The following is a 72,089-nucleotide window of genomic DNA, read 5'->3' on the forward strand; positions in this document are numbered from 1 at the left end:
AATGCCTTACAGAACTGAAACATAAATTTTGCTCCTCCTGCCTTCCTCTGTAGAGTCGAAATCGGACCATATCACAGGCACCGTTTTTAGCTAGGCACACACAAAATCAGCATGCAAGGCAGGCTGCAGACATGCAGGCAGGATTCTACTTTCATAACAAGGGAAGCACATTTCTGAGTATTGAAATTAAATGTAATCCTCTTTTTTTCTTTTTTTTTTTTTTTTCCCTCTTGCTCTTCTATAAATCTCCAACTGGAATTCCCATTCCATAACAACCTTTTGACCAGCTGGAACTTGGACAACGTCCTGGCACGGGGAGGCATTAATATGTTGATGAAGTACTGTTGTTAAAGTGATACCACTGATAGAGGTAGATACAGGATTTCTGCTTGAGGAAAGAAAAGTCTTACTTACCAAGACAGTTTCAGAGCATAGGAAAGTGTGAAGGAGGGAACATGAGCTGTCCTTTGCTATTAATTGCTTAATATTTGCACCAAAATTTGAAATGTTAACTATTATTGTAATGTCCCAGAGGTCTTTTCCACAGAGTTCTCGCTTGTTCACGCCTTCTACATCAGGAGCCAAGATTCCCCCCACCTTTTGCCACTTAGGCCCTCTCTTCCCCTCCCCTCCCACACACACCCTTTGTTTGACCCCATCTATACTACAATAACTTTAATTAACAACAGTTGTTAAATTTGTTTATGGCCTGACCTTATAACACAGTTTGGCTGGCCAGTTAGGATGGAGCCAAACTGTTTTATATCTAGGTTAAGAAAAAAGCCTAGGTAGAGACCCAAGCTAAAGAGCTTTTTTTCTAATAAAAAATAAAATAAAATAAAATTTAAAAATAAATAAAAGTCATTCCATTTGTATCACCCTTTGGCCTCATCCACTGTGGCTGTCCAAGCTGCATTATAACCAAGTCCTTGACAATGGAGCACAACAGCCACTGCTAAAGTTTACTATTTTTCGTACAGTAGAGGAGAAAGGGAGACAGCCCGCTGAAAGCTTTTATTTAAGGCAAAAAGCTCTCATAGCCTCTACCTCTGTTTTCCTTGGCATTTGGAAGTTGGGTCCGGTTTCTGGCAAGAGAGCCCCAGGGTCTCTGACAAATCTGAGTCTCTGCTGGGTACAGCTGCTTCCTTCTGAGCCACTGATATGGTCCCACGGGTAGGAAATTTCTGGTGTTCCCTGCAGTTACTTTTTCTTTCTCTCTCACTAGACATATTTCACTTTTCTTTCTATATCTTTTTATTTTCCTTTGCCAAAGTCCCCCTTGTTTCTTGTGTTTTTATTTCCAACTGCTTTTTCCTCCTTTTGCTTTTTGTCCCTTAGGATTTCCACATTAAATCACTTAAAAGTTAAACTTACAAAGTTAAAAAAAAAAAAAAAAGGGGTGTTGGCAGCTTTTGTTTACCACTCTACTTCTAAGTGCATCGGATATGGAAATCCTGTGAGGCAGAACTAAGACATCCTCCTAAGGACTGATACTGTTCTAGATGTGTTCTATATAATTCACAAATTATATATTACACAAATAAAACTAGGGATGTTTTCCATGTTACTTAGGTTTTCTTCTTTCTCAGAAACATTCAGATAATGGTTTTAGTACTTCAGTATCTTTAGTACCTCAGTGGAAATACCTCTCACGGAGTCCAGGATGGTTCCCCAATCCTTCTGCTGCTTAAGCAAAACTGACTGGGAAAGTTTTATTTCATGTCTGTGAAGAGAAATGTGACTGCAGATGAGTCTAGTGCCAGACCATGGCAGTGTATTTGAACATCAGGAAAAAGAAGAAGCAAAGCCTCACTGGATGCAAATGGAAGAAGCCGAAGGAGCTCACCCACTTGCCCTCTGAAGGGAGGTTGGTTATTGTTAGCAGAGAGAACTGCTCTTCCTTGTGCCAATGTCACTGCTCATAGAAGAGGATTCAGCACTGGTACCGATGCTGTCTCTGAGACAAAGCCAGCCCAGGTGCTTAGAGATTCATTAGCGCTTTTCATGAATACATATCCTGGACAAACTGGCACTCAATTTAAGAAAAAAAAAATAAAAATCAAGTGAGCATAGGCGGACAAACAAAGATTCCATACTGTGAATTTCAGGGTCTTATAGTAAAGTCTTCAGGCATTCGCTGGAGAAAAATAAGTACACTCACACCCAAACAGCTCAATTCTGTCTGTGCAACTGAGCTCGAAATAGGTTTCCTGTGAGACTTCTTCCACTTCCCAGTAACATTTGCTGTCGAGCTAGCACAGCAGTGGAAGTGCTATCAGAGTATCTCCTCATTCCGGCTTCACCCCAACAGAGCGAGAAGGCACAAAACTTAATTTCATAGCATATTCTTTGTTTATCCAAATGTGAAAAAGATTTCAGCTTGAAACCAGTCAGATTTTTGGATACAGGTTCAGCCTGTTTCTTATTTTGTTCAAACTGACTTATTTCAAGTTCTGTTGCTGTCCTTTTGAACTAGTTGTTCTCCTGCTCTCTTGGTGTAATGAGCTGTAAGTGTTCCAAAACAGTTGAGTGAAGTTAAATCATAAAACAATGGATCTCTGCTGAATCTGAGCGTCAAGGAAAAATTAAAAACATATTTTGCAGAAAGGTTAAAGAATCGCATCAGCCACCAGTCTAGGTACATTCAGAAAACTCGGGAATATTAATAAACCCGAGTTCAACTGGTAATGTAGGGCTTTTCTACGGAAGTTTGTGTTCAAAAAGTTTGTCTTCTGTTCAGGTCACTTATGAAGTATGTAGCAGAATCAGTTCCCTTAGCCGAAACGAAATCTTGGACTGAACTCTTCTATGTTTCTTGAATTAAATTGTTCCAGGTAGATGCAAGTTTTGGACTGGTATTCACCTATTCATAAAAAGCTTTAACGGAACTAAATGAAACTTTATCATACTTTTTGCAATATTTTTCTACATTTACCTATAGCAATATTAAAGCAGATAAATCACTATATTGAATACACATGCTCCTTAATTGCTATTACTTTTAGCCTGGTTTCCCATAATTCCTTCAATGGGGCAGTTTGTCCTCCTCTCCTGACCTCCATGGCCAGTTCTAATCAAATTAGAAAGAGGAAGGCTCAAACTGGAATCTTATCTTAGGTTCTTAACTTGAAGAAACACAGAAAGAAGGCTGGCTCCCTAGCTTTCTTGAATTTAGCTTGTTAAGTCCCTCAGTGAGGCAGGCCTGATCCCATCTTAGGCATCTATAGATCAATGAAGGTCTTCTGGAGGACAGTGGTCCTCAGACAATTGGCCCCCACTGAGACACGCTGAGCTGAGCTATCGCATGGTCTGTGTGGCTGTGGCCAGGGGGCCAACCTGTGCACCCCCAGCTCTAGATAAGCTGTGGCACCTGATGAGCCTCAGCTGGCCCAAATGGTGAAGAGGACCTGGGCAGGGGAGCTATGGTTATGATGGGGGTGGCTGAAGAACAGAGATATAAAACCATATGAAACAATTTGTTCCTTTAAGAATTTGTTTGCATTCATTAGCTCTGCTGCTCACAAAACAACTTATTCAACTATGTCAATTGCTTTTGTTTACTCTTGTAAATGCCAAATGCGTTCCAAATTCAACTGCCGGAGTAACAGGTAAGCCTGTCCTTAATGTACCAATTGCTTTTCCAGGACATCAAATGCAAATCCTGTGTTGTGGGAATATATCTTTTGTGGGAGGATTTGCTGATATTGCAGTCCAAATGCCTAACTCTTACAGGAACAAGCATTTCACTGACTCTTGCTTACATTTTTAATCTTTCTTTGGCCCCTGGCCATTTTCTAAATAAATGAAACATGTCTGTATTGTTCCATCCAGCAGACAGATGATAAAAAGTCTGTTTCAGACTATAGGCAAGTCAGTCTTCAGCCAGTCACTTCTAAAGATATGGAACAAGTACAGCAGTCTTTAAGTTTAATACTACCCTTTCACATTTTAAATCAATTTACAATCTTTCTTTGTAATCAGTTTGGTTACTTCCCAAATCCAGTACAGGGGTTGTTTTATTGCCAATTCTTCATTTCTGGTACGATGTTCTTGATAAGGGTTATGTCAAAGACAACACTTCTTGATCTGTACAGAATCTTTGATACAGCATCTCACACAGGCCCTTTGTTTCAATAAAGCTATGGATGGTACTTATACCTTAACAAGTCATTTTTCTAATGATCTGCTTTGAAGGTCACAAAATACTGTTAATTATGTTCCAAATAACAAGGACCCTTTGCCTTCTAGAATTCCCCTTGAGAACATACTTGGCTGAAATCAGTTTTTATGTATATTAACAATATAATCTCTTGCAGTGCTCACAAAATAATAGACTTACTTGCATTACTGAAGACACAACACTTCATAAGCCAATCTATAATTCAACTGAGAATTCTGATTTTCAGTCTGATTTAAAAGTAACCTTAGAATACAACTGGTTTCAACGTGATTAACACGTGCAACAAGCTAAGAATTCACCAAATACCTCATTAGCAGTAATATTCATTTTGCACATGAATTCAGAAGACTTTTAAAAGACAAAACTGTTGTGAAATGAAAAGGTTTATATAGTATGGGAGCTGAAATGGTTAATTCACAAGCAATTGAAAATCTTAAAATTCTTAGATATATATAAAAAAATCATCTTAGGTATATCTGCATATTTCCATAGCAAAGACCCTTTTTTCCACCTCAAAATTTTGTATTGTCAGAAAAACACAGTCATTTGTCAAGGATTCCTGCATGTCTGGCTGTCCATTTGGAGCCATGGCAATAGCTTTGCCCGGGCTGTCAGTTCTGGGCAAGTGGCCACCATGCATGCACCAGTACCCGCACTCCGCTGCACTTGTTCTGCAGTCTATTTGCACACATTACAGATGCAGGTGTACAGTATGTTTTCTGCATGTGCAATAAACCCTTTACTTCAGAAACGTCAGGCTCACAGTGTGTGAACTGACCATCTCTATGCAACCTTCACCCACAACTCCTAGAAATAGACGAGCCTTATAAGATTTACTTGAATATTGACCTCTTGCGCTTGCTTGCAGTAGACCTCTTTGGCAAAAATTCTCACTGGCCACGTTGTGAGCCATACTGAAGCATGGCTGTGTCTGCACTAGTAAATAAATCAGGCCAGCGTGCCTTCCATGGCCCCAAGGGAAGAAGCATGATGCTGATGCTGTACTCTTTCCCCAAAACAGAGTGGCCCTGTTCATACTGCTTATTGGGAATGGTCATGTTGTCCCTTACGTTGTGGTGGGGCAGTGTCTGGAAGCTTACTAGTTGGCACACAGGATTATGCCAACAGTTGCTACCAGTGAGACAACACAGATAGTTTCTGGACAGTATTTGAGGCCATGCTCTAACCCTGTTTATTTTACTTCTCCTGATGTCACTCACAGTTACAGTAAAGAAGCCACAACCAGGAATTACAGAAGAGGCAGGCGAAGCTGTCTGTGTCCTGGGGGACTGGGCCACTCTGACAGTGGAAATACCAAATTCTGGCCTCAGAATTGCAAAGAACGAAATGAGGAACCAGTAACTTCTTTTACATATAGAATCATAGAATGGTTTAGGTTGGAAGGGACCTTGAAGATCATCCAGTTGCAACCCCCCTGCCATACGCAGGGACACCTCCCACTAGACCAGGTTGCCCAAGGCCACATCCCGCCTGGCCTTGAACACCGCCAGGGACGGGGCCTCAACAACTTCTCTGGGCAACCTGTTACAGTGCCTTACCACCCTCAAAGTGAAAAATTTCTTCCTAATGTTTAATCTGAACCTGCCTTTTTCCAGTTTAAAGCCATTCCATATATTTCTTTGTCTGTGAGGGCAGTATTGGTGTTCTGCTTTACATTAGGCTCCTTGCATTTAAAACTCAGGTGTCTCAAACTGCTATAGACCTGGTTGTTCTTCCTAAATCCACTCATACAAGCGCCCTCTGCCTACAGATCACCCTGCTTCCACCTGTAAGCAATGTTCAGCTCTCCCACAACTACCACACAGCCCGTATTTCTCACCCTGTGGAGGTATTTTAGTGCATAACCACAGATAGGATACAAGTAGTACAATATTTGGCTTTTAGAATAACATCAACAAAAAACAGTTCCAAATTTACCAGTGAAGCCCGGTTTCCAATGAATTTGTGTCCCATAGCTGATTGAACTTTCCTTCAAATTGTGGCATAAGCTCAAGGTCTTATTAGACATCAGATAATCCATGCAGATGCTAGCCATTTTATGAATTCTATTGTCCATAGCTGGGAAGCCTTCAGGAATATTCACACCTAGTTCGGCATGAAAGAATTCTTCAAAGAGGGAAATCTTGGCTATTATGTTTGATACTCCACTGCCTTGTGGGGCCCGAACATCTAAATACTCTTGGCTAAAGCAATTAGAATTTGTGTTTCTTCGTCTCACAATCCTCTTCTCTCCCAGAAAGGTCACTAATGCCATCTAAGATACCTTAAGTTATCTGACACCTGCATATGGAGCTAGAGCATAGAACTGTTTATATTGCTGTCTTCAGAGAGACTCTTCCATACAGGCTTAGTTTCTTTTCTAGCAAATACTCTGTGCCAATCTGCCAAACACAATTGTCACCAAAGATGGTCATTCATGTGCTTCAAACCCAGACTTAGTCCCCCAGCAGACCCAATGAATTTCTGTCACTGGGGCTGGCATAACAGTCCTCTAGATCAGGTAGAAGGTCTCTGTCCGCTCCCATGAATACAATGGGATACAGAATTAACAGCAACAGAATAATAATTATGGAAGCTCTGAGTGGTGTTTATAGCCCAGTCTCCTAAGGAGGCAGGGTTAAGGAGACCAATGCCCCACTGGACCAGAAGTGGGTGGCCCGGTGTTCCAACTCTGCCCACAGTCAATAAATGCCATGGATTTTAGAGACCTGTTGGGCTGTCAAGGGATGGGCATCTGTTTCAGGAGGAGCTGAACGTCACCTGAAGGGTGTTTCTCTCCTCAACCTAGCTGAGTGTTCTCATAAAATACGAATCTGCATCAAAGGTGGCTGAAGTCAGTGACCACTTACTGAGGGAGGACTCAGACTTGCATACATTCACACAATATGCTCCCCTAAGCCCTGAACACAGGACACTTAGTTTTTGCTGGATAGTAGAATTATGAACGTGTTGCTTTAGTAACGAGACTGCTGTTAGTAAAAAGTAAGGAAGAAAAAAAATGGCAGATATTAAACCATTAAACACACAGTGGTTGTTCAGAGAAAATTCCTCAAAGGGGAAAAATGGGAACACGGAAGATCAAAGGAAATTATAGCTGTTTAAAGATGGATGAGGAGAAGAAGAGGCATTTTCTGGACTATATAGATAGCGTTCTAGGATAAATAGTACTGATTTGTCTAAGAAATCGAGGCTTCTATTCCTCAACATCAAAGGGATGAACCCTCAGGTCCAATAAACCAGCACATAGTCTTCCGAAACATTTTGGTGCACGCAAACACACAGAGACACATACGTATTTTACATGGAAAATATCTCTCTATATATTTTAAATGGTTGTGTCTGTACACAGATATAAATGTATCTGTATCCATATGTATGAACTGTGGTAGAAAGGTATTGTTTCTGGTTGTTTTTTTTTACCTTATGGATACTACATTTCTAACCATTGTTACTGTAAAAGGAAAGTGTAGCATCAAGACTGCCAAAGTACTGTTGGCTGATTAATAATAATAATAATATCATCACATGGCACTTATGAGGTTCACTGTAACATTCAAATTCATGTATTGCCTTCTTTCTTACCAACCTGGGCATTTTGCATAGGGTTTTTTTTCATGCTCTGCTTTTCAAGTGAACACTTCTTTTCTGAGACTGCCCTGATGGGGCTGAGAAATTAGTTGAAATCCACAGTACAGGAAGATAGGGTTAATACGGCCACAGTAACACTTTTGATGCAACAACTTTTAATCTGCAAATGTTTAGAAAAGTCTCCATATGTTTGGTGTTTTTTTTTTAAAAAGTTAGTGTCTTCTCTTTTTTTTACTTTTTTTTTTCTTTTTTTTTTGCCAGTGTCTGAGTCATAATCTGGAGGATATTTTGCAGTAACTTACTGCTGTGGATGAATGTATCATGCACATTAAACAAGTGTTGCTACTGTTCACTTTAAGCCAGCTCACAGTCTGTATACTCATTCAACTTTTCTCTCCAAACAGTATACATCATTCTGAGCAGCTTCTATAAACAGACCAAGTTCTGCTTCCTATAGCAACACACCTCCAATAAGTGAATTTTCTGGTGATTAAACAGAGGAAAAATAGTATTTCTTAGGTGCTCTGAAAGAAAACTGGGAGATTTGGCATACTTGGATCAATAAATATCTGCTTGTGTTAACCCCACAACAAGGTCCTCATCCATCCTTAGGGTGTGATGGATGCACAAAAGCTGGGGGGAAATAAGTCAGAGATAATAATAACAACTGTTTGTAAACTGGGGCCTGTCCCAGTACAGAAAAAAGGGTACTGGAGAAAGGGTTCTTACCTGCTCATCCGAGGTATCTGCAATTTGGATATCTACCTCTAGATAGATGGGCTAACTCAGATAAACTTACAAAGTAGATCAGATGAATGCTACTCTGTTCCTCTTCATTAACTATAAAAAGACACTAAATAATCAGCTTGAAGCTAGATATCTGCAGTATAAAATCAGGCAATATGAATCCCACAGTTTCTGTGGGTGTGCCTATATTTTCCCATCTAACTCTGTTTTCTTTTCTTTTCTCTCTCCTACTCCTATTTGACCTGACATACAGGCAAATTTTGGAATGCAGTAGGTTATCTCTGTTAAGGCAAAAATTTATAATTGTTAACTATGGGTGTGACACAAACTTGTTTAGCGCAAAGGACAAAGTGATTTCGTTCAGAGCTGGTTAGAAACTTTTTCATCATTGCTTGAATGCTTTTAAATGAATATTGTTATTTTCCTTAAAATGGACTGTTTTCAATAAGAGAAGTACTTGCTTAGATGAATACTGTCATGAAGAACTATTTAAAATAATTCTTTTTCAGTTTGAAAAATTGACTTGGAATTTCAGTTAGAAATGCAAATGTGGCTCTGATAGTTATTTTATAGATTTGTAATGCCTCTATGTGTTCCTTCTGGTCAATGCCACCTCTGCTAGGCCTCCATATGTACTTTTGAGTCGCAGTGGAACCTTTTAAGGTCATTAGGATTTAAATATCAGGAGTAACCAGCTCTTCAGTATTTTTGAATTAAAAAAACTGAGATTGGGAAACTGTCTTGTGAGGCAAGCGAACCTATTCTGGAGGACAAGATGACTGCACACCTGCACCTGTTCCCTCCTATGTGCCAGCACGTGTGTGTTTCACATGACCAAAATGGCAATTTTTCCTGCCACAGAATGAGACTGTGCCAAGGTATGTGACGAGAGGATCCCACTACTTGAACTGAGGGAAATGGACGTCGCATTTCAGTCAAATCAGGAAGTATTTTTGGTCACACAATGAGGAAGCACCGTGACTTGCTTTGGTGGGTCAGAGCACAGATACTTCATCACAGGTTTATGTTCTGTTAAAGTATGCTAAGAATATACCATTTGTCATTTAAATGAGCTTATTTTAATGTATAATGAAGCATGATTCATGTTTCCTTATAGGGTTTTATTGGGTTTTTAAGTTTTCATATTTATCTGATGTTTTTCTTTTTTTGTGTGTATCCACCATTAGTCGTGATGATAAAGGGTTGTGATTCTTATCTAATAGGAAGAAAATAAGGGAAAAAAAAAAAAGACTGAATAAAATATTTTCAATTTGTTTCAATGCTACACATATTTTGGTTTGAATAAAACCAAACAAAACAATAATTTGACCTGTGATGAAGAGAGAACAGTATTCCTAACTAGGTAACTTAAAATGAATCATAATTATCCTGGCACATCAGCTAATATTACATGTATCAATAGGCCTTTTAGTGGGATGAAATGTAACGCTTGCATACATATGGCTGACCTTTAAATGTGCAGATCAATGGATTTAAAGTTATGCATGTAAATGTTTGAACCACTGAAGCATAAAATAGATAAACTTGGCCCATAAATATAATTTGTTTGTTGAAACAATGTAAAATGAAACACAATCATAAGTGGAACCGTTTTTGTCTTTTAAATGACAACCTCAACTTAACAATGAATCACACTTCTTTCTAAACATTGTTCCGTTTCTTGCTCGGAGCAAGATTTAAAAGTTGCTTCACTTAAAGCTTGTGTAGGGGAGGAGGAAGAGGCAAATTCTGCAGCTGAAGGTGGACAAAGGTAGCTTTTCTTTGGCAGCAGAAAGTAAGTAATTTTTGTTTGGCAAAAAGGGATGCTTGCATTTGCACAGACATTTGGATTACGAGAAGCAGCCCCAGCAGAAATGAATGAATGACAGCATCCAGGTGAAGTCTGCACATCAAATGGCTCTGAAATGTGTAAAACGATTGTCCTCAGATAGGATGTGGTCCCATATTGCATGCATTTAGCTTTCTGGATGTGATGAGTCATACAGATCCAAATGAAAATACCCATGTGTGTAAAATTAAGAGTTGAGTATTTACAATGATATAACCACAGCAGTTCAGATCAGCCTAGTGTTTTAAACTGCAGCATTTTCTTTCTGGGAGTTATCACCAAGGTTTAAAAGTGTTGGCAAGTCTGCAGGGAAAGTATTTAATTCTTAAGCAAATAAGATTTTAGTATCATCAGCTCCTGACAGAAATCCCTAATTAGTATATCTTTTGTTTATAATGATATAGTATATTCTCTGTTTATAAAGACAGATAGTATATCTCAAATGTGCATGAGTAAAACCAGAAAGTTTTAAATATTTAGTATGTGTAAATTACTACATTATTTTTATTCCAGAACTGATGTCATTCTAGAGCCTTATTCAGGCCCATTTAAGAATTTCTGTTTGGAGCATTTTGAAGTATCAGAAAAACATTTTGATCTGAAAGTTCCTGGAAAAGGACATTATAGATTCCAGGGCCAATATGCATCTAGAGATTGTGGGAGATGCTGATAGATTAAAAGAAATGAACAGCTGGATCATCCATTCAGTTCAATTGATGTTAGGAATACTCAGCACCTCTGAAAATTAGCTTGCTTACAAGGTGTCTAAATAAGGATGCATCAGTGCTTTGAAAAATGTGAGCTTAATAAATCAGTTCTGTAAATGTACAACAATGTTTGCTATACCCTCTCCATCACACACCACAGTCAGGGAGGAAAGAGGATGCCTGGAACAACTGCAGGTTATGCCTCTAGACTTGACCCTGACGCACACTGCATCTGGAGGCTTGCAGGGTTGGATTCCTGGTTTTTCCAGAGCTTTGTTAAGCTCAGTGATGTACAACAGCCCGTGTCTTACTGTCATTTTCAGGACTGGAAGCCAAATCAATGTTGTTATTTACAGAGAACATTTCTCCATATGGAAAGCTTTCCTTCTAGGAAGGTTTCAAACACAGCAACCAGCTCTGTTCTGCTCTTCCAGTACTCTTGTACAGATTACAGTGGAACAGTCGGGAGCCTCTTTCTCTCTTTGCTAACACAAGTACTGAGGAGGGTTTTACAAGACCCATCAGTGACTGTTGCAATCCAGGCATATGCTACGGCAAATTGCAATCGCTTTGAAAGCAAGTGATTTCAGTGGGGACTTCAAAACACATGGTGTGGTGTGGTCTTTGGCACTTAGATCTTGCCCTACTTCAAGCAGGGAAAAAAAATCAGGAAAATTAAAATAAAACAAATTTAGATTACTGTAATCTCAGAGTAATGAATGTATATGCTCGAACTTCAGGAAATTATTTTTTTTCAGCCTTACATCAACTCAGCTGTTTTGCATATGTTGGCCCTGGTTAGTTCTGCTCTGTTTTGGGGCATAGATGTTAGTATGTTTTTAATATTTGTTTCATATCTCTGAGATTTACAATTGATATGTATACTTTAATACTCTTGATAATATATAATATTTGTCTTCTAAATTTCTGGGATGGTGGCCATCAACCCATTCTTGTGTTGGTAAAGCTAAGTTTATATACATACGTATGAAAACATGCATAAGCGTGGATCTTATTTTGTGACTACAGTTCCTTGGTGTGATCTGTAGGTATAGGACCTGTTTAACAGGATCATATCATATACCGGGGAGGATGACTGTTAGGAGAGGACTCTGGCTCTGCCTGTGCCCAGCCTTGCAGGACCAAAGTTCCACAGAATGGCGGAGGCTGGCAGGCGCCTCTGGAGAGGGTCTAGTCCAGCTCCCTGCTCAGGGCAATGTCCAGTCAGGTTTTTAACATCTCCACAGATGGGTATCTGTGGTTGCTCAGGTCAACCTGTTCCTGTGTTCAACCACCCATGCACTAGAGGCATTTTTTCTAACGTTTAGATGGAATTTCCTGTTTCAGTTTGTGCCCTTTGCCTCAAGCCCTGTCAGTAGGCACCACTGAGAAGGGCCCCGCTCCATCCTCTTTACTCCCCCCATGAGGTATTCATGTACATGGATGAAGATTCCCCCCGAGCTTTCCCTTCTCTGGGCTGAACAGCCCCAGCTTTTGGCCTTTCCTCACATCAGATCTTCAAATCTGTTAATCACCTCTGTGGACCTGCATTTCTGCCTTTAGGTCCAAACTCATCATGCCTAACCGAAGCTGTGCCCCCACTTCAAGACAAAGCCTTCAGAAGTGCTGCCTCCAGCCAGGGGCCAGTGGCTAAGGGGCAGTGGTGGGCCTTGCTCAGCCATGGCCAACCGAGCACTCTGCCACAGACCCCTGCAAAAGAGCCCCCCTCCCAGCCTGTGATGGGACAGGGTTAAAAGGAAGCCTCTACCTGCCAGCCCTCAGGGTGCGAGGGGGAAGACGTGTAAAATCAAAGAATCGTCTAGGTTGGAAGGGACCTTTAAGATCATTGAGTCCAACCATCAACCTCACACTGCCAAAACCACCACTAAACCATGTCCCTAAGCACCATGGCTACCCATCTTTTAAATACCTCCAGGGATGGCGACTCCACCACTTCCCTGGGCAGCCTGTTCCAATGTTTGATAACCCTTTCTGTGAAGAAATTTTTTCCTAATCCAATCTAAACCTACCTTGGTGCAACTTGAGGCCATTTCCTCTTGTCCTATCACTTGTTACTTGGGAGATCAACCCCCACCTCGATACAACCTCCTTTCAGGTAGTTGTAGAGACTGATAAGGTCTCCCCTCAGCCTCCTTTCCTCCAGGCTAAATAACCCCAGTTCCCTCAGCTGCTCCTCATAAGACCCCTCACCAGCTTCGTTGCCCTTCTCTGGACACACTCCAGCACATCAATGCCTTTCTTGTCATGAAGGACCCAAAACTGAACACAGTGTTTGAGGTGCGGCCTCACCAGTACCAACTACAGTGGGACAATCTCTTCCCTAGTCCTGCTCACCACACCATCCCTGATACAAGCCAGGATGCTGTTGGCCTTCTTGGCCACCTGGGCACACCGATGGCTCCCATTCAGCCGGCCGTCCACCAACGCCCCCAGGACCTTTCCTGCTGGGCAGCTTTCCAGCCACTCCACCCCAAGCCTGTAGCGCTGCATGGGGTTGTTGTGACGCAAGTGCAGGACCCAACACTTGGCCTTGTTGAACCTCACACCATTGGCCTCGGCCCATCGATCCAGCCTGGCCAGACCCCTCTGCAGAGCCCTCCTGCCCTCAAGCAGATCAACGCTCCCGCCCATCTTGGTGTCATCTGCAAACTTACTGAGGGTGCACTCGATCCCCTCGTCCAGGTCGTTGATAAAGATATTAAAGGGAACCGGCCCCAGCACTGAGCCCTGGCGAACACCACTTACGACCGTCCGCCAACGCCCGTCCGCTCCTGGGACGCCGCCTGCACCCCTCCCTCCCGCCCCACACGCCTCACAGCCCGCAGCCCACTGGCGGGGCGGCGGGGGGGGGGGGGGGGGGGAGGGAGAGGGGCGGCTTGCCGCTCTCTTGTCCCGCCCGCAGTGGCTTGTACCATTCCCTCCACGCCGGGGGGGTGGTGAGGGGTGGGCAGAGAGGAAGCGGCCGCGCAGCCCCAACCATCTCCGTGCCCTGCTGCTACCCGCAACCCCCCCCCCCACCTCTCCACGCCCGCGGGGTGGCGCCGTCCTGCTGCCGCGCGCGGGGCTGCGGGGCGCGCGACCGGTAGCGCGCGCGCGCGCGCGCGCCTGGCGCCTCTTCCCGCCTCTCCCCTTCTCCGTACGGCCCCGCCCCGGCCGCCATGTTGCGGCGGCGGCGGCGGCGGCGGGAGCGGCGGCGGCGGGAGCGCGGGCGGCGGTGTACGGAGCATGCACGGCGCGAAGCAGCGTCCCGCGGACGCGCACCCTGGCCAGTGGGTGCTCATTGCACCAGGTAACCCAGCGGGGCTCCGAGGTGGGATCAGGCTCTGCCGCAGCGCCGGTCTCTCGATTCTCCACCGCGCCCCGCTGAGTGGCCCTGGCGGGGCCGGGCCGGGCCGGGCCGTCGCTCGGGCAGGAGGCGGGTGGCCTTCTCCTAGGGCTGGGGCAGGTCTCTGGGCTGCTGTGTGCAGCCAGCCCCAGCCCTGGTGTGGTAAGGACGTTTTGAGACACAGCCTTTACACAAGGCCCTACAGACGACCCCCCCTTCTCCTCCCTATCGGGACTCTGCTTCCCTCAGTGCATCTTATGCGTTTTATTATTGAGTGCCATTAGGGTTTTTCCAAAGATAAGCTCGCCCCTGGTTTGCAAACAGCGTCGTCAGCCCTGGGGAGAGGAGCTGTGGAAGAGAGGTCTTGTCACTGAGGTCCCTGATGGAGCCTCGCCATCGTCTCCCTGCTGCTGGCAGCCCACCTTGCCTCCATCCCGTTAGTCCATTCCTGCTTTTTTTTTTTTTTTTTTTTTTTTTTTTTTTGAAGGAAACGGATTTGTTCCCCAAGCCTCAGCTTTAAAACAAACTCGTTGGAACCCATAAGTCCTAAGCCAGAGTGAGATCTCCTCAGCTCTTCCTCTGTAGGCTAAAGGGGCAGACCTCCACATGGCAGCTCTGTGGATGCAATATACACAAGGCCTTAAAAAATGTGTAGGCTTAGTTTCTCTCACTTAGCGCTGAATAAATGGGAAGGTGCCTTTCCCCCTTTACATTTATTTCTGTCTAGTATGAGGTTTTAAAATTATAAATTCACAGATCACAAAAGGTTTTTGTGTTAAAGAGGATGAATGAAACAGGATGTGCTCAAACTCCGAGACACTAAAAGGAAGGAGGCATTTTATAAGTGCTTTTTTTAGTTTGATTTCCTAAGGAAATGCAACTTCCACAATTATCTGTGGGTCAGCATTGTGCTGTGCCTATTTATTACCCCACCCAAAACTTTTGAGTTAATTTCATCTAAACCTGATAAAAAGGAGGAGCTTTTTTGAGTAATTTTATGAGCTTTGTGAAAATGTCTGCGATGATGCAAGAAATGCTATGAACGGCACCACTGAAGGAAAGGTATGGCAAGAGCTTGGTTCAGCAAAGGTTGAAGGCAAGACAGGAGCTCAGCCTTGAGACGCACATCTGTAAGGAACCAGGCTTCTCTAGTTACATGAGAAATAGAACCAGTTGTTATGATTTCACTGATTCCTCTATTCCTCTGTTTTTAACTTTTCAATTCCACCCTTTGGTATCTGACATGCTTGATGCCTAAGAAAAGAATTTATAAGTAAGGAATTCCTTTTTTTAATATTGACTCTCTGCAGACTAGGATTTAAATCTGAATTTGTATCAGATGACTGGCTATGCCAACAGATGTCCATACTGTGCAAATATTTACAAATATGCTTAACTTATGCATGAGCAGCAGTTCTGTGCAGTAAGTTAAATTCTTCAGTAAGCATTTGCAGGATTGGAGCCAGAGCTTGTAACTTTCATGAAGCCAGACAGTTTGTATTACCAATTATGCTAGCACAGCTCTGACAAAATTTATATAGTACTCCAGACCTGTAAGAAAGTTTATTAAGCCTTAGTAGAACCTCAAAGCACACGGTGATTTTAAAAAAAGTCTGTGGCTGATAATTTCAGAATTCCACAGCTGATGAGACTTGCCAATCCTATGAATAGGATTGCTGAAATGAAATAGATTTAATGATTTTAGTTTTGTTTTAACATTTTTTTCAGAAAGGATTTTTAAAGGTAATGTCTATCACTTTTCAAAGTTTTGCATTCCTTAACTGCTTTGTTGAATGGATGTCAGTTCTTCATTGGCCATTTGGCAGAATTTATAATAGGAAGACCTGATTATTTTTAGGAATGAAGATGGACGCAGTTGGATTTATAACAAAAAATGCTTTTTCTTTGACTATGTTAAATTTTATTCATATGGCAGTCCATATCTTCATAATGCTTGCATGGCATTGTGCTACATACATGAATAAAAAGGACTGCATAAATAATTGTAGGATCTGGTTCTGGATGTAAGTTTAATACCATTTGTTAATAAGTCTACCAACACTTTTTAGGTGTAAATAGCTTGTTTATCTTCTTGTATCTGTGGCGATTTTCCTGTGCATAGTGGGAAGAAGGAGCAAGGTGTGTTTTAATGCTGTTCAAGAAGCTCCAAAACTTTTCCTGTAATATAGGCACTTTCTAAGGCCCTGGTTTCAAGTGCTTAAGTTAGTTTGAATTACTTAACTGGGTAGTCTGCCTCCTGGAACAGATTGTAAGGTTAATAATGTATACCACCCTACACAACCTTATAGTGTCTCCGCTTGGATATATGCCATTCATCTTACTTTGATTGTGACATCTTAAAAGTTCCTGTATGGATGGAGATGGTGACTAGTTCTGCAAAGAGGCTAGATATCTTAATCTAAAAAAGAAGTCTGTCAAGTACAGAAGTAAAACAATGAGAACCAAAACTTGCTTTCTTAAGTGTCAGTATTTTTCAATCATTCAGACTGTTAGAGGTTCAACAGTAGCTTCCTAGAACAAGGGAAAGATATGGCTGGAGTTTTGAACAATGATGCGTGTGTTGCTCTGATTCCTTAGTTATTACATCGTTCTGAGAGTGTGTCTGATTTTGCATGAGTCTCTGACCACGGTTTTGCTGCTTATGTAACATGTAGAAACACTTAACTATGTACAAAGAATGTGTTAGAGAAAGAGGAGATTCTTTCTTATTTGGACTTCAGCAATTGTCAACATCGGGTTGATATCTGGAACACAGCAGCTAAAAACCTCTCTTTGCTCTCACCAGCCCTTTGCCACACCAAGACGCTCAGGCTCTTTGGCATGGGAGAATCACACAAGGGAAAAGGAGAGGGAAAGGAGAGCCTCAGACAGTCATATCTGGGCTGGCTGGTAAGCAACTTCTAGGTGAGGTAGCAAATTTTACCTTTAGAAGTGATAGCGTGCCCTTGTCCTGGTAAAAGTTCTTGTGATGGTGTTCCTGCTGATATTTATTTTTTTCCATGGATGCAGGATGATTTGATACACCAATACGATCTTTTTGTTTTGTTTTTATAAGCATGATTATTCCTATGTTAGGGATTGAAACACCAAGGGCAGGACAAAGGGGAAAGGCAAAGTCAGGGGGAGAGGAGTTAGGGAGTGTTGATCTGGTGGAGAAGGTAGGATGAGGAGAGGGTGGTAACCATGTTAATCACTCCTGAAGGGTTGAAAGCCGCTGGTGTACATTGCAGCCTTATCGTGGACATTTAGAGGAAGCTTGAGAAATGGATGTGAAGAGTTGAGGGGGAAAACAATTAACAAACAGGAAGAGGGTGGATGGAGGGATTGGTCATATGGAGGGAGGTGATGAGGACAGAAAACTTGGGCATGTGGGTGGGGGTAGAGCTGTGCATGCTGGGCTCGAAATAGTCAACTCTTTGGGCAGTTTCTCCGGTTGCAGATTAACTATGCTGTACTATACAGGCACCAGATTTGACTCAGAGCAGACTCAGCTCAACACTAACATTTTATTAGTTCAAGTGCTATGCCATGTTAACACATCTCTGCTGTTTCCAGGACCAGTTTTGCAGTGCAGCTGCTTTCAGACAGTGTCTGAACTAATAAGTCCTGATGGACCCAAGCTGGCTCTGTGCAGACCCACTTGGGTGTTTCTGTGCTGTGCTCCACGTTCCAGGGGATTTTATTAGCTTGGCTGGAAATCCAGATCTGAATTTGCTTTGTTGACGTCGATGGTTAAGAAGACCTCCTGAATCTGGAGTTCTGGAGGAATTGTGGTACAGAGACACCAAAGTGGTAATAAGTCCTGAAGGACCCACATGGACTTCATTGGTGGGTGGCTGAGTTTCCAGATTGCGCTTTTCTGCATTTCTTGTAGTAGTTGGATAATCAGGGGTGTTATATTACCCATGTATCTGAACCCCACTTGAGAATGTAGAGCTTCGTATACGGGCTTCCTGTTGTATTGGTCTAGCTACTGAACAGGTATGAGGGAAAAGAATTAGCTCCTGAGGATTAAAACCTGGACATCTCATAGCTAGAAAGTTGCTAATGGTGTGCTTTAGTAGAGGAGATTCTGGCTGTGTTTACTGAGTATTCACGTACACTTTTTTAAGGTCCTACTACCTGAACCAATGAGATATTTTTTTTTTACATGCACGCAGGAAATGACTACTTGCTTTATGAGTTGGGTCCATGGAACTGCCATTTCTAATGTTTTCTCTGAAAATCATAAGAACTAGAATTATTTTCTAGGCAGAGAAATAATACTAAGACCCCACCTAATCATAGGATTCTAAGGGCAGGGCTCTGGAAACCCCTCAAATACTGCAATAAAGTCACTGTGCGTGACATAGATCTGATCTGGGCTCTGTATAACAAATAAGCATTCTTATGTAATGGCTTCAAACTGGTCTTACCAATAACAACCAAAATCACACTAGCTGTTTAACAAGATAGGTGTGAAGGGCAGTCTCTTCTCAGTACACTTTCTCAGGGATAGGTGTTAATGTCGGAACTGGAACTATTTATATCCTTCACTGGTTTTAGCAAAGAGGTCAGGAATTGAAGGCAGTTTTCTAAGTCTGGTGTTGCACTGTACACCTAAAGTTAAGACTGCTGTATTTAATTTGTTCTGTGTTTGTCTGTATTAGGAAAAGAAGTAGGGGTTAGCTGCAAGCTGAAAATTATTTTCAACCTTTATTTTTCTGAACTAGACAAGTTTAGTTGACTACATTTTTTCAGTCTGCTGTTTTCTTAAACAGTAAATTGATTAGTTTTTTTATTGTTTTATGGGAACTGCCATATGAATAGCACTGAAAGGATTGCAAGGGGGGAGGGAAATTTAACAATCCTATTATTTTTAGGAATTACTTATTTAAAAATAAAAGGAGCAGTTTCACATTAGACTTGGCAAGTTGTTTGAACAAATGTTATATATGCCAAAAGTCAGATGGAGGCAGAAATAAATGGACTGTGATACCAAACCATAGGGCATCAGCAGACATTAAATTAATCCTTCGTTCTTTCAAATGAGACTAAGGGACCTTTGTGCAACAGCAGAGGAAGCATTTGACTTGAAAATTTTGGGTCATATTGAGAGAAGATGTCATAGCAAAAGAAGCTGTGGAATACTTAATGCATAAAAGTAGTTTGCTTTAAAATCTGAAGTAGGCAGGTTTGGTATTATTTTTTTTTTCCATTCAGTTCAATTTTATCTGCTACAAAATAGACCACAGTGCTGAGCTGTTAGGGAGTTTGATTCAGAAGTTGTAATGAAAGTTAAAATTGAGCAGGATACTTGAACATTAATACTTCCGGAATAATTTAGCTAAAGAACTTGGAAGTAATATTTACAGTAAACAAGTATGTATGTTTTTTAACAGCTAACTTAAAACATTAGCAAGATTATATAAAACATGTGCACATATTTATCCATCTTTTAATAAGGTGAATGTGAATATGCTGGTTTTAGAAGTTCGCACTCTGGGCATATTTTACTTAACCTCCCCCTAAATTGGCATTTGCATCTCCTGAACAAAGCCTTTTGCCTGCAGGTAATTTGCACCATTTCTTATATGTCATCTCTTAAAAGACATACTGAGCTCAACTGTGTATAAAGCAGATATAACTGGCAAGCTAGGGAGCCAGAAGGAAGCATAGCAAATAAAATAACTGAAAAGAGATGTTTTAATGTGTAACACCATCTCCTACTTCTGCTTTCTGCCATCTGGCTTGGAAGAGACCAATTTATGCCAACTTAGGCCTCTCTGCACATGGGAATAGGGCTGATTCAGCCAGTAATACAGCTGCACCAGTGTTGACCCTATAAATATTGAGAAGGGAAGTCTGAAGTTTTTATCCTTTCAAGTGATAACCTGTTCTTGAACTTCTCAAGATTGACCTCTCCTTCATTCAGCTCAAACCCCTGCATGATCTGCCTAGCATCTAGATTTCAGTAACAGATGAATTAGTACTGTCCATTGCTGCCAGTGAGTCCATGCACATGTTTTTTTGGCCAAGGAAGTGAACTGTGCCAGCATAAGGGGAAGCCAAAAGATGCTCTCAGGCATAACTCTTGGTATTTGGCTGTATTACATAGCTGTGTACTGGAGCAAAAGACCACTCAAACCATCTAGTAGCACTTCGTGTGAAATTTTGCTCAAGGTAGAAAACAGTGCCATTTTTAGATATCATTGTTTTTTATTGTAGGATTTTCAGGTGAAGTGGGAGCTAGAAAGACCTTAAGGGCTGTAAATTATGTCACAATAAATATTATTTCCTTAAGGCATCAAATAAGAAATGCTGTGATTAGCAAACTGATAACCATTACATCTTTTACAACAGGCATGGCAAAAGTCCCCTCACTGATGCTAGTACTATGTATGGCCAAGGAGAGGATAAGGTGGTGAAATAACATCAAGTTAACATAACTGAGTAACAACTAAGAAGATATTTCCAAAAACATCAAGTGTGTGCAAATACAAAGGCATACCTTATATGTAAGCACCTGCAAAAGGCTGTTTGCAGAGGTAAATAAAGCCATGTGCCATTTAGTACTCCCCTGAGAGTATTGCAAGCCAGGGAAGCAACATTGTAGTCTTGTGGTTCATCTCTTGCCTTCCTACCTCTGTAAAGTCACGTAAGATCCAGTTTTCTAATCAGCTTACGCTGGTCAAAGACCCCAGTGTCACATATAGAGTAGATTATATTCTATGCTATATGCTCTTGCCATGGGTTCTTTCCCTTTGTACTGGTGATCATGTAACCATATGGCAAGTGGGAATAGCTTACTGATCTGAGTGAAAATCAATACTACTTTTTTGTGACTGGTTGTCTCTCAGCTGGATCAGTGGACTGAGCCGACTTGCTACGTGGCCACAAGATTGCTAGTTTTGATGGAAAGAAAGCAGCAGCGATGCGCAGCAGGGAGGGAGCAGAGGTGAGGACCTCAGGACTGTGCTTTTTAATGGCCTGTGATCTTTGGTCACTTGAAGCCATTCATGAAACTGTATCCTCAGTCTGTGCATACCTGAATTCATTCATTATGCTAATAGTTAAGTACCTTGTGATTTATAAAAATTGTCAAAAGTTTGGGTGATACACAGGGCATGCTGCAGGCATTGAATTAAAACCATTTACTTCAGGGTTGACTGATTGTAAAAAGAACATAAATAAAATGATTATTAGATCTGACATATCTGTATCCTTAGGCTACATAGTTTAAAAACTTCCATAAAATGTCCATTTAATGGGCTCCATCATAATGTCTCCATTTGACACACCTTTTGTGCATGGTTAGAAGTTAAGAAGGGAATGGAAAAGACTTGTGTAGGTGACGTATGGTTTAATATCTGTTTTTAAATGAAATCTTAACTTTATATTTCCAGACTTTTAAATAATCCTGTGTTTTGCAGGGTGATGGTGGTAGGGAAATTTGTGCTCTCAGAGGGTTTTTTCCTCTTACGCAATTGACAGATATTTACAGCCTTTTTGCTTGCTTGGCTGGCAGCTTTTTGCATGGGAATTCCATATAACTTGATATTAGTCTGTTATATATAGTATTCTATAAGCAATCTTTAAGAAAAAAAAAAGGTGAATAGACCTTGCATCATCCATAACAGTTTCATAGCTCTTAGTGGGAGTTTTATGTTTTTTTCCAATTTATTCATGTTGCTGTACCAGCAAATGCTTTTTTTTTTTAATGGCCAGATTCGTTTGTGCCTCATATCTATCCATTGTGGAAGAGATTATTGCCAGAAATCCTTTGACAGCTGGTTCATTTTCACTTTGTTCTGTTTATATATTTTATAGAATTTGCCTGGTTGTATGTCTGACCTCCACGAAATATGATAGGCTTTTCTCTTTTTCTGTAATGGAAAGCTGCGTTTAAGCTTTTATAGTCTCTTTTGCTCAGCTTCAGGGTTCTGAGGTTCCATCTGTAGGCTCCAGTACAACTGATGGATATATCACCCACATTTTTAGATGGACATTGTGTGATTTGGTTAATAGTGAATGAACAGTAGACTGTAACTTAAGCAAAGTAGACATAGTTATCAGCCCAGTGTTGGCATTTAATTGTCCTGCATTGTGCTTACTTCAGAACTTCCTGCTTTCCTCAGAACTCCATCCTCTGGTATAGCTGTAGTGGTGCTGCATCTGGATTCACTCTGCGTTGCTGGAGGTATCTGTAAGCTCAATGGAGACAGAGGCATATTCTTGCAGGGGATGATACAGGTGGGTTCAGCTGCCTCCTGGAAGTGCCTGTCATCTGTCTTCCCTGGCAATTTAGAGAGTGGCTTGCTAATTGAGATGCTTCCTTGGGACAGGATTAATTGAGCCACTCTGTACCTTTGTATCATTTTTTTTGTATCCTTGTAGTGAATGTTGTCCTAGGAGAATGGCATGCTGTACTGGCACATCTGTTAGTAAGCTGACCTGTACTGACTGTGTGTTACCTGCAGTTTACAGCTGTGAGAAAGTTGGTAGAGAGTATAGTATTCAGTCAGAAAGATCTTACCTCTCTCACTTGTTATTCTTGTGATGAACAAGTTTCTCAGGGCTGAGCTATGGAAAATGTTGTAGTAAGCGTAGTGGCAATCATCTCGTTTTCCTTTAGGATTTAACAAAAAAGCTCTTTCTGTAATGTACCTTTTGTCTGCATATTTTCTGTAAGATTATTTCTTATCTGGATGTGAATCTTAAAACTAAAAAAAAGAAAAAAGACCTGCTTTTAACTCTTAGTTTTGCTAGAAGATTGTTACAGTACTGCTTTTTAAGAAGTCTTTAATTTATTTAGCTATAAGAGATCCTTGCCCATATACAAGGACTGATAAATCTAATGACATTAGAGAAATCCAGCTACCTTTCCTGGCTAAAGACCAGAACGCACACAAGCTAGGTTTGGAAACCTAACTTCAAAAATCCCTTGCTCAGCATTTTTCTACTCATGAAGTGTTTAAATTCAGATAAATAGGGCCTTCTTCACCCTTAAGGCCACATTAATATTGCATCCAGTGTTCCAACCAGGCATTCTCCCAATTGCCTCCTTTTATCTGCCAACTTGACATCTAGTAGAGACAATCTGTAACAAAAATATACTTCAGATGCTCCTGGAAATGGAGTGGGGTATTGCCTGCATTTTGAGGAAACTGAACATAAAAGAAACTCAGAGAAACCGCTTTTGCCTTTGCCCAGTTCTTCCATTCTTCTTGTGTGTGCACGCATACATGTGTCCCTTCTGGGAAACCATCTTCTGTGGCCGCTGTGTGGAGAATGTGACGTACACTCTGATCCCACCAGCACAAGATACTGGGACTGAAGACTGCAACTCAGACTGTTCATTAAGGTATGATCGCATCTGTCCTCTGTGCAGTGATGAACCCCATGGAGCTTAGGGAGGACCAAAGAACTAAATGGGCAGAGCTGTGCTGCTTTTCACCTGGGAAAGAGCAACTGGCTGAGCCAAGGCAGTTGCCAGGCCAGGCTGCGTATACAAAGGGGCAGAGCAGAGGATGCTGAGCCTGGGATAGCACGGGGCAGGCCTTAATGATGGAGGGCAGTTATCTGGGTTGGGAAGGCAGGGGATTGGTGAGAAAGAGATGGGAGGCTGTATCTCTTGGGTTTGTTACACTGAGTGCTCGCTACGTGCAGGCGTCTCCTAGGCTTAGCGGGGATGGATTAAATTCAGTGTGTTACTAGAAGGTTAAGAAAAGTACATATCAACTAAATAAAGATGGGAACTTCATTAAAAAGAGCTACATTAGGAAGGATTGTCTACTTAATTGTTCACATTATACAAGATGCAACTTAGCACTCAGCTGGACTCATTCCCAGTGTTCATAAATCTATGCATGAAGAAAGCAGAGCAAGTGAGCACTAAAAGTTCCTTTGGGTTTTTTTGTTTTGTTTTGCTTTTTGTTTTAAATTTTGAAACTCACATTTAGTGTGTATATTTTAACATGTTTGTGTGAAACACATCAAAGTAAACACATGCAGTGTGTTTCTTTCACCATCATTAATCACCGTAGTGTTTTAAAAAGTAACAAAAAATACACTAATGTTAAACTGTGGTCAAGAATTGAAACATACACAGCTCTAGAAATTTGAAGTTTGCCTTTGCCAGGGCAAATGTAGCTTGACAACCATGTGTGTTTATGCATCAGCATGTGAAGCAAGTCTGGTTAGCAAATATGGACTTTTTCCATTAAAAATCCTCAACTCATACTGAAACTTTTTAAAGCACTTTTGTAAGCCACCTGAAGACTCAGCTAAAAATTCAGGGGAAGAAAATGACTAAATTCTCTGAACCGCTCTGAGAACTATTATCCTCCAACACTTTATCACAAAATGCACTTGCTTTTTAAACCCAGCTTATGTCTTTATCTGGGCAATTTCTCTTTGTGACACAACTGAAAAAACAGGAGCAGATGTGAAAGATGAGGGTTATTTAGGGCTTTTTGTGTGACTGAGGTGCCAGTGAAGAGCCTGTGAGAAGTCCACCTGTCCTCTCTGAATGTGTTGGGGATAGGCGTTCAGCCAGAGTGGGGGGATAGCTATTTTTGGTTGTACTTGAGGTTCCTGTTTTCCATAGGAAAGAACTATGCTATCTCCCTCTCCACAAACCTGGATGCTACTGAAAGGGGAAGGACAATGTGGCACTTCTGTTCCTTCCAACAGTCTCTCTTGTGAATCACTGTGCAGCCCGCCTCTGCTGCTCCTCTCTGCTTTCCTCAGCAGCACCAAAAGATAACCATCAGCCTGATCCCTGTCAGTCCATTCTCTGGGGTCTGGATACTGGTTATGTATGTGAAATGCTTTAGTAATTTTCCTTGCTCTGATGAATGCCTATATGAAAGGAATTGGGACAGAACTGGCAGTATGCAAGCTAAGAAAAATGATGCTGTCTTGTTGCTCTTCATTGAGATGTGGGAAATTGTTTTCATAAATATAAGTTAGACTTTCCCTACAAAGAGAACTTGGATAGAATATAATTAACTGGGGATCCTTATAGATGTTTTTTCAGACTTGAATCAGCATCCTTGTGGGAGCTGTTTCCTTTCTAATTTTTTTTTTTTATTATTTCACAGAGAGATCGTACTTTTCTGGCTCTGCTTTTTGTCTGTTTTTTGCTTAAAGACACAGAAAAGAGAACAACTGTCAGAGGCTTAAGACAGAGGTGCTGTATTCTCTCAGCTTCTTTTTCTGTAGGGGGAATTAAATGCACTCTTTATTTTTCAAGATTATATACAACAGATAAACAAGTATGTGTATTTTTCACAGCAGTAACAACCACTCAGAGAATTCCTGCCTCATATTCCTGCATAATCTGACTTCCTGGAAGCTTTAGAGAACCACTGTTTCTTCCCGCAAATATTTTACCTTTTACACTTTTAACTTTTTAATGTCCACACGGTGCTTGGCCTAACTTACCAAAGCATTCTCATTGTCTTTGTGACTAATCAGGGCAACATATCAGTTCATCTCACTTAACTGAGATGTCAAACTTAGGAGCTCTCTTGCCTGAGGCTCTCTAGGGGTAAGTGGTTTTCAAAATCTAAATCATCCCCAGGTGCGTATCTTACGTGTTGCTGATAGAGAGTGCCAGGAAGTCTGGAATCATAATTTAGGTGCCTTGATCAGGTAGGATGAATTTGGGCTGAGGCATATAACTTTTAGGCAGAAAATACATGAGTTTTCAAAAATTGTCAATCCAATTAATTGTGAATGTCTTGGAGAAGCATGGCAGAAAGTGAAATACTTCTCAATTTACAAGTTCATAACTTTTTCCTCTCCCCCTACAGAGTCTGCTACTGACCCCCCTAAGACAGCTGACAGCGAACCTTTGTTTACAAAACTGCGCAATCCAAGCACAGGCAAGTTTTGGAATTGTGACATGAGCCTGTTAATGTTCTAGTTGATTCCCCCCCCCACCAAAAGATTCGTATTTTGCAAGCTGAAATAATGATGATAGTATAAGTCTTATGTGCCAAAGATACTGCTGGTGATGCCAGATAGTTAATGCTGTGCAAACATGTAGGATTTCTTTTATAATTTTAATTGGTTGAACTGTTTATTCATCAGGAATATTGGCAGCACAAAAAAGAGGTGTAATTTAAGTTCAGTTTTTAATTGCATTAGTTTTGGGGAGCTTACAGTGTTGGGTGTTGAGCCTGTGCTTTTTTTTAATCCAGATTTTTGCTTCATAGCATTCATCTTGTGCTATAAAATAAATAGTCAGAGTTAGAAGAAGTGATTCAGTTATACTTACCAAGCTTTTTGAGTCTTTTCATTTCTAAATCTAATTTTCTTCTTTCCCTGGTCCAAGTGGTGCTGTCTCTTTTCTCGTTAATAGATGATGAGGCACTTTGAATTCAATACATTGGAAAGACCAGCAAATGCAGGCAATATAATGACACCACAATCCCACTGTTAACTATCTTCTAGTCAGATTGTTCTTTTTGTCAAGGTTTTGTTATTATATGAGTAATGTAATAATTGAAGTATGAGATACTGCAACACTAACTTGCAGTAAGCCTTTGTGATGTTTTGCATCTTCTGTTTGAAAAACACATTTCATGCTGTTTTTCTTTCCTTTCATAAGCTTGTTTGTTTTCTATAGATTTAAGTTGTGTGGTTTTGTTTTGAAATTCACTGCTTATATTTATATGTGTTTGTAACTAAAGTCTTCAGGTACTTTTTAATGTCACAATATAATAACTGCTACTTGTTCTTGAAAGAGGAAAATAATTAAACCCAATAGATATAGAATATGAAATCACTCATCATGATACCTGTTTCTTGATTGCTCAGATTTATGGTGGGAATACATAGCCATGGATATTTTCCACCTGCTGTATTATATTAGCTTTCTAATTTGTTATATTTTTAAAAGCGTAGATAATAATTTTTTTTTCTCCGTGGAAGAAGAGATCTGTTTACTTTGTAGAATCAGAGATCTTGGGAAAGGTTTCTAGAGAAAACCTGAAGTACAATCATTGCCTGGGTGTGTTCCTTTAGAATTTACAGGAGCTTATTTATAGACCTGCATAAAGTTAAAGTTATGTAGCCTGTTATAAGTATAGGGTCTGAAAATGGAAGGACTGAGAACACCCTATTAATGTATTTTCCTTACGTTTGGGTCTAACAGATGAATTGTTGATGCCAGATATTGTATAAATATGCACTGAAGGACTCGGCAAACTATAGAATTCGTGCTAACTCTTTTATTTAATAAAAGTATGCATGGTCCCTTTTATAGACAGGGCAAAATTTCATTTCTTTACAAAGACTGTAAACTAGGGTTCAGCCTGCAATTCGGAAGTACCACAAGAAGCATTTTTCAAAGTGCTGAACTAAAAGAAGGGAAATAACCATACCACAAGACTTAAGCAACTAACTGAAGTGGTAAAGTTGTGAGCAAAGCTGCCTAGGTTCTTTCTCCATCCCCTAGAGTTTCTGTCTAATGACACTTGGGAACCTGTGGTGACTGTCCTTTTAACATAAGCAAATAAATTAAGGAGTTGCAGTTAGGCAGTAAGAATGGTGTCTTTCTCAAGATTTCATAGCTCACCACCGCATTTGGCTAGTGTGCTCACTGGTTGGAGTCTTAAGTTGTTCAGTGAGCACTTCTCTGAGTAGTTTGACGTCTGGTGCTGATCAAATTATGGTGTAGACCCTTATTGAGAAGCGCATGGTAATGACTGAGACCTCTGCTCCCCCTTATATCTACTCTTCACTCCTCTCCTCCTTTCCCCAAAAGAAAAATTATCAGAGAACTGAAACTATATCCTTAGGTGAGGTTAAACATCTGCTTAGCCTTTTGGATAAAGGGGGAAAAAATGCATTATCAGTCATTATGGGGAAGAGCTGTGTCTGCCCATTTTAGCTGACCTCCGTCCGCACCTCGGGATCTCTGCAAACTGAGAACAGCAGTGCTGATGTCAGCTTGCAGGGACTTACGTGAAGACTTTTCTGAGCCAGCCCATGATCTGCAAGTCAGTGCAGCTTTGCAATTTATGTGTTTTGAGCAGGACTGCTATGTTGTGGTTCCTCTTGTCTCTTGAAGATAGATTGATAACCAAGTCAGGACCAGTCCAGCCAACAGACTCCGCTGACCAAATTTCAGTGGCCCCTTCTGTAGTTCTGGCAAGTTCCTGTTTTACATATGGAAAATGCCAATCCTGTTTGCAACATATTTGTCACCCTTTCATTATAACCCAGAACTAATGTGAAACGGCAGAACTGTGCTGTGGGGTGGCCTGAAATAAAGCTTTCATTTTCCTTTCCAACCTAGCAAGATTCTGATGAGCGCTTCTAAGCAACTTCTTTCGAGCTTCCTTGTTCACCTTATTTGTCTACCCATACTGAGTCATTAGCAATCCATTTTGATGCACAGAAAAAAAATTATTTCAAATTGTGACATAAAGGTTTGAGACTTTTGTTCCTCTAACCCAGAGTCTGATATCTTGGAGACAAACGTGATTAAAGGAGAGGGAATTTTCTTGTTTTCCACCTTCCCCCTTCACTACAGACAAAAGCTGATTTCTTGAGTGATTTTGATTTGGGTTTGGATCAAAGGCTTTGTGTTGTAAGATGAACTATTCACACATCTTATTTATTGATTCAAATTCAGTTTGGTTTATAGAGCTGGTAAATGAACATCTGTATATAATAGTTTTCTTTGTCTGAGCTTTCTTTGTAGTGAGTTTATGTAGAATGTGTGTATGTTTGTGTGTCTGTATGTATATAAGGCACATTCTTCAGACGTATTGGGTATTCTTTTGATTTTTGTGAAAGCTTACAAACACAAACCAGATTTCTTTTCAACAGGGGAAGCAACCCTTTACTTATTCAATAGTGGTGCACAGCAGCTGTTTGAAGTAAAAGCTTTTCATGAGGAATATCGTTCCTGGTTTATAGGTCAGACTGTTCAACAAGGTGAGTAATACAATGTATCCTTCCCCCAACTGTAACTAATGTTCATACACAGACCTTCCCTCTCTCTTCTAGTAAATTTACAGGTGTTTTTCCTAGTTGTTTGAGGCATGCTGCTTCACATCCCCACCTTCTGACACACTCGTTTGCCATCTGGATTTAACCAGGGCTGGGGGCTTTGTGGTCTCTCTTTAAAAGGCTGCCTTTGGCAGCCTCAATTAGACAGATGTTCATTTGTCTTTGAGGAAGGGGGGGAGGGGGAAGACATTCAATTGTATTTAAACTGAAGTGCCATAAAATACTTAGCTTGCCTTGTCAATCAGACCGGCAAGTCCTCAGTTTAAGTAAAATATGTGTTATCCTAAGGGAGGGGGAAAAAGGGCTGGAAGGCCTTAGCCAGCTAAGCAGAGGGGTGTGTTAGAGCTCCAAGCGTTGGAATGTATGGTCTTGCTTTCTTCTAATTACCTCTCTATTCCCCTGTGTAAGTGCTGGAGTCTCAAGATAGGCCTGCTGTCTGAAGGTGCCGTTTCAGTGTTTTGTCTGAAGTGAGCTTGTCTGTACCATCCCAGTCCTTCTGTGATCCTTCCCCACCTTTCTGAGAATGAGGACAAAAGTTATGTAACTACTTATGACAGCTTTAACAATCCTTTATTAGTAAGGATGTCACTGGAGTAGTGTTTCTCTGCCAGCAAGTCCATAGACTAGGCAATAATTATTAATTCAGGCGATGAAAGTGTATTTATTTTGTCCTTTTTTAACTAGAAAAAAGACCATTTATAGTAATAAAGCAACTCCCTCAGACATATGCCTTCTTTAATGGTAATATCCCAAAGTGTGTGTTAACTTTTAAACATCCTCTGCAGGTGCATATAGCAATGCAAGTGGTATGTCTGTGAGCTTTTCCTTGCTCCATCTGGGGGTGAGCCAAGAGACTGGGTCTGCTCCCTGTTCCCAATTATGTCCACATTGTATTCTCCCCCTCCCTTTCTAACCTCTGTTTTGGGAAATAGTTGCCTTGAGGAATCATCACCTCAGTTTTCTTTAAAAGATACAGGAGGAAAAATTGTTTGTGAATGTTAGGCCTTTTGCATCTCTGAAATAGTCAGGGGAAGAACACAAAAAAGCTGTGTGTTTGCAGTTAAAGCAAATTATCTTGTTATCTTTGGAAGGGCAGAGGTCTTTATACACTTATTGTGAGTCTGAACTCTTTAGAACAAATAAAAATATGTCTTCCTGAAGGTGCTGTGGAAAGCATTTAAATGGAAGCTTTGAGAAAGTGGCTAGTGGTTTTTTTTTTCCCTCCAGCTTTATTATCAAAGCTTTCATGTTTGTAAGTAGTCCTGGTGCTTGCTTTGCCTCATGCAATGCATCATGTTAGTAGTACAGATGTTAGATTGGCTATCAGCTTTGTTCCACGTTCTTCCCACCCCATCTTTTGTTAGTTTTAGCGCCATCGCAGTAGGATTTCCTTTTCTTTAATTATCTTAATAATGTGAGTTAAAACAAAAAAAAAACACATTTATTTGCTTTTGGTTTGCTAATTAATGTCAAATTGTCATCAATTATTGGGTCTCATTAGTGAATTTGCTTGATGTTACATTGTTTCCAATTATCTACAATTATACAAAAAGCCTGACTAAGCCATTGTCCTGCAATGAGCTCCAGATGGGCAGAGGTGTCTGTTTCAATAGTAGACCAAGTTTTTCCTTTCTGTATAGCTTTGAATACGACATACTGAGCCATGTTTTCTGATCTATTTAAGTTTATTTTGTTCTGTTAGGAGACTGCATGCAGATTCTCCCCTTACAAATGAGAGGCAACTCTGACTTAACTAGCTTTTGAAATTCTTTCTTGCCCTGCCTACCTCTTCTGTGAGCACAGTATTGCCTTGCCCAGTTTTTGAGGTGGAGCGTATTGGATATATCTGGTCTCCCCGAACAAGTTTCCATTACACCCAAATCTGCCAATAGAGGGCAGCTTCAATTTTGCTGTTTTTAATACAGTCCAGAAAAAGGCAAAACTAAGAGTGCTTGAAGCCAGCAGACCTGCAGTAGAACTTGTGCTTTGGTTTGGCAGGGTTGAGGATGTAGTTCTTTCTGTATTTTTAATATAAAATCACAAACACGGTTTTCCTGCCCATTTTATTAAAATATTGGCATACTTACTGAAAAAAAAAATTCTCCTCTTCTGCCCACACTCCTGAAAAACATCCTAAAAAAAAAAAAAGGTCAATATATTATGCCTCTTGGTACTAAACTTACTTTTACATATCTGTCACTTAGATGGGCGCCTGCTGTTTGTTACACCAATGGACCCTTTATTTCTGATGCTTTACTACCTCATAAAGGCAGACAAGGAGGTAAGCCTGCTTTATTTTTTTCACTGGAATTCTCAGGAGAAAGCATTCTGGCATTATTTTCTGCAGAAATTACGTTAGTTTTACAAAGAAGGGCATCCATAATAATGGAAATTTAATTTGTATTTAAAGCAGAGATGTCCACCCTCGGAGTATTTTTGTTTGCATCAAGTTTTTTGTCAGTAAAGTATATTCCGGGAGTCAGCTTACAACAACAAACTCTAGTCACCTCCTTTTTAAGAGGAGCAGAGCATCTCTTCTGTCCTTTTGTGAGAGCCTATCCCAGAACTATTGAATTTAAAATAATGGGATGTCATCAGAGTAAAATAAACTTGTCCTCTTTCTGAGGCATCAGTAGATGAGTCATTTTGGGAAAGAAGAGAAAAAGAAAGAAGAATTTGGATGCTATGGGGGAAGAAGAAACACTTCTGTGGCAGTTTGAACTTGAAACATTGACTTTTTAGAAGTGATATTTGTAGAGATGCTGTATCATAGAACAACAGCAGGATGATCAAGTATCCAAAAGTGGGATAGTTAATAAATGGCTTAATTGATTTATCATGGGTGTGACAAAACCTCACTTGAATTTCCGAAGTGTATCAAAAGGCATAGGCAAGGTTATTGATTTATTGTTTATATTCTGCTTGCAGAAAAAAGGGTATAAATTAGAATGTAAATGTTGGTCCTTGTTTTTTTCTTTCATGGAGGCAATAATTTCATTTTATGCATCCTAAGAGTTTTTGCTCTAAGAGCATTTCCTATAAGATTGCTTGCTATTTTCTGCAAGTGGAGAATGAAGAAGAACAATTTTTGTATGGTGAAGAAATAAAGTCCTACTAGACATTTATAATAGTATCCTACTGTTCTGCAATTATTTTAAATTATTTACGTTAAAGGATTTGCAAATATATTTGGTGTTTTTTGGTCTGTTCCTGCTTCAAGGTGGCCCACCGGAAGTCATTTCACAAGGAATAGTTTAGCTCATACTCTAGGCACTGTGCTCTGTTTGTATTCATCATCCCTTTGAAAGCTTTATACCAAACTTAAATTTGGGAAACAGTAAGTCTCCCCTGTCTATGTGTTAGAGAGTTGAGGTAGCCTGAATAAAGGACAACTACTGCTGCTGTTTCTGTGCATGGGAAAAGTCCTGTACTGCCCTTTACTTTCTCGGTACATTGCTTTCTAGGTTTTCTGGTTTTCTGGGCCAGGCATGGTGCCAGATAAATCCATGGAGCTGTTTTGGGTCCTATATCAGAGCAAAAGCATTCTTGCAGTGCCATGCTTAAGTTAGCGTGTTCTTCAGTAAAGGGAAGTCTTGGGGAATGTGTTGCAGATACCTCATGCAAGGCCTGCTTGAATGCAGCACGAGCACTTCTGGCTTGAACTAATGACTGTGAAGGTACCCACTGGGTATCTTAGGATCATCCTTTGCCCCATCCTTTGGTTTTGATAGTATGATGCAGGGTTGCTTAATCTGTCTTCTGAGCAGAGCTGTCTCCTATCCAGCAGACTTTCTTGGCTTAGGCTCTGTGCCCCTGCACAATGTAAATGTGGCTGTCTTGCTTCAGGACACAAGCAGGTTTGTGTAGGTAAGTTATTTATAGGAAACAGTTTATTGCAGCTTTATTTCTGCCTCTCATAACCTTTTGCCATTGTTATTGTGCCTTTTCTTTTTCAGGAGAAAAGACTTCAAATCCTTTCTGTTTATTTTTTTTTTGTTGTTTGGGTTTTTTGCTTGTTTTTATTGTGATTTAACAAAGGATGGTTACTTTTATTAAGCCTCTGACTGTCTATCAAGAGGATTAATTAATAATGAAAGCAGTATACCCAAGTGCTTTTTTGCATGCTGACCAGTATAATGACTTCAGCTTTAGCTCCTGAGACCACGCACTCTGTAAGGATGGAGAGCTCACTGAGTCTTTGTACTGATGCGCTAGAGGATCTTTCCAAAGGGAAGGCTGCCAGTTGTGCCAAACCATGCTGAATGATTATGCATTGTTTGGCAACGGGAAAATTTGTTTGATGGTTCTGTCATGTGTGGGGCTATTAAAGTTGTGCCAAAATCACTTTATATACATACTCTGGCCAAACTGGAATTGACTTTGCAGAGGTGAAAGGTTAATACTGTGTTCCAGAAGCTGCCCTGCTCCTTTGAGATTTATCTTTATGGAAGGAAAAGCAAAATTTGAATGGAAGTTATGACACTGGGTTTAATCCAAAAAGTTTTGATCTAAAACAGTATTGGCACATACTGACTACTGTGTCTTATGTCATCTTCCAAAAAATCCCGCTGTACTTCACATTAGTTTCTCCCCATGTTGTTTTAAGTTTGGTCTTTTAAGGGCAATAATTGAAGAGTTCAGCATTTCGCAGGTATTTACTGGTTTGAAATAAGTATTTATAGTTTGCTTTGTAATCAGTTTCTGAACATGTCATGTGTTACCATTCAAAATACGATCTTTAATCCTTTATTTTAAAGTTATGGCCATTGCATGCATATATATTTCTATGTATATGTAGTGTGTATATGTGTCTTAACATTATAATAACGCTTTTATAATCCCTTTGATGTATTTTCAGCAGCAAGGAAAGTTCCAGCCACTCGATCAAGTTGTGCTAGACTCAGACTACCCTAGCTGCCCATTGCTGCTGAAGTGTGCAGATGTTAAACAGTACATACATCATGTAACAGAAGAAAAAGGTGAAAAAAGGGGCTGGGGAGGCAAAAAAGGTCTGTAATTGTTAGTGCCACTTAGTTACAGGATAGACTTAAATATTGCTTTTTGCTTTAACAAACACTCAAGGGTCTGGATGAAGTTGTACTTTAAAAATGGAAGCTTAGGCTAAGAAGTTGTCATTGCGGTATTGTGAATAGTAATGTGTGGATCTCAGATTATCTACTGTAACTCTAAAGTACTTGTGCAGTCTTGTTGCTAGGTGTCATAAAAATGATAAACTGATCAGAGACAGCTACTTGACATTGTTGTATGCATTGTGAACTTTCTTTGCCTTTTGATGAAAATTTTACATCTCTCTAAATTCTTTAATGTAGGCTGGTCTGGTGTGGAAGAAGTTAACTGTTGTCCATTTGGCTTTTTTTTATCCCTTTGTCACAAAGTATTCAAAAGATAAGTAGGGAAAAGCTGGAGAAGAGAGAATATGCTGCTGAGAAAGGAGAGCACAATTTTTCTAGCTTTGCATAATTTAGTGTTGTGGGTTCAAGTTCAAAGATTTAATTTTTTTAAAAGAGAAACCTTGATTGGGATGCATAAGTGTATGAGAGAAAAAGCCTAAATGGAAAAAAAAAAAGAAAAAAAGTATCAATTCTGTACAGTGTCCTCAACCTTTGCCCAGAATTCCCTCTGGTATGGGGGCTTTTATTTTATTTGAGGACAATATATGCTTTCTTGGGAAGAGGAAGGAGCATTACATCTCTCTACAACTATTTGAAAGGACACTGTAGAGCGGTTGGTGCTGGTCTCTTCTCACAGGTAATTAATGACAGAACAAGAGGGAATGGCTTCAAGCTCCAACAGGGTAGATTCAGACTGAATATTAGGAAAGAATGTTTCACAGAAAGAGTGGTCGGACATTGGAATAGACTGCCCAGGGAGGTGGTTGAGTCACCATCCCTGGATGTGTTTGAGACGTTTAGATGTGGTGTTGGGGGATATGGTGTAGGGGAGAACTTTGTAGAGTAGGGTAGATGGTTGGACTCAATGATCCCAAGGGTCTCTTCCAACCTAGACAATTCTATGATTACATAATTTTTGCAGCTTGGCAGACCTGCAAAAGATGCCAGACCTCAGTTTTTATATTCAGTCCTCTCAAGAGCTTTATCCTTATGCTTGCTGACTTCCTGATAGTGAATGGAGATTTACCTACGCACAGATGAAGGTCTACAGGAGAAGGTGCAGAAGTCTGAGAACATGGTATCTACCACCGAGTGCAAAACAACTAAGCTGTCTGACCCTTGTGCATGTAGAGCTCCTCCAAGAAGTTGAGGTACACATATTAAAAGCCAGAAATTTGCTTTCAGAAAGCACTTTGCCCTTGCTGTTGATATATATCATCAGCTCCATATCCCAGGCTGCATAAAAAGAAGCATGGCCAGCAGGTTGAGGGAGGTGATTCTGCCCCTTTACTCCTCTCTGGTGAGGTCCCACCTGGAGTACTGTGTCCAGCTCTGGAGCCCTCAGCACAGGAAAGGCATGGACCTGTTGGAGCAGGTCCAGAGGAGGGCCACAAAAATGGTCAGAGGGCTGGAACACCTCTGAGGACAGGCTGAGAGAGTTGGAGTTATTCAGCCTGGATTAGAGAAGGCTCCAGAGAGACCTTATTTCTGCCTTCCAGTACTTAAAGGGGGCTTATAAGAAAGATGGGGACAAACTTTTTAGCGGGGCCTGTTGCGATAGGACAAGCCGTAATGGCTTTAAACTAAAAGAGGGTAGATTTACACTAGATATAAGGCAGAAATTCTTTACTCTGAGGGTGGTGAAACACTGGAACAGGTTGCCCAGAGAAGTAGTAGAGGCCCCATCCCTGGAAATACTGAAGGTCAGGTTGATCTAGTTGAAGATGTCCCTGCTTATTGCAGGGCAGGTTGGACTAGATGAACTTTAAAGGTCCTTTCCAACCCAAACTATTTTATGATTCTATATAATAAGAAATATTTAGGTGTTCTAGAGATAATTAGGACGTGGCTAAGGAAAGGTGATGGAAGAATGAAGGCTCTGCTAAGAAGTAAAACACCAGACCTCTTTGTTGCAGCATAGAACACTGGGCTGTGAGGTTTTTTTTTCCAGAAAGATATTGATACACAAGTTTAATTACTTCCTGTATAATGTGGTGCATATGCAGTAATGTAGCTTCCTCCAGAAAATCAATTTGAACTTAAGGGCAGGACATGTTTCCATTGAAAATGATCACTTTAACGAGAGAGGAAGAAATCTGGGCAGCAAGACTTGTGCTGCCCAAGCATTCTTGCTGGAAAAGGGGTAGTTGGAATCATGCGCTGTTGTGGTTCTCCTGGATTTTTGAAAGAACATTTGGAAAACATTTAGTTACATTCTGTGTCATTGGGAGCAGGCGACCTTTTCCTTAGGGTGAGTTCTGACTTACGAGGAGGCTTCTTTGACAGGTGTGTCTGAACTGCAAAACTACTTTTGCCTTCCCATGAAGTGATAAATACTACCAGTAAAAACTATTGTTAAGCTTTGGAGTAATTGCTGTGCCCTACAACTTGTCTAACACTGGCTAAGTGTGAGAGAAGGGGTACTAAACTTACGTGCACCCATCTGAGAATGCTGGATCCTCTTGGCTGTCAAACTAAGAAGCCTGTATAGGAATGTAGGACAAGGTCTGGATTATTTTTCTGAAGGGGCACTTCCTCCAAACAACAGTGCTGCCTTTGGGCAGTATTTATGTTCCCTTCTTAACAGCAAAATACAAATTAAAAAAAATGTATGTGCTAAAGATGAGGTCTTATATCTTGGTCTAACCTCTGCATCCATTCTCAAATTGTATTTGCAGTTGTTATCCATCAGAGCATCCTGTGATAAACTGTGTGCTGTTACACAGTAGTGAAGATGTTTTACTGCTTGGGTTTTTTGCATTGTTGTTTTTTATAATGTGTTATGTACAGCTGTAAGTCTGTGTCATTTTGCCAGCAAATTATATTAACTGTTAAAGAAGTTGTGTTCACTTCCTGGTTTTTGTTTTGAAATGTAAGGTAAAAATTGCTTTTGTCCTTAAAGCTGTACACACATGCACACACCAGCTATATGTGATGTTCTTGGATGTCCCTGGGCATGTACCTACTGCTTCTTTTCTTGTTCAGGTTTGGGTTGGGTAGAAAGTAACAGTGGAGTTTGTTCTTAGGATTTCTTCCTTTTTTTAGAACACCAAGCATATTGTTATGCAACAAACACATTGGCGCTTGCATGCCTGTCATGCACAGATCACCTTTCTGTTCAGTCCACTTCTATGTGTTTCATATTCTCAGGTCTTTTATTGCCTGTAAAAAAATACCAATATTATGGCTGAGATGCTCTTTTCTAGCTCTAAGACCTGTTGTCCACTTTCTAGCCTTTCTCATTTAAGGAGTAGGGCTTTAGGGCAAGAAGCATCTGTTGTGTTGGGTCTTCTGCATCTCTGATCTGTTTGGCAGAACCTAACAAAGTAATTATTTCACTCTAAATTTAATCTTAAGGCATTTAACATCTGTCTAACAAATTCTTACCCTAGAGCACTCACAGTTTACACTTAATGAATTAGCAGAAAATCCACCTTCCCTGGCCTCAGCATTTAAGGGCACTGAAAATTCATTTTACTGGATTAAATTTCCAGTTACCTGCTGTAGTAGTTGGGATAAGGGTGTGTTACAGCTCACTAAATCTGGGTGATGCAGGTTGTTTGCTAATAAATTCAAAATTGAATAGAAAGTACAATAGAGAAGGTTTAAGAAAGGGTTATGAATTCCAGTTCTAGAGTGTTACTCTTTGCTTCATTTTGTAAGGCAAAAACTGCACTGTGATCTTGTCTGATGTGATTAACGTGAAGAGCCAAGAAAACTTACCTGATTAGAATAACTAAGTAATATTGCCAAGCTTGTATTCCCAGAAGGTAGGAAAAAAGGGGCCATATGAGTTTCAAAGTTATGGAAAACACTGAGAAAATGGATGTTAAAATGTGCTTTAGGCAGTTTGCTCAACAATACATCAGGGAAACTTCCAAGTCTACGTAGCGATTACCCGATCGCTGAACATATTATTTAATTGTAGAACCACTTATATTCCATCTGTATTTCTCAAACCCAATCTTTCCAGATGTCTCAGACCAGTTTTATAGGCACCAGACACATTAGGGAACAAAAGGCTTTCCAATATATACTCATATTATCAAACATAGTCACTAACTCTCACCAATATCAAATGTGCATCACATGTTAAATCCACGTTCCAATATTGAATCCTTTTGTCAGCAGTTTGTGACTTTCATAACTCACTTTAATTCTTCAGAGGTCTCAAATATTGTCAGTTTCTAGAGTTTAATAGTCAAAACTGTCAAGCACACAAAATATTTTCAAACAAAGTGATCTCTGAAGGGTTCAGTGTAATTACTTTTCACATGTTTTAATGAAAATGGCTTCACAGTTCTAAGTTTCCTTTCCCTAACTGAGTCACTCTGAATCATGCTGTTGTGGGGGAGTCTGCCTGGGAATCCGGACTAGAATTACTTTTCAGCATCGGTTGGGGGATGGTGGCCACAGGATGTCCCTTCCTCGAACTTTCTTAGATAAGAGAGGAATCCATGAATTGTAGTCACTGTACTTGGACCCAAACCATGTTAGCTCTTTGAGAAGCAGGTTCAAGTATCCAGAGCGTCTCCCCCATTTTCCACTGCTTTTCTTTCAGAGCCATTTAGAAGTTTAAGTCCTAAAGGCTGCAGCCAGCAACATCACAGCTAATTGCTTTACCTGCAACTCATTAACTTCATGAAGCAAAGTGTATATTAGTATAAAGTGCATTTTACTTTTCTACAACTGTTGAGAGAGATGTAAACTTTATCCTGTAAGCAGCTTTCCTCGACCTCTCCATACCCCCTACCATGCATATGCAAAGAGCACATAATAGTTAGCTATTTGTATGCAATTTGAAAGAGCCAAGATAAACCCCAAAGAAGGAAATGCTGAAGGAATCATAAATAATATGTTGTTGTTTGCAAGGGGAGAAGGAAACTCCATGAACTGAGTGTTGGAATATGATACTGCATCAGTAAATGACATGAAACAGATGTAGGTATTTATGGGAATGGTATACAGGAGATTAAAACTCATTGAAATACCTACTAAAGAAAAAGACTGAAACACAGTGGGCTCTAAAATCTCCTGTGAAATCTTATTAGGCAATTCATTCTATTTCCAAAATTTAACTTTCTGTGAATTAATACTGAATTTTTATACTGAAATTTCTGTGAGCCTTTGTAATTTTCTCTCACCTCTGCCTCAGCATTGTGAACTCACATAACTCCAGTTAACTGATCACATGTGAAGCTTAGCAAGTGTTCATGATACCCTAGTTATCACAGGGGAAACACTTTCTGAAATTCTTATATCATTGAGTTAATTTATGTTGCTCAATAAATCATAAATGAATCATGTACTTCCTCCCACAAGGAGTGCGTTTCACTATTTTGGATTTTGTATTTTATTTGGATATTATGTTAAACTGCATAAAAGGGGGATAGAAGTAGAACTTTCACTTTAGTCACCCTGTGAAGTGAGAGGGGAGAACTGGAAGAAGTGATAAGAAAAGGGTTTATTGAAAGGATGGATGGTTTGTCTTCACTAACCAACTTTCTGTCGTGGCCTCTCACTAGGTGCTGGAATTCAATAAGTAAAGATTTAAGACGTTAGGTTGTGGGATTTTTTTTTTTTTTTTTTTTTAAAAAAAGCAGCCATAGAACCAACATTTTCTGTTGTGAGCTATGTAGTTAAAATGACCAGTCTGGTGACACAGGGCAGTGAAAGTTTGGCGAACTACAAAGGCTTGAGAAGAATCTTAGTGAATTTAGGCAGGCCAAGATTACACATAAATAAATAAAATATGTGCTTTGCTGGATTAGGTCCTAATTAAAGAATTGTCAAATTGTTCGGCCTTGTGCATATCAGCTCAGTCTGTTTATTTTTCTACATTTCCAATATTTTTGAAACTTATTGCCCTGATATCAAACATGTGCAAGCCGCAAATTAACTTTCATGCTGTATCTACAACTTAAAAGATTTTAAATGTATTGAAAATGAAATCCAAACCAGTCATGACTTTCTTCCCCTTACTTGTTTTTTCTCAGAGATTGGGAGTCAGAAATTCCACAAATACAGCCAAGAGAAGACACTGAAGTGGTTAAAGAAAAAGGTATTGTGTTTCTCTTTTGGTTTCAAAATTGGTCTGTGTTTAAAATGAAAATGCTTATTAGGTTGTCCATATCTGCATTTGAGACATGTGATGTCCCTCAGTTCAAGGTACACGTCCTGTCCAAGAAGGACAGACATCACAGTAAAGTTGTTGCACTTGGGAATGTGATGAGGTATTAGAGAAACAAGTTTGTTGTGCTTCTCTTTCTGACGGGGTTGGCATGAAAGGGATTCATGGAGTGTGGGGAGGCAGAAGAAGAAGCTGAAGTTCAGCTTATCGCTGTGTTCTATAGGCTTTGCATAAGGTGAGGGGCTTGTCTTTTGCTTTATCCACTTAACAGATGGACTAGAGGAGAGCTTTGACTGTTGCATCTTATAAATTCTGCCATGCTTTAAAGCTGGTCAAAAATGCTTGGGTTTGTGCTACAAATGGTTTTGCTTGTGAAGTTTTGACAGTCTCCCAGTACGGACCTGGTACAGTTGCTGCTATCCTGATCCAATCGTGCTGTTCAAGAGATCTGCACAGTATGCAGAAAATAAACTAGTGTTACAGCGAAGCTTGATTTGGTCTGTGTTCTGGTATGAAGAAGGTGAATCTAATTTTACACACACACGGGCCCCTACTGTGATGCCACTTTGTAGAAAAAGATTGTATGCATCACATGGTACAAGGAAGCTTTGTCATTTAAATTAGTCAACACAAGCACAGAATCTGGTCTGTTTTCTGCGATGATGAGGCATGGGGATATCTGTTTTACAATGAATACCTGAATTTTTCCATTTGAACAGTTACCTGTTTGTGTTGTTTAAAACATCTTCTTCTGCCAGGTTACCTCTCTCTTAGATCCAGTATAGCAGTGCCCTATAATGTTGTTAATCTTTGATTTCCATCAGGACCGCCTTTGCAATCCATCTGAGCTTAGGCATTCTCTGTTCTCTGAGCAGGTGTATTTCTCACCTGTATGATCATGGTTGTTGCATCTGTGTAGCTCAGCTCATCTTAGGGTGCTGCAAAACTGGTGCTGTGTTGCCAAGGCAACATGTTCAAAGACATGCTAGTTTCTTGGGGTTTTTTGAGCTCATATGCTAGTCATTACAAATGTATATTAAATTTCACCACAGTCCATAACTTGAGTGTTTTATATGCTTGAAACAAAATTACAAGAGCTTTGTCACTGCATTAACATGAGCATAACAACACTGAGGCAGACATTTCATTCTGTGGTTTCCTATAGGTCAATCAAACAGTGAAAGCACTTAAAGGCAACAGTATATCTGTAGGTGAAAGGGTACGTGTACCTACATTTATCAGCGGTAAACAGACCACAGATACTGAAGAAGGTAAGAAAGCTAAACATTGTAATGAATTCCATTTTTGTGAAATCGCATACTGGAGATAAAACACATGATTAGAATCTAAAAAGTATTGAAATTGGCCTTTGCAGTAAATTTTCCTTGTACAGAAGATTGTGTATGTGTTGTGACTCTGTGCCTTGACTTTGCCGAGTTGTTTGGTATCTTCATCGGATGACATTGGAATTAACAGTAGATCTCAGCTGGGGTTCTTTTAGTTTCTCCTTAGTTCAAGACGACGATGTTTTTCTCAGTGAAATATATGCTGAAGTGCTTTGCTGAACTGAGACTCTCTTGGACAATAGGACACATGCTTATAATATATATGAGCATCCACTCAATTAGTGTCTCTGTATTAGAACAGACTTCTTTTTTATTATTATTTTTATTAGCATGCAAATGCTTTTCATAGAATTCGTCAAAAAGGGAAGTGATCTTAAAAGTCATAGTCACAGAGTAAAAACTCCCGGTCCAAACATTACCTTATGTGACAAATGTATAGAATACAGAAGTCTGTGCTTAATAAGGGCAAAAACTTTAATAATATGTGTATTAAATTGCCCTGAAATTGAGAACCTTGGTACTAAAAACTCTGGAGTGATCCTGTTTGCTTCTAGTCACCTTTTCTCTGGGGAGGGCAATGTCCTGAATGTTACTGGGATATGAAGTTGTGTAGAGAAGCACGAAAATGGGCTTGGAGTAAATTCTTTGAATGTTAATGAAAATTAAGAAAAGTTTAGAACAAGACAAACAAAAGCAAATTGTTTCATATTACAAAGACATTCAGAAGTCTGCATGCTGTTGAAAAATAAGGAGAAACAAAGCAACTTGCTGACGAAGTGGAAAATGAGTTACCAAGTAATGATATCAAAGGAAACAACATAAATGAGATTTAAGAGGCAAGTAGACAGTTTTATAGAACAGATATTGTAATATATGGTTTTTAAAAAGAGGCAAAGCTGCAAAACTTGTAAGTGACTTCAACTTTACAGTAGCTTTTCATCCTTTTCCCTGCTCCCATTTTTTTAAAGAAAGGGAAAATTGTCCTGACTGCAACCATCTTGACTATGCTTAAATACTTTATCTCTGAAATTTGTAATTAAATAGCTTATCTGCAGTGTTTTTTCCACCTTCCTTCTTACTTATAGTAAAATGGATTTTACAGTCTTTTAAAAAGCCTTGTTTAGATTTAAAAGAACAGGACTGAAATAGGGAATACCGGGGGTTAAAAGTAGGTAAGTTTTGGAAGCAGTCCCACTGTATGTAGCAAGGTGAATGACAGGAAGTCAAATGGACCTTACTTAACACTTATTTTTAATAAGACTAATTTTCTTGTCTGATCCTTTCACTGCCATGACAGTGCAATTTATTTCTGCAGGGAATTGCTTTCATAGGGGTATTATGAAATTTCAGTACCTTATAAATAGATGGGTATATGTAGTTAGCATCTACAGATGTTGTAGGTGAAAAATCTGTGAAGATATAATAAGGGCAAATGGGGAAGGAGGGGAAGTTTAACATGTGAGACCTGAATATTTCATTCGGAAGACAAAGAAGAGAGGTGCACAAGTACTCCTGATGTTTGACAGGAGGTTAATAACAAAGCAAGGCTGGGGTGAGAACACAGACTCCCTAGAAGGCAAACAGTGGTATTTTAAAATTGGTAATGGAAGTCAGTGAAGATTGCTTCAAGGCAGAAATGCAGAGAGAATGGATTTTTTATTTAGTACAAAATAATAGCAGTTGACTTGGACTCACCATTCAGTGTCATAATACAAAGAGTGAAATGATGGGAATATTCTTCTTAAGCGATAAATTGGAAATATTAAGTCCTGAGGTGAAGTTGTCTTGGATTGGAATTATTTCTTATTCTCTCCAGACCCTAAAGTGGGCTTAGGGAGTGACAAATCCTTGATGAACCTAGCGCTGGAGGAAGGAGAAGTAAAGAGAGGAGATACTAAGAATTTGATGTCAGTATAGTTTAAATGTATATGCTGGTGTCAGTTTGTTAATGCTTTCTGCTTCACTGCCAGTTTACATTGGACTTTTTAGATTTAAAAAAAAAAAAAAAAAAAGAAGAGGAAGCTATCTAGCACAGAAGAAATAGTTCTTTACCACCCTAAGGCTAGTTTACCATGTGCTTCTGAACTGTCTAAGTGTGTAGCCGTGTGAACAGATAGAGCTGACCTGTTGTAGATCAAATTCAGAGGAGAAATTTTAGCTTAATGTCTGTCCGGCGAATGATTCCAGTTCATGGGTGCAGTTGTTCCCTAGCAGCCCCAACAACAGCAAGTTTTTAAAAGATCCAGCCCATGATCGGTAAGTGCTTGTGTAGAACGTGACCGGAAAAGATCTGGTTCAGGACTTCATGTTATAAAAGGGTCACTTTTTTTTCCCCAGTCTCTCAGAAAAATATTTATAGCAGGAGTGCCCTGTACTGAAAACAGCTTCTAGTAGTTCATATTTCCACAGATCATTATCCCGTCTTGCCAGTGATGTTTAGATAGGCCTTGGCATTTTCTGTAAAGTACTGAAATTAAGTACAAGACTTTGAAATAGACTCATTGTCTCATCTAATTGTTTTCAGTTGAAGCCAGAAAACGTACTTTAGTACTGAAGCCCTTGCCAAATAATTGTAAGATCCAGATGCTTTAAAATTAATGATTGCGTGTTCTGTTGAGTCAGCTTTTTACTTTTGCAGGTTTTTAAAATTTAATTTCTTTGGAAAAATACATGATATCTAGTATTCTCAGAAAGTGAACAGCTTTTGTAAAGTACATACAGCAGATATTAATAACATGTGCTGACAAAGTGAGTGTAGTAAGTCTTTACTTTTTAAATAAACCTACAAGTGTCATATAACATAAACTACTCAACGCAAAGAACCATCACAGTGTATCCATTAGAAGTCTCTTACTATTAATTCAACCTTATGATTTATGGTAGCGCATGCAACATGGCTAAGGCAACGTGACTATATAATGTGAATGTTCTTTTTCTTTTCCTTCCCACTCCCTGCCCTGTTTCTGAAGACTATGTACGGTATGCCCATGGGTTAATATCAGAATATATTCCTGAAGATCTGAGTAAGGAGTTGTTAAAATACTTAGGGTAAGTATTGTTCCAGCTATCTGCTAGTTTTATATGGAATGCATTAATATCCTTTTGGTCATTTCTATTAAATGCTGAGATTTGTTCATCAAGGTTGCAGTGAATGACACAATGAGATTATGTTTGCCACACTTTAAATGTGATTATTTCAAATGTAGATTATGCCTTTCTGTTGTTTCTATGATGCTAAGGAGGGGAGGTGTCATATATGGGCTGGAGGAGAGATGTAATATACGTCTGATATGTCTGTTATCACAGTTGCATCATGAAACCCTGAGCACTGTATCCCATTTTAGAGCAAGGCAGGGAAGGAAATCCAAAGGCTTAAAGCAGCTTGTCCAGAATTATCAAGCACAAGCAGCAGAGCCAGGAGTAGAATCCTCATCCCCAGTCCTTTTTCCTTTTCCCTAGACACTCAGTGCTGCTGGGGTGTGATTTCACATGTCTAACTAGTGTTAGTTTATATTTAAATCTGGAAGGTGAGCCAGCATCCTCATCCTAGTGTTCCCAGCCAGCAGCAGACTTTGCTTGGAGCATCACTGGGACCCTGCATCTGCCCCTTAGTTCAGTTCTGTTCAAAGGTGAACCATTTCATTGAAGAGATGCTATGTGCTTTGTAATATCATCTTACTAATACCCAAGGCTTCAAAAGTAAGGTGGAGCTCTCCTGTTTTGGTTGCCGGATCTAAGAACTTTTAAAAGAGCCCATGTATGGTGCCTGGCTCTGTTTTAGTTATCTAAGTCAGAAATACAGAGTCCATGAGCTGCTTTTTTTGCAAACACATACCGTGTGTGAGCTGCTGATAACCAAAGCAGCCGTTGGGGGGAAGGAATTATAAGCTTTAGGTTGTGCAATCCAGCTGTCTTAATTTATAACTTAAAAACTTTTGTTCTACAGGCTCCCAGAACTTAAAAGCCCAGCACCAGAGCCACCATTGAAGGTAGGAGAACATTAAGATATTGACAGAGATGTTGCGTTGTAAGCTGATTTCTCTGAATTATTACTAAAACTAGACTAGACCAAGCACTGGGTACAATACAAAAAGTAAGTTGGCCTTGTGAAAAGCTAGCCTGAAATAACACAAGAAATTTACCAGGTACTTTGTATTTTTCAATAAGGAATATTTTGGTTGGTTTTCCTATTTGAAAAAGGGGAGGGAAAGAGAGAGACATATTTTATGTTTTGGTCAGCAGTATTTTCGTACGTGTTTTGCTTATTTAGTTTTGTTGAGGTTGATGGAACAATATGACCTCATAGGCTTTCTTTCATATGTAATTTATGAGGACCCTGAAAGGGACCTCCTGGGTCATGGATTCCCAGACAACCATGTTGGATAATCTCTCGTACACTGACCATTCTTCACTGTAAGTCTCATTAGGATTTTTTATTTCCATTACTTCTCTTGGAAGACTGTTCGATAACCTCATTCCTCTGATGCTCAGAAACCTTCCTGTAAATTCCACCTTGAATTTATTCATGGCCAATTTATTCCCCTGCGCTTTTGTGCTAACATTATCATTGTTTTTTTAATTGAAATGGCTCTTTTCCCTCCCCAACATTAGTTCTCTCAATGTGTAAGGGGAAAACTTACATCCTTTATGTTTTCATTTTGTGAAGCCAAACTTGGTTGTGTAAGATGGGTTCTCCATTCCCTCATCATTGCAGGAACATTTCTTTACACCTATTCCGAAATGAATTCAGTTGTTCAAAGCAGGTGACCAGAATCATATATAATTATTCATGGTAAAACCTTTGCCCGTACAATTAATATGATAGCATTCTTCCCTTCTGTCTTAACTGGAAGTACTTTATCTCATGACATCTTAGAATCCCATTTGCCTCTAATACTGTGTGATGTACCAGATAGCTCACAGTCATGCTGTGAACAGTTAAGACATACAGTTGTTTTTTTCCTCCACTGCAATTGTTAGTTGATCAGCATTCAGATTTACGATAAATTCATGAAGTTAGCTGCTGTGTATATGGCCTTGTACTTCTGTGCATTTCATCCATTTTTAATGTTTCTAGTCTTGAAGATTCTCTGGCTTTTCCTTTGTAGTGTTAAAAGCTTTTCAGATGTTCGTAATGCCACTTAGTGGTGTGCATTCAGCAAGTGTTAGCATGCTGTTATCTTTAATTAACAATTAATGAACATTTTGAATAGATATTGTTCATGGCTCTCTATTAGCAATTTCCATCCGAAAACGTGTTATCTTTAAGAAAAAAAAAAGATAAGTCCGGTAGGCGTTACCTATGTTTAGTTTTCATTTACTCTATACCTTTAATTATCCTTCCTTCTTTCACTATTCCCCCCCCCCCCCCTCCCCAATCTATTCTGCTGAGGTCTACTATCACTTTTTCCTCCTCCTCACGTATAGATGGGTGTTTGGCTATTCTGCAGCAATATGGTCGCTACCTGATAGAACAGTTGCCAGGTTTTGCCTCTGGACTTGTGATTTCTAAGGCAGTCTCCCAACAGTGTCAGCATATTGAGTTTTACTTCTATCTCAAATAGGCTGTTTTCTATTCTCTTTTCTGCCCCTGTGTTTAACCTCTTCATCTTTATTGAAAACAATTTACTGAGGCAAAGGATTTATTCCATTTTGGGACTACACATAGATTAGCTTTAATATCTATCCAATCCTTACTGTATAGCAGCTTCACTTTTTCTTTTTTGATTCCCTTTTTACCTCTGTGGCTAAACAACCTTCTACTATTTGTTTTAATTTCCTTTCCAAGGTCTAACTCAGCTTGACTTTTTGGCAGTTCTCACTTTATCCCAGTATTACCTGACCCCTAAAACAAATCTTTTTTTTTTTTTTTTTTTTTTTTGGCAGTCTCTTTTCTCAGATCATTGTATAATTCTGCTTACTCCTAGTATTAGGAGGGGAATATGTGTGCATCTCTGTGAGCAGGGGGGAGCATTCATATAGTTTAGTCTGAAAAGCTCTTCCCTTCAAGATTTTTCACCTTGTTTGAAGTAAAAGATCCCCAAATCACTTCTTCCATATTTTTCTTTTACATTCCAAGTGTCCTCCGCACACATCAAGTCCTTTTGCTTTGGCTTAGAGAAGTAAAGCATGTGGTTTGCAAAGTTTGCCCCTCTGAAATCAAGAACCCCACTTTTGATTGTCCTTTCCATTTAATTTAAACTGAGGCACCCTATGTCTACTGAAACTAGGTTACTTACTACACCAACCTTTCCTGTGATGTCTCTGCTACTTACCAAAACAAAGTCGAAAATAACCTCATTTCTGGCTCGTTCAGTGGCTGTTCTTTTAAGCAGTATGTCAGCTAGCACATGCAGGAATAATTGGACCCTACTGTTATTAATAGCATTTGTTCTCCAATGTATATCCATGGATATAAGTTATTTCCATGTGGTTGGACAGTTGTTCTGGCTGCACAGTTACTTGGCCCTTTGATTCAGTTAAGAATTATTTTATACATTGTAAGAAATATTAAACACACATCAGGAGCCAACTGATATTCATTAGCCATATAAGCATGTTACAACAACTATATTAAACTACATGTGATGTACATTACATATTATGTACGAATAGCTTTTATACCATTGGGATAGTTCTGAGAATCTATTTTTAAAAATAGTTTTATTTCAGCAGTTTGGTTAAAGAGGAAATGAGGCTTAGAACTGTTCAGTTGCTGGGCAGTGAAATCTTACTGAGGATCTGATTAATTTCCAGAGCACTGACCAGGGTGTGTATGATGCTTCTGTGTTTAAGTCTTCGCAACTTCAGAGATTAAAACACTCCTATATTTCACAAACTTAGAGGAGCAAGGCAGGCTCATATGCTGGAACCCATAGTCTCCTTCAGACTATTTTTATTCACTTGCATTGACATTTCTCTTCATGAGGGCAAGGTGTATTGACAGACATAGTATAGGATTATTGCAAATAAAGAAGGGTCTAACATGTATTTCCTATTATGGTAAAGTAGTTGCATGTTTAGAAATTATGTTAAAATAAATTGTGAAGGGAGGAGAGATTTAGAAACTTCAGTGGTTAACAGAAAAGCTACGACAGATTCTCTGCCTTGTAGTACAAGAGTAAACTGGGTAGTCTGGACTGTGTTTTAATGATTAAATCAAAGTTACATGTTCTTTGTATTAATTGTAAGCCACTGATCTTGTGTTGTAATTGTCATACTGTCCAGTTTGCCAGCACAGGGAGTCTGGCCGTTGGCAGATGATGACAGACATCTACAAAAAATATGTAGGCTCTGCTACAGTTCAACAGCAAATGTTTTGCTGAAATGCAAACATCTTGTTGTAAGTTTTAAAAACTTGTTTATCAGATTCCTAAAAGAGGAGAATAGTAATTATTCATTAGATTGTCATTTGAAAATGTTATCACAGCACAGTAAACAGCCTCCTAGGGAGGCTGATCCAGATCCCATTGAAATCAAAAGAAAAGGCTGCTGTTGGATCTGGTTCTAAGAGCTGAGAAATCTAAGCTGCAGACCTGGCTTCTGTGCCAAAGGAAGGGAGGGGGGGGAGAGAGAGAGATCACAGGCACCATAAACAAAATGAATAAAACAGGATCTTAAAATGTATGGTACCATCCAAGTCGCTTGCAAAATCACTCTCTCTGGCACAAAAACTAGGAAGGCCACAGTTTAGATTTCACAGGATATTAAGGACAGGGTAGTAATATCAGATATATAATAATAATAAAAATACAGTGTTGTAAAATACTGTATACTTTTTTCCCCCCTTTTGGAAGCATACCAGGAAGTTTTCACCTTTAAACCAAACACATGCTCACAGTTTATGGAAAGAAATATTCATTCTTACAGCCTGATCATGTGAAGTGCCGAGAACTGTTCATTTCCATTATTTCTGAAGTTAGAAGGCACCCAGCACATGCAGAGTCAAGCTTCTTAATATACTGTTGGATTCAAGTGATGAAGCAGTCAGCAGAACTATGTCAGTGTTTCACTGGTGCCAAACTGTAGAAACTAATTACTTCTAAAGCTTGTGCACAAACAGATAATAGACTAGATGATGATCCACTTGTGTTGGCAGATAGCAATAACATTGCAGTTGCTGCACAATTCCATGACACTGCGGGGACCAGAGTCTAGTCTGCTCCGTGAAAGTTCCCTAAATAGACTCTGACACCAAAGTCACAATCATGGAAGTTAAAAGCGGAATTCAAGTGATTTCTAGAAGTCATTCTTCAGAAGGCTAGGAAGAAGAAAATGCTCCCCATGACACTGAATGATCTCTTCTACGTACTGTAGAGATGGTATATATTCACATGTAAAGAAGACAGTTACAAAGAGGAATCTTCCACTGTTACTGCAGATTCTTCAGTTGATTGCCAGTCCTATTTTGCTGCTATGGTTATGTTATAAAACCAAAGCTTTAAACTTCCATGTGTGTACATCATAAAAGTCGTTGACAGAGCAACTTCCTCACTCTAACATTTCAGAAAAGGAAATTATCAGATGTCCCTGTGGAAGCAGAAGAAGACTATACTAAGTTTAACAGCAGCAATCTGAAAACCAAAAAGGTAAGCAAGCCTTGCATTCATGCATGTTTTGCTAAAGCATAGGTTAATATCCAACATTAGCACAGACTGCCTATTTTTCTCCTCCAAAACACATCAGAAAAACAAATACAAAATGGCAGATGTCTGTAGTTATATCTCCTTGAACTTTTCATTCAAATTTAGTTTTAACTTTGATAGTCTTAATGTCCCATTCTGGACCTTCTATACTGTTACTGTTTGACTGTATTTTATCAATGGATATTCCAGTGAACCCCACAGACTTGGACATGTGTTAAGATGCTCAGCTAATGTTTGCAAAGCTCTTTGAGATCTTTAGATGAGAAATCCTATGGCTTAGTGATAGCAACTGTTAAATTTCAGTTATTTGAAAAAGAAACAAAGATGGCAGGATTCACTTAAATTCCAAGAGATGCTAAGACGGGCTTTATTTTTACCTAGAAATATTGCTTGTACACTTACTTATGTCAACTTAATGAAGTTAAATCAACACAGAGTTTGGTGATTGCCAGCTCCAACACAATTTTGGAGGCCAATTCAAATCTGAGTCCAGTGGTGCCTGCCACTGTACTATTCCTAAGAGAGCAACAGAGATGTGAAAAGAAATAGCTCCTGTCTGTGTGTGCCAAAGTTGTGCGGCTCGCACTGGCGTATTTCTCTGAACACTGAAAGAAAATTAATCCTTCTTCAGTCCATCGGGAACCAAAAAGGCCCTCTGTGCGCGTCTTGTGACCTTCAGACTAATGCTGACTACTCTTTATCCCTTTGCAAAGAGAAGCAGCTGGTGACAGATGCATTCCCTCCTCCCCACAAAATTTTTTGTATTCAGGGCATATGCTCGTTTTGAAGTAAGAAGAGGATTGCCCCCTAAGTGAGGGTGATAAATAGTTTAAAATATGCATGTTTCCCCCTTCCCCTGTTATGTACCTGTAGCTTTTGAACTGAGCATAAAGATAGAAATAGACTGAGGAGAGATAATTCATTTTAACATTAAATATGATTTACTTCTGAAATAATGAAGCACATTGATGAGAGAATCTGGGAAAGAAAAGATAGCTCTTGGACTCTGTACAGTATACTCTTTTTTAAATACCTTGGCAGTGTTTTTGTTTGTATAGTAACACAGACGATCATACTGTTGTTGCATATCTCCATCCTGTCCGTAACCTTCTAGCTGATCCCAAGTATTGTAATTGTGAAGTCCTGCAGACTGAGGAGTATCATAAATAAAGGTCAATGCAAAGTTTTCTTAATAGGGAAAACAGCTAGAGATTTAAAACATAACATTTTAAAATGCAAGAAAGAAAAGAGGTCAGCTCCATAAAATGTGGCTCATAAAATGTGTTTTAGGTGTAAAAGTCTGGGAAGTTTTCCCAGTGGCCTCGAAGTGCTTTGCACATGTTAGTTACCTTCTTCATTCTTAGTTCTTCCATCTATTTTCCCTTTATTTCACTGTGCATAGAGACTTTGATAATAAATCAGTGTGAATTATTCATCATCTGTAATGCAAGGCTGTAATTCAGCCTGCTGACAGCATAATCATGAGATTGAGTCGGAGGGTACAGTATGCATCTGTTATATTGCATGCATTATTCCTCTTAATGTACACTCAGGGATTATCCCAAAGTAAACGTTTGAGTTGGGATACCTCGTTCTGCAGAAAGGAAAGGTGTTTCACCTCCTTGTCCTTGTAATTGATTCTCTGTCTTTGTCTGAGGTTAAGTAATTCGTGACAAGTATTTTTCTGTTTGAATAATCTCAAATTTGTTTAGTAAGGTTTTTCTCCTACAATTTAAAGCCTGCATAACATTATCTTTACTGCTGTATACTAAAAAAGCAATTCAACTTCTTGCTTGACTTCTGTATTTAGGAGTTTGTAGCTTATATTCCCTTCCTATGGAGGTGCTGCTTAACTTTTTCTGTTTATCATTTCACTGACAGGCAAACAGCAAGATGTCTGCAGCACAGAAGGCTCTGGCCAAAGTTGATAAGAGTGGAATGAAATCCATTTCTACGTTCTTCAGCTCCAAACCTAAAGCATCAAAATAAAGACTTATTCTTGAAAAGTGGTTATTTTTATGTTAAGCTAAAGATGTCTCCTGGTGTTATTTGTTAGTATAGTATATGCAGGGCATGTCTGTGTACATGCTGGAGAGTGATGAAGAGATCTGTGAGCTAGCGTGTGACAGAGCTGTTATGCCTTAATGGGGCAAGGCAGTACCATGCAGATGTTCCAGCCTGGGTCGGGAAAGCAGCCCGACTGCATTAGTGTGGTCCTGTGAGCTGAGAAGCAAGGTTTAGCATGGTATCATACTGTACTGCTGCTTGATCTAGAGCAAGCTCAGTCAAGGCCACCACAGAGTTTTCTCCATTGCACTCCATTCTGGATTAGAAACATGCCCTCCTTTGAGTTTTTAAGGAGAGTTTTTTTCATTCGTCGGGAGCGTTATTTTTTGAGACTTTCTGGAGATTTTTACCCGGTATAACACCAGAGTAGGATGACATCATTAGATTTTTATGTTGACCCAAATCTAAGTGCTGATGTAAGCAGTGCCATTGGTGGCAATTTATCGAGGCAAAGATAGTGTCTATATTGGGATTTTGGTTGTTTTGAATATGCTGGAAACAAATTGCAATAAATGTCAATGTGCATGTAATGCAATAAAGTGCTTTGTGTAACAAATTTGTGCTTGTTGTATTTGCTGTAAGTTTCAAGAGTTGGATTAGGCTTCAAGACATTTCTTAAGGGGTTTTGGTATTTTCCTGTGTATAAATTTTAATCCTTAAGGAATTACAACATCACTTTGGACTTACATGATAAATCTCTTAACACATAGCAATATGTTCAGTTCCAAGGTCAATAGGTCCTTACAAAAAAGATTAGGGAAAGATTGTTTAAAGGCAGAACCGGGGCTTTTAAAGAAGCCTATTTAGAGCTGGATGCGTAGTTCAAAAGCTTAAGTATGAGTGTCTCGGATAAAGTTTAGTTTTATGAAGTTTTGCAAAAGGTAGAACTGCTACTTAAAATGCACTACTCACTTTGGGTGTGTTCTTCCCTTGTTACAGAGTATTCCTATATATTCAGAGGGATGGTGATCTGCTATGTTGCAGCTTCCCTGATACACAGAATTGAAAAAGATAGGGAGTCACTGTATAGGTATATAGCTATAGCCTATAGGTGTATAGGTTTGTATACGTCTAGCCAGTTCTGCACGACACTAACTCATAGTTTCATCCACCAGTTGTTGCACTGAGCCATTACTGTGAATCAACTACAAAGTGTGTTTTAGAAAGACACTTAAAGTATGTCATTCTTTGCTACTTCAGCTCAGTAGAGAATCTGCGAATCTGCCTGTATCCTTTGGTAATGGGGACTTTCAGAGAAACTAGGAGTTTCTTCATCTGTGGTAACTATGCCATTTTTCCACTTCAAACTCGCTTGTGGCTGTATGCAACCCATGAATTACAGTGGTATCTGTTAGGTTAAAGAGCTCTGTAGCATTCTCTTCCAACCAGAAATGAATGAGAAGCCTTGCTTTGTGTTGGGTGCAATTTTGCAATTGTTGTTGGGGTTTGTATGCCTTTCAAACCAGTGTGTTTTTCAAAGTGTCAGGCATAGTTTATAAATGGGGGAGTCAGCATGGTTGGAATTCCAGGCAGAGGAAAATATTTGGAAATCTATGGAATTATTATCTCTGATTACAGAGGGATTTATTTAACAAATGTATGCTCCCAACAGCATACCGTTAATGTTCCCAGTTTTAAAAATGTTTGTTTGAAGTGGATTATCTGGAACCAAAATGAAGTTCCTTAGAAAAAAATGTGCTTTTCAGGCATTCTGAGGCATCACTACTGTAAGTCTTCCTTATCTCTGAAAATCAGCCCGTAGTACTAGTGTTTGAACATAGGTTGAGAAGTGTGTGGTTCAGATGCAGAAACTTCATTGATTTTTCAGTTAGAATCATTATCCCAGGCCATTTGGTGCTTTAATAAAATTCCAGTAATGAATGTCAACTTTCTGAAACAATATAAGGAGGTGGAGAGCATAGGGGGCACAAAAAAAACCCAGGAATTGCTCTGTGGAACCATAAAGAAATTCCTGTTATACCAGACTGCCTTGTTGTTCAGCTGTCTTTAGCAGAATTTCACCAGAAAAGTTTCCTTTTCTGACATTAACTATCAGACGAGTTTAAAAATTAATAGTAGTTTCAATGTATGTGACAATTTCTATGGGCACCACCTCGAGAATTGCCATCTTGCTTTTTTCCTACCTTACTTGTCTAAGCTGTAAGTGAAGAGCAGCCCTGTAGCAGCATGTATTGGTTTTATCCAATGGGTCCTTGCTGAGATTGGAAAGAACTAGCAGTTGGTGAGCCAAGAACGAGCAATCGCAGTTATGAACTGGAAGGGTTAGATTTTGAAAAGCATTCGGCCAAGCCCAGCAGTTTATTTGACAGTCAAAGAAACCCCCCAATATCTGTAGGAGAAGGGATGCGCCAGTGATGGCAACTTTTGAAAACCACCACTCAAAGTGCAGGATAACGTTACAAAAAATAAAAAAAAAAGAAAAGAAAAGAAAAATAACAGGCACATACTGTCATGTTAATGGAAAAGTTCTGTGCAGTAAGCAACATCTTGGGGAGTATTTTGATAAATGAGAGGAAAGGAACTGTGTATCTGTTAATAGAAGGCCAATTGCAAGCACCAGAAGATGTTGAGAAAGCAGACAAGCATGGGATGGATGTTTGAGTGGAAAACCAAGAGTGGGAGAGGGTTACATTAGAAACAGGAACTATGAGGTAGGACAGATACATGGTAGAAGCTCTTCTGCTGAATATTTAAATCTGCTATTTTTAGGGGTGTGGGTTTTAATAGTTCAAAAGTTTTGTGAAATAAAGTTTGGAAATGTATCTTTTCATCGACTGAACAGTTCAAGAACCTTTCTTCTAAGAAAAAGTCCCAGTTTCTCTGGTCAGAATTTCGGACAGGAGGAGGACAATTTTGATAGAGATGAGAGGCCTTTGTGCTGACTTCTTATCTGGGGTACCGATTTTTTCTTTCTCTGTACATGACTTTCACATCTGCCGCTGCACTCAAGGACTAAGTCTAGAGTTCTTCCTCTGTGCATAGATGAGTTTTGCCTTAGCGTGTCACATCTCGACTTCAGCTGTCAGCTATGCCGTAACTTACAACAATAGTAATTTTATTAGTGACTGTGCTTTCAGTTGAGCAGGAATTTGTGCATGACAAAAAAAAATAAGCCATTTCCAAAAGCCATTAGGGCTTTCACGTGAAAACAAAACTCTTTTCCCTTTAGGAAAGAATGAAATACATTTAGTAACTTTGAAACTTCCTCAACATGTAGCTGTAAGAAGTTATGAAGAGCATGTGGTGCCAAATACATAAAACAATATTTCCTACCACAACGAGGATTTAAATATAGTTACTATGCCTGGCCAGCAGTAGCAGTAGGTCATTATGAAGTGCTGCTTTGCTATTTCTTCCTTGGTTAGCTTAGTATGAAACAATATGCCAGCACCATTATAGAAATGTGGTCTTACTTTATTTCTTTTTGGCATTAACATGCCATCTCTACATGTTCATGTAAATATCTGATGAGTTGCGATGCTTTTCTAGTTGTTGTTTTGGGATTAAGCAGCTTTTCCATTTCTGTTTTTTTAGAGTTCACATTGCAAATGGATTGACATCAGCGGGCATGGAAAACTTCATATGGAAATACCAGCACTGACTTAGGGATGTGTAAGGGTTGGACTTGCACATCGTTTTCAGTCTTAAGTAATAAACTTAGTTCTATTTGTAGAAGTGACAATTGGTGATTTGAATATTTTCAGTAGAAAAGGCAGCATAGTTGGCAGAATTTGCATTCAGATCTGAAATTTAGAAGAGTTCAGTGGTGCTTCTTTTCAGGTGTTCAGTTGCATCTGATGATGTTTTTTAGAAGGGAACTAAATGCATGGATGCTTATTTGAATAGATTCATGTTTATGACTTGGGTTTTCTCTTTCCTTTTCAGATGCCTCCGCAAAGACGTGCAAAGAAGAAATGAAAGGAGCATAAGGAGACTTGCTAATATTATTTTAACTTGCCATAATCTCAAAGCAGCTTTTAAAGTCTTTTTTTACGCACTTTCTGAAAATAAATGCTTGAAGTTAGACATGCCCCGTTCCAAGAAAAAGCAAATCTCAGCAGATTAACATTGTTAAATATGCGGTGTGTTAAACATACACTGCTTCAAATTTTATAGCTTATACACTATTGGTCTATCGGGCCCTTCCAGGAAAGCACTTACGAGCATGCCTAATGTTAAGCACATGAGCAGTGATCTTAAAGTCAGCGGTGTTGTTCGTGTGGGTAAGTGCTTTGCTGGATCAGCGCCTAAAGTCCTGTTAGGTGCTGAGCATCCTGATCCATATCCAGCAAAGCACTTACGTCCATGCTTATCTTGAAGTGGAAGAGCCAGTCTAACTAATATTTGTGCATTAGTGTTCACCATAAAATCTCTCTTGGCACAATGACTCACATGCTTAAAATTAAGCACCTGCCTAAGTATTTTGCAAGGTCAGACCAGCAGCATCCTTGAGCAAGTCTTAAACAATTGCTTGATTTTGTATGATTTTTCTTGGGTTTGTACTGTTGGTTTTTTTTTTGTTTTTTTTTTTAACAGAGTGTATGATTTTAGTGGCCATAATTACAAGTTTTAGAAGCTGCGTAGGAAAATATGTTGTATGCAATTTTCTCCTCTTTCTTTTTCAAAATCTAGCCAAATTCAGCAAGATGGCCTGTTTGGACTAGAAGTCCAATGTTCAGACTTAGAATCATCCTAAATGAAAAAAAAAAAAAGTTGACTCTATTTTTTAGGACATTTACATTTTTTTTGGAAATTATTTCACTGAGTTTGATTTAAATGGTTTTGTCCAACACTGACCTTTTATCCAGAAGATGTCACCTAGCTCTGGTTGTGCGGACAGTCTGACTCTTGAAGTGCTAAAGCTTGAGGTAGGATGTGTGTTCAGAAGGGCAGATGGAGAAGTTGTATTTTGACGTTACTTCTTTTTTTCTAAGGGATTTAAACCTTAGAAATGTGTACATTTTGTGTTGAGAACTAAACCAAAACCTACATAATCCTCCAGGTAAAAAAAAAAAAAAACTAATTATTTATTTTTTTTAATTATGTAAGGGACACTTTCTGTGGAGTGAACTTCAACCAAAATGTCAACTTGCGTCTGCATAAAACATGCAGAAAATGGATGCTAATGAGGTCCTTAAGTGATCTGTGTCAGATGCAGTCTGATGTTTTTAACTGAAATACCTGTTCATCAAACTCCCATTAATATCTAACTCTTTGCTACAAAACTTTTAAAAAGTAATAATTGACAGGATTTTGAACATAATGAATGTGTACTCCTGTAAATTTTAACTATGACCCCAGTTCACAGACATCTACAGTAAATGGCAAAAATGTTATGTGAAGCTTGAATATATTTGAAGCATTCTAGGTAAGAAGTTAAAAAATATTTTGCTTCCACTCTGGCAAATTCAAGTCAAACAAGAACTCCAAGAAGAGTTTATTAGGGCATTGCCGAAAACTAAATTCCAAGTCAAAGAGGCAATAGCTTCTTCACCCTTCTTTTCAACTGATTCTGATCAACTCTGTTTCAGAATATGAAAAACCTGAACTGTTAACCTTTTCGAAATCACGTATGAAAGGAAATATAATCTGAATTAATATTTTAGAAATTTGCACTGAATTCTTTTTGTTACTTTTACACTTGTCTGGTTAAGCAATGTGCACTGTCCCTTTTCAAGGAAAAAATATTTATTTTAACATAGTTTTCTAGGCAGTACTGCAAGAATATTATATGGGTCCAAGGTGAAATTTCTATTTTTCTATCTTATGTTAAAAAAAATGCTTGAGCTATGAATAAGATTGTATATTTCAGTAAAGTATGGTTCCATTTTTTTGTAAGATTTTATTTTTAATTGATGTACGAGAAAGAAATAAATACCTTTGGAATAATTTCTTGATTATTGCTTCATTAATTTCATAGAGGAATACAAAGAAAAATGCCGTGCAATCAGACTCCTAATACTGCTAGCCTCCACAAGCTCGTCAGTAATCCTTAGACTGAGTTGAAGGAAATAATGAATCCTGAGATAGATACGAATCTAAAAGTTCATTAAAGCAGACTCAGTGAAGCAATTAGGCTAATCTTGAGGACCAGACTGTACAGATGTTCTGGTGAAAACCCATTTCTGTGTACACGTAGTTGTTGGCCTAAGTACTCTGGCCGGTTTGATTTTCATGAATGTGGTGGTGAATCTCTGAGTGATGGTGGGATGAGGAGAGTGGAGGTGGAGAGAACGATGTGATATTCATGTCATTTTTTACATATTTTGCATTCTTTGCCATCGTATATATAGTATATAGGTGCTCCATCATAGGCTCACACAGAACTGATGGACAATTCTTTTCCGTGTTTTTTGTAGCAGGCAGTTAATGAAACACAAGGGAAAAGCTGTTTCTCTGCCGAAACGTTATACTGGTGTCACCATGATGCTGTGCTAAGTGCTGACACGAAGCTTCAAGGCTGTTAGGAGAGTTATTGCCATTTCATTTGTAAAATCCAGAGAACAAGGGGCAACACAAAGGTGGTGGGCTTTTTATTTGGTGGTCAAGCTGGTTTATTAGTATTAATGAGAACCAAGCAAGAAAAGCAGTAAGATTTGTACCATTTCATGAACCTATCACTCACCAGCACTTATCTGTAGAGACAGAATTACCAGTGCTCAGGACAAAGCATTAAGGCAGCTTCCGTTTAAATATGAAATAGCATTTGCACTCCTTAGCTCAATAAAGTCAATTCGCAAAGTAATGCAATGACTAAAGAAAATGGCACATTGCTTTGTGTCTCTAAAGAACTGTCATATCTCAAAGTGTCTAGTCAAGTGTCTCTAGCACCCTCTGTGTGCACAACTGTTATGTCTCTGAGGCTCTGTCACATGGCAAATTGCCCTAATTTTTCCAAAGCTCCCTTTTAAAATGCATTTGGTACCCTGGGATAGTTGCAAAGCAGGCAGCGTTATCACAGGTAAAACAATGCCCCGCGAGGCTCATCAGGGTTAAAAAGAAAGAGAAGCTAATACAAAAGTGAAAAGCTGCGCTTTAATATCTGGGTTCTGATTTGGGGTTATGTTCATAGAATCACAGAATCTCCTAGACTGGAAAAGACCTGTAAGAACATCTAGTCCAATCATTAACCCAACACTGACAAGCCCACCACTAAACCATGTCCCTGAGCACTATGTCTACATGACCCTTAAATACCTCCAGGGATGGGGACTCCACCACTGCCCTGGGTAACACGTTCCAATGCCTGATGACCTTTTCAGTAAAGAAATTCTTCCTAATATCCAATCTAAACTTCCCTTGGCACAACTTGAAGCCATTTCCTCTTGTTCTATCACCTGTTACTTGACAGAACGGGTCGACTCCCACCTCTCTGCAACCTCCTTTCACATAGTTGTAGAGAGCAATAAGGTCTCCCCTCAGCCCCCTCTTCTCCAGGCTAAACAACCCCAGTTCCCTCAGCCACTCCTCGGAAGACTTGTTCTCCAGACCCCTCACCAGTTTCATTGCCCTTCTCTGGACATGCTCCAGCGCCTCAATGTCCTTCTTGTGGTGAGGGGCCCAAAACTGAACACAGTACTGGAGATGTGGCCTCACCTGTTCATTGTGTTCACCCTTTGTCTTTTCTCTCTGAGGGCTCAATTCTTTTTCAAAAGGTCTTTTTCAAAAGGTGCTAACTTGGTACAGCCCCACCTCCCCTTGACTTCAGGCCAGCCAAGCAAACTGTTTCAGAATAGACACCCACATGCCTGAAGATGGCCAAAATCAAAGCTTTCTGCAGCCCTACAAATGAGTGAAGCTGGTCCTGGTTGTGAATGAAACCACCCGCCGCTTTCTTTCGGTTTCCCCCTGCATCTGGCACTGCAAGAGGTTCTTCATAAACAGTTCACACTTGATTTAGTAGGAGTGAAAGTGAAAACAATAGGTGATGATACACTTTCTGATCTTGTAATCAGTCCTGCATGGGAGAAACTGAGCAGAATGGTTACAGAGGTTGGTAGCTACGGATAACTGAAGCTTCCTAGAAGGAAGTCATTAAGGAGTTGTTCCACCTGAAAGTTAGGTGTCTACGCACCTCTTCTCTGTTATTAATAGAGAGCATCCTGAAAAGGTCACTTCTGCGGTCCACGAACAATCATCCTCTGGAGCTGTGCCTTTTTCTCATGCAGAGGGAGATGAGCCTAGACACCGTGTGCGCCTGCACACAAGATTTACAGATGGCTGTCTTCAGTATGACTGTAGTGCCTTCAAGAATTGGAGGCAGTCCTGTATTTGAGGAGTTGAGTTTAGCCTCCAGGCCTGACAGGATAGGTCAGGCTCTCAGGATCTCTTTAGCTTTCCAATAAGTATTGTTTCTCTCTCTCTTCCCTCTCCTCATTTTATAAATACATAATATACTTAATTCTAAACCTGTTCTGCAGGGAGGGGAAACCTCCCCTCTCCACCCTACAGATTATATCCTGCCATATTGTTTTCCTTTACAGCCCACTAAAACAGTCACTGAAATTTTGCCCTATTACACCCACCCCCCACCTCCATTTATTGTTCTATGTTTGAGGGGGGAAAATTTGTTTGTAATCATTTTGCCGTCCACTCTCTGGTGCCTGAAACATTCCCACCAGCCCGCAAGGAAGCACTGATGGACAAGACCATCTGCTTTATCTGCAAGCAACGAAGGTAGGGAAGTTGATCTGGGCCTCTCCCTCCTCTTCCCAGATGTACTCTTGCAACTGATTTTAAAGGGGTTTAGCCCCTTAATTTCCAGTTATTGTTTCTCAGCTGTTAACTGCCCCCTGCCCCTTTGGCTGCGATGCTGTGACTTATTGTGCGAGGCGCGTTCAGCCTTTCAGCGTGAATTAAAACAGCAACCAACAGCCAGAGGGTCGTAACCATTTAAGCTGTTAAGGCTCAACTGAAAGAGTATATCCAAGCGTACTTCAACTCTCCGTCCCTCGGCCTTCAATCTATAACCTGTGAATTATGCCTCCCTACCTCATCACAGTAAGTTGTGACAGTTACTAGCTCAGAGGATTACAGTTTAAATAAAAATACGTTTAAAACTGAATCCGGTGAACTCAACCTGAACTTCTTTGAATTCCCATATGCCCACCGCAAGCAGGAATACCTCTTTGGGGACCAGAGCTACGCAGAGACACTGATTTGCTCCGATTTCAGGAAAAGCAATGTGAGATTACCGCTCGGTTCGTAACACCGTGTGAGGCAGACAACCTGCTGCAGACTAACTGGGCCCTCACCCAGCTTCCCAAATCTTAATGGAAGGAAGCTTTTCTCTAGGTCCAGGTCATGAGTTGTTCGTTTAGGCTGGGCTCTGCCGAATAGAAGCTTTGTGGAGGACTTAATGCTGCCATTTGTTCCCACAGACAAAAGCCCCTACAGTTTTTGTGCCGCTTTGGTATGATTTTGCCCTCCGTAAGCACAAATTGTAACTTTTGGCCTTCCTGGAGTCTGGTTATACCATAAGCTTCGCAAAAAAGACATGTTCATGGGGTTTTAGCAGGATAGTTGCTTCCAGGATAACTTATTGAATGGCAGGTTATTTGGGCAGCTCGCAAGATGTGTGCAGACAAGGAGAGATTCCCCATGCACACTCCTCCCAGGCAGGACAGGATTTTAACCTTTTCAAGTGCTGCATACCCTGCACAGGCATAAGCACGTGCTCTGCTCCAGCTCTAAGCAGATGGAGCAGTGGCAGAACTGGAGTGAGGTTGAAATGAGGAAATAAGCTTGAACGTAGCAGGGAAATCTAGTAGAGATGGAGACATGATCATCCCACTCTTCCCAGCGTTTGTCAGGGTGCACCTGGAGGATTGTGTCCCGTTCTGGTCCCCACAATTCAAGGAAGACGTGGACAGACTGGAGAGGGTCCAAAGGAGGGCCACAAATCGGATAGAAGGGCTGGAGAACCCACCCTCTGTGGAAAGGCAGAAGGAGTCAGGTCTTTTCTCCCTGGAGAAGAGAAGGCTTAGGGTGGACCTCATCACAGGATTCCAGTAGTTAAAGGGCAGCTACAAAGAGAAATGAAGCTCTCTCTTTGTGAGGAGCCACATGGAGAAGACAAGAGGCAACAGGTATAAGTTGCACTGGGAGATGCTTCATCTTGACGTAAGAAAGACATTTTTTAGAGTAGGAAAAATCATTCACTGAAACAACCTCTCCAGGAGTGTGGAAGAGTTCCCATCGCTAGAGGTTTTCAAGATGTGATTAGTCAGGGTGCTAGAGAATCTCACCTAGGCTCCTTTTCCCACAAAAGGTTGGAGGTCCCTTCCAACATGGGCTGTTCCATAATTCTGTGAAATCTGGAACGGATGTGCTGCCACAGAACCGCAGAGAGTATGCTATGTCTTTTTTTCCCAGCCAGTTGGTTAGAGAGTACAGCTTTGGCAGAGGGGACACCTCCAGGGAGGACAGTCTGCTGTGGTTTTTATTTCCAAGGCAAGTTGTCCTTGTGTGCATATGTCGGGCTCAAAGAGATTGACATCTCCCTTCCAGGGCTACTGCTTAGTGACCAGCAGCATGGGCCTAATGATCTCCTACGGGACTAGAGTATTTTTTTTTTAATGGAGTTATGGGGGGAAAAAGGCTCAAGATGGGAAACAGAGGAGCAGAGGTAGGAAGGGCAGAGAGGGGAGAGAGAGAGCTTGGACAGCACAGGGGAGCAAAGACGACCGTGGTTCAGCACTTTTCCATCCTCTCGTTTTGTCTGGGAGTTGTGCAGTAAATGTTCTTCTTTACTTGTGCCAGTGGTATGTGAAAACCACTAGGTTGCAGGCAACTACTAAAAAGCAGTAACTCATTAGAATGGACATGCTGCTCCATGGCAAGAAGAAAATATTACTGGACCTTTTTAAGAGAAAACCACCACAGAAACGAGTTTGCCAGTAGCACTTACAAGGATCAGAGAGATTCTGGGTCCAGAGTTTTCCAGGGCCTTTTTCAGCAGTTCTTTATAGAAGACTATTTATTTTTACAGTACACAAAAAAGTCCTACTTGGCTTTGAAGACCACTGAGAGATGAGGTATCCGTCCCAGAGGACTTGCAGAATAACTAAAAACAGTGACATTCTCAGATGTCCTCACACTTGTGTCCATGTGTTCTGCTCCATGTGTGTGTGAGTATTTTCAACTCTGCCAAAGTGTAACCACACAAATCCTATTGAGCGGAATGGGAGTTGTGTAGCTTAATTCTGTCCTGGGGTTTGGAAGCACTGAGTTTAATGAACACTGTGTCTTAACATACTTATGTTTATAGGTTGGCAGAGCCTAAGCCATTATGCTCACAGTACCTGGTCTCCATGAATGAAGGGAAGGGCTTGGGGAGGAACTGATAGCTCCAGTGGGTCAACACCTGGTTGCACACGTGGTGTCAACAGGAATCGGGCATTTATGACCACGGGACCCACTCTGAGGACTGAGGTCTGCTAGGGAGAGATGGGATCCACCTGACAAGGTAGCGCAAAAGCATCTTGGCCAATAGGCTGACTGACCTGTTAAGCAGAGCTGAACTAGGATGGACAAGGGAGGGAGGTGGTGATGATGACCCAATTAAGTGAGGTAGCAGTGTGCAAGCTCAAAAACAGAAGCTGCAGCATGTTGGATGAAAGAAAGACTTCAAAAATGATAAAGCAGGGCAAAGGGACACTTGCCTCCAGTATAATTACACAAATATAGTCAGTCTGGGAAACAAGGAGGAACAAAGAGCGCTGCATGCAGCCACAAACTATATCATTGGTATAACAGACATAGTAGTACAGTTTGCCCAAGTGGAGAGTTGGATGGACTGATACAAGCTCAGGAAAGAGACAGGGAAGATGGAAAGAGGGGCTATTGTCTACACCAAGGAGCAGTTTGGATGTATGGAGCTCTTCTACAGGACCAACAGCATCCTGGTTGAAAAATTGTGGGATGGGACCATAAGAGAAGACTGTGAGTATGTTGTCATGGTGGGAGTGTGTCACAGACCAAGGTGAGGAAGCATAAGAAGTCTTTAAATGGTTTGAGGAGTTCTCTGCATCATACATCCTGGTTCTCTCAGGGGACTTCAACCTACATAACATCTTCTGGAAGGGCAACTCAGATGGACACAAGCAGTCAAGAAGATTTCTGGATGGTGTCCAAGATAATTCCTTCGCTCAGGTAACCGGACACACCAACCTGGTGTCATGCATAATTGGAGATGCTACTCTCTAACAAGGAAGAACTGACTGGGGATGTAATAATGCCTTAGCTATAATGACCATGAAATAGTGGTGTTTAAGATCCTGATGGGAGTGAGGAAGGGGAGCAGCAGAATGCAGACCCTGGACTGGTGAGCAGAATTCAGCTTAGTCAGGGAACTGGTAGGTGAGATCCCACAAGGGCTGCTCTTCAGGGCAAAGGACCTCATGAAAGCTGGCATGTCTGTAAGGACAGCACCCTCCAAGTACAGGAAGAGGTCATCCCAAGATTCCTGAAAAAAATAGACCAGGAGGTCAGCTCGCTAAAGCAGTGGACTCGTGGTAGAGCTCCAGTGCAAAAAGGCAACATACAGGAGGTGGAAGCACAGCCAGACGACAGAGAAGGAATTTAAAGTCATTTCTCAGGCACGAAGGGATGGTGTCAGGAAACCTGAAACACAACTGGAATTGAGGTTAGCAAGGGACACAAAGGACAACATGAGGGGCTTCTACATAAGTAGCAATAGGCTGAACAAGAAATATGTGATATATTGTCAGTGGACACCTACAGGGCTGAGGTGCTCAATGCCTTCTTTTGCTTCAGTCTTCACCAAAACAGGTATTCCAGATGTCTGTGCACGTTGAAAGGGTTCAAGGAGAACAACGAGCAGTGCAGGACTGAGTCAGGGACTACCTGAGTGACTCCAACCCGTACAAGTCCATGGGACTGACAGGCTGCATCCAAGGTTGATGAGAGTTCAGGCCAACACCCTTGCCAGGTTGGTCTCTATCATTTTTGAAAGGTTGTGGAGATTGAGGGAGGTCTCTGATGACTGGAGAAAGGTGAACGTTGCACCAATCTGCAAAAAAAGCCAAAAGAGTAATCTAGGCAACTAAAGGACAGTTGACCCCACTGCCGTCCCGGAGAAAAGCATGGAATAAGTCCTTTTGGAGCACATTTCCAGGCACATGAAAGACAAAATCAGCACAGAGTTATGAGAAGGTAAATCACACCTGACCTACTTCATGCGTTTCTATGATCAAATTACTGGATTCGTGGTTGAATCAAGAGCAGTGCGTGTCATTTGCACTGATTTTAATACGGCTTTTGACACACTTTCACATAGTATTTTTGTAGGCAGGTTGGGATATTATGGTCTGGATAGATGGGCAACCAGATGTTTTACCCTGGTTGCATGGCCGGGCTCAAAGGGTCATGGTTACTGGTCAGACCCTACCTGGACGCATGTTACTAGTGCAGTATTGCAGGTCTGTCCTGGAATCTGCCCTGTTTAACAGCTTTATCAGCAACCTGGATGAGGTGAGGAGTGTGGTCTTGACAAGTTTGGAGATGACACCAAGTTAGTGGGATCAGTCAATATACTGAGGCATAGGACTGCCATCCAGAGGGACTGAGACAGGCTGGAGGAACGGGCTTGACAGGAACCTTATGAAATTCAGCAGGGACAAATGCCAAGTTCTACACCTGGGAAGAAAGGAGCCTTGCAGTGACACAGGCCAGAGCCTGCCTGGTAGGGGAGCAGCTCTGCAGAAAGGACCTGGGGGGCCTGGCAATAGCTAGCTGCACAGCAGCCAGCAACATGTCCTGGCAGCAATGATGGGCAACAGCCTCCTGGGCTGCATTGACAGGAGCAGAGCCAGTATGTCTAGGAAAGCGGTCATCTCACTCTGATCAGCACACATGATGCCACATCTCAATAGTGCATTTGGTTTTGGGCCCCTGGTACAAGACAGACATTGATAAACTGGAGGGAGCTCGGGGGAAGCCACTGAGATGGCTGGCGTCTGGAGCACTTGCCCTGTGAGTAGAGGGTGGGAGAGATGGGCTTTTTCAGCCTGGAGAAGAGATGTCCTTGGAGGGACCCACCACCAGCTCCCCAGTGCTTACAGGAAGGTCACAAAAAAGATGGAGCCAAGCTCTTCACAGTAGTACAATACAAGAGAAAACATACCCAAGTAGAAACAAGACAGGTTCTGACTGCAAATAAGGAAAACCTTTTTCCCCATGAAAACAATCCAGGAGTGTAACAGTAAGGAGGTTGTGCTGTCTCCATTACTGAAGGTCTCAAGATCTGATTGAATAAAGCCCTGAAAAACCTGGTCTGATCTCATAGCTGACCTTTCTTTGAGGAGGACATTGCATAGAGACCTCCTGAGGTCTTTTCCAACCCAAATTATTCTACTGTCCTATGATAATAGAGGACCTAGGTGAACTCCCATATAAAGTAGACCACCATTCTCAGGAGAATAAGAAATATTCAACCCTGATTTGCCCATCCAGACCTTGGCAAGGTGTTTGTGCTTAAGTATCCTTCTGACTGAAAATTTGTAATTTATTTTTATCCAAAGTACGTTGGACTTTAGCTTTTAGCCGCTGGATTTCTTCCTCCTTTGTGGGGTGGAGAACATAACCACCCTCTGTACCCTGACTTGTCACCCTTCAGATTTTTGGGTGGAAGCTGAATAGATTGGAGTCTTTCATCATAAGATTTACTTTCCCATTCTCTTGGTTCAAGTCTGAATTTTTCAAAACCTGGATCCTACTTGGGATTTTGCAATTCGATATCCGAGGATCACATTCTCCCTTTCAACCACAATGTTGCACGTGGTGTGGGTGGTCCATCAGTAGTTAAACTGGGCCCACAGCATTTTTTTTTTCTCAGAGTCATTTCTTCCTGGAATGGCCTGTGCTCTTTACCCACAGGCATGACAGCACTGCCATGCATATGGATTGCTTGTGGCCCACTGTCCTAACAATCTCACTAACTTGTCCTTTAGCATCCTATCATCAGCTGCAAATATTCCTAGGAAAAATTTTGTGCGTTTTGCCAAGCTGTTGTAAAATATATATTTGCCGAAGGCCAAAAATGGTTGTCTCCCTCCACCCCAGCCTTCCTTGACAGAAGCCCAGCTGATGCTGATACTGATGCCCCACATCATTTGGGCTTGTTTGTTCATTTTGCTCACCTAATCTGTGGGGCACTGATTTTTGTCTCTTGTTGAAGAAATCATGTGGTGTTAATCTACAGTACTTTTTTGTCCAGTGATCTTTAATCTCCTCAAGGACCGCTTTCAGGTTTCCTGTGGTTTATCTTCTGCAAGGGGCTGAGAGTGAAATAAATGAGACCGGAGGAAGGCTCAGGAGGGGAGTGTCTTAATGAACAAGTGATGCCTTCTCTGGGGGATTAGGAAAAGAATTAAAACCGGGGCCTGCAACCAGGGTCAGTGAGTAGGTAGGAAAAGTGAGCAGGAAGCTGCAGAAGACAGGAACAGAAGGGTTCATGACCTGACGCCAAAGACATCAACACTGTTCCCTAGCCTGAGAGCTATGGTGGCAGTAGACAGTTTCCGAGCGGGGCTCCTTGGGCTGTGGGGATGGGGTAGTGTGTCCTTATGGTCAGCAGATGCATCCAGGTGCCAAGAAGTGCTTCTGCTCTGCATGTCTAGGAGCAGCAGACCTGGGACACCTGCACCTAGCTGGACCCAAATGAACAGCTGTGGGTTTTATTCCCTTCTTCTGGGTGTCATCTCAAAGCACCTGGAAGAAAAGAAGGTTATCAGAAGTACTCAACATGGATTCACTAAGGGGAAGTCATGTCTGACTAATCTGATAGCCTTCTATGATGGTGTGACTGGATGGGTGGATGAGGGGAAGGCAGTGGATGTTGTCTACCTTGACTTTGGCAAGGCTTTCGACACTGTCTCCACATCATCCTCATAGGCAAGCTTAGGAAGTGTGGGTTAGATGAATGGACAGTGGGGTAGATTGAGAACTGGTTGACAGATAGAGCTCAGAGGGTTGTGGTTAGTGGTGCAGAGTCTGGTTGGAGGTCAGTAATGAGTGGTATCCCTCAGGGGTCAGTACTGGGTCCAGCAAGTTTGCTGATGACACAAAACTGGGAGGAGTGGCTGACACGCTGGAAGGCTGTGCTGCCATACAGTGTGACCTGGACAGGCTGGAGAGTTGGGCAGAGAGAAACCTTATGAAATTCAACAAGGGCAAGTGCAGGGTACGGCACCTGGGGAGGAATAACCCCATGCATCAGTACAGGTTGGGGGCTGACCTCCCTGGAGAGCAGCTCTGTGGGAAGGGACCTGGGAGTCCTGGTGGACAACAGGATGACCATGAGCCAGCAATGTGCCCTGGTGGCCAAGAAGGCAAATGGCATCCTGGGGTGCATCAAGAAGAGTGTGGCCAACAGGTTAAGGGAGGTCATCCTCCCCCTCTACTCTGCCCTGGTGAGGCCGCATCTGGAGTATTGTGTCCAGTTCTGGGCTCCCCAGTTCAAGAAAGACAGGGATCTCCTGGATAGGGTCCAGCAAAGGGCTGCAAAGACGATCAGGGGATTTGAACATCTCTCCTATGAGGAAAGGCTGAGGGACTTGGGTCTTTTTAGTCTGGAGAAAAGCAGATTGAGGGGGCATCTTATTAATGCTTCTAAATACTTAAAGGGAGAGTGCCAGGGGGATGGGAGCAGTCTTTTTTCATTGGTGCCCAGTGATAGGACAAGAGGTAACGGGCACAAACTTGAACATAGGAAGTTCCATCTTAACATGAGGAGGAACTTCTTTCCTTTGAGGGTGGCAGAGCACTGGAACAGGCTGCCCAGAGAGGTTGTGGAGTCTCCCACTCTGGAGACATTCAAAACCTGCTTGGACACCACCCTGTGCAATTTGCTGTAGGTGACCCTGCTCTGGCGGGGCTTTGGACTAGATGATCTCCAGAGGTCCCTTCCAACCCTGACCATTCTCTAATTCTGTGATTCTCACACAGGTAAAGGTGACCTGACTGACTAGAGGAGGAGCCTAAAAGCCCAGAACTGTATCTGAGTGGTCTGGGTTCAGTTCTTGGCTTGCTCCAAGACTCCACTGATACCTAGGGTGAGATATATAGCTTTTTTTTTTGCCTCATGGAGGGAAGGATAGAAATCTCTGCTTTCCCCCCCCGTCAGTGGTTTTGTGATGCCTTGTATTTTAATGTGAGCTCCTTGAGGCAAGGCCCATTTCCTCAGCCATGTTCATGCAGCTCTTGACTTACAGCAGTCCTGATCTTCAGTTGCTCCTCTGTAACCTCAATCATAAGAATTTTGCCTTAGTGAAGACTACAGGATTTGACCATCTAAAATATCCATTAACCAAATAAATTATCCCTGAACGGCGCTAAGTGCTTTTCGATCTTGTCTAGAAATCCTTTTAACTGGATGCTTAGTTTTCGATGTGCTTCTTTATAGCCCTTGCCATAAAACTTGTGTGTTTGCTGGTGAATACTTGACTGAAACATTTTTAAAAAGACTTCGTTTTTTAAAGATATTCTCATCCTTGGGCCCCAGATTCCTGTTGATTTCAACTGGGCACAAGTACATCCCTTTGCCTGCGCTCACTGGCTGCCGGCTTTGGACTGCTGTTGGTCTACTACACCCGAGGGAGTAAGTATGAAGCTAATGACCAAAGGCAGAGGAGAGTTACACAAAAGACTGCTGAATGAAGCCTGTAACAAACCGAAAATAACTGGGGGGAGGCGAGGAGGAGGGAAGGCGGGTTGTGCTGCATGAGGCTGTAGACGGGCGCTGTGTGCTGCATTACAACAACAGAGCTGCGGAGACCCAGCAGAAGGTCCCTGTCACTATTTCATGTGCAGCACCAACCTGCAGCACACGGTTCTCGCCAGGCGAAGGATCCCCAAGATCCCTGCCCCAAGGACACCGCCCCACCACCTGGGCTAGAGGGCTGATGCTTAATAAACTGGGAACCAGCATGGCTCTTCGTTCCTACAGCACTTGTCCTGGTGGCTGCTTAAACCAAATCCTAAATAAACAGCAGAAATAGTAAACACACAGTAGTATCCCGGTTTAACCAGGCTGGAGGTGAAGATCGGGTTGGAAACATTTATTTGTGTTTTAAAAGACTACTCAAAACCTCATTTTCAAGGATGAGTTAAGTAGCCTCATTGTCGTGTCGTTACTGCATTTTGAAGTTAAACAGCGCCGTGATCTATGAACTCAAATCACACAGTTAATTACCCCGCGTTCCCCCTCCTTGCGCCCCTCCCCCGCCCCGCTTTGCTCTTGAAATACATTATATTTCTTTGACAGTCCGCCGAGAACAATGTCTGCTTTTGTGACAGCGACATTGCCAGTGGTGTAAAAATCTATGCGTCTGTCAGGTTTCCCCATGTGAAACATAATTGCTTAATTTCCATTTGAAAGTACATCCCTGACATTAGAACAACGTAGACACACCAAGGATAACAATGATTTCCTGACACCTACAATGGGGCATAATGCGGTAATAAATATGTGTGCAAAATGAATGCTCCGCACACAGAGGGAGCAGGTCTGAATTTACAGCTGCAGATGAAGTGTTCCTCAGGAAAAAAAAAAAAAAATAAAAAGAAAGAAACCAACAGATTAGCATCAGTGTGAGTCTATGTCAACCAGATGGCTTGCTATGGAAAAAGAGCTTCCCTGCTTTATTCCAGTAACCCTGGCTAGCAGGCTGAATGTCTGAGATGAGAAGAGAAAAATGATCTCATTCAGTTGGGTTTTGTTTTTTTTTTTCCTTCTTGCATACATGCAGCTTAATCTGGAGCAGAGTAAAAGCTCTTGAAAAGAACACAGAAGTTGTCCCCTAATGGTGGCATGTGATGGGCCAGGAGAGCTCATGGACGTGGGTTCAAGCATGCAGAAAACATAGAGGACAGCACTGCCAGCTGGGAGGAGAGGAACCCTCAGGGGACCGCCGCTGATTCTAGCAAGGCATCTACGCTGCACCTTGAAATGATGATGTGCTTTTTCCTCTAACCTCTCCCTCCCTTGCACAGCCCCTAAAATGTTTGGAGCAGAGGTCATCTCCCTAGGCCCTAGTTCCTATCATCCTTAGACGCTAATGTGATGCCAGTCATGGCCAGGTATCTTGGTCCTAACCTGCCAATGGACTTGGCAATGGAGCACACAGGCAGTTCATGTGGAGGCAGCTGCATTGGGCTACTACCTGATCCAGGTCGTCTCACCTTATTTTAGGCATTTAACTGAACAGTTTCCTTCAGACTCACTGGAGACAGAAATGTGTCTTCACTTCAATGCCCAC

General features: G+C 40.8%; 1 protein-coding gene across 3 annotated transcripts; it reads left to right on the forward strand.

The window, feature by feature from the left end:
* Nucleotides 1–14,324: 14,324 nt before the first annotated feature.
* On the forward strand, nucleotides 14,325–53,344 carry RNASEH2B (ribonuclease H2 subunit B). 3 transcript variants are annotated; one of them, XM_082482180.1, is made up of 11 exons: nucleotides 14,325–14,402; nucleotides 26,258–26,329; nucleotides 29,286–29,393; nucleotides 31,673–31,749; nucleotides 34,327–34,477; nucleotides 40,597–40,661; nucleotides 41,896–42,001; nucleotides 45,046–45,124; nucleotides 46,023–46,065; nucleotides 50,584–50,664; nucleotides 52,603–53,344. In XM_082482180.1, the coding sequence occupies exons 1-11, from the start codon at nucleotides 14,339–14,341 to the stop codon at nucleotides 52,708–52,710; spliced, it is 954 nt and encodes a 317-aa protein (XP_082338306.1). In that variant the 5' UTR covers nucleotides 14,325–14,338; the 3' UTR covers nucleotides 52,711–53,344. The 3 variants fall into 3 exon arrangements, with proteins under 3 accessions (XP_082338306.1, XP_082338307.1, XP_082338308.1); XM_082482181.1 differs by having other exon boundaries at nucleotides 34,327–34,447; XM_082482182.1 differs by having other exon boundaries at nucleotides 34,330–34,447.
* The last annotated feature ends 18,745 nt before the right edge of the window (nucleotides 53,345–72,089 follow it).

Source organism: Vanellus vanellus (assembly GCF_965231255.1).
Source record: "Vanellus vanellus genome assembly, chromosome: 1".
In the NCBI taxonomy this organism is placed as follows: domain Eukaryota; kingdom Metazoa; phylum Chordata; class Aves; order Charadriiformes; family Charadriidae; genus Vanellus; species Vanellus vanellus.

Excerpts from the sequence above, each read along its gene's own strand:
- RNASEH2B (XM_082482180.1), top strand. The coding sequence starts at position 14,339 with ATGCACGGCGCGAAGCAGCGTCCCGCGGACGCGCACCCTGGCCAGTGG. Across the intron at positions 34,478-40,596 it reads GGGCTGGGGAGGCAAAAAAG|AGATTGGGAGTCAGAAATTC; the intron begins GTCTGTAATTGT and ends GTTTTTTCTCAG. Across the intron at positions 40,662-41,895 it reads TGAAGTGGTTAAAGAAAAAG|GTCAATCAAACAGTGAAAGC; the intron begins GTATTGTGTTTC and ends GGTTTCCTATAG.